The sequence below is a fragment of the Trichomycterus rosablanca genome, chromosome 14 (assembly GCF_030014385.1).
Source record: "Trichomycterus rosablanca isolate fTriRos1 chromosome 14, fTriRos1.hap1, whole genome shotgun sequence".
Classification (NCBI taxonomy): domain Eukaryota; kingdom Metazoa; phylum Chordata; class Actinopteri; order Siluriformes; family Trichomycteridae; genus Trichomycterus; species Trichomycterus rosablanca.
In genome coordinates, this window is record NC_086001.1 from 3,702,695 (window position 1) to 3,774,783 (window position 72,089).

Consider the following 72,089-nt stretch of genomic DNA (forward strand, 5'->3'; position numbering starts at 1 on the left):
GTGTATAATCTGCTTGATTGTATTTACTCTATTAGGATTTATTGAAATAGTTACTGGAAAAACAAGGCAAGGTAACAAAGGGGACTAAAGGTAAAGACAGCAAGAATGGACTGGGAACAGACAGACAGGACCTAACAAAGAAAATCTAAATACACAAGGACTAAACTTTTAACACAAAACAAAAACACTGGAACATTATACAATAGTTTAGGGAACAACAAGAACAATGACAGAAACTTACTAACCCTATGTTAAGCGCTGACCTATACTAATGCTGTCGCCAAACATGGAACTGGTCTCTAAACTAAACTAACCATAAAGCCATATGCTAATGGATAAACTAATCCTAATAATGGAGGAACACAAAGATGAACGAGAACAAGGACAAGGTTCTGGATGGGTAATCAGAAGGTTTCCGGTTCAATCCCTATCCCTGCCAAGTTGCCTCTGTTGGGCCCTGAGCAAGACTCTTAACCCCTCAATTGCTCAGATTGTATTCAGTCACAGTACTGTAAGTCGCTTTGGATAAAAGCATCTGCTAAATGGCACAAATGTAAATGAGTACAGAAAAACAGGAACAGATGCAAAACATTCTCAATGTAATACAACACTGCAACATTCATACAAACACGATAAACAATACACTGATTAATTATGGTGACATGAGGAACATCTGGGGGTGATTATCATACAAATGAATGAGAGGGAAGAGGCGGAGACTAAAATGGGTGTGTATCAAAACAAAAACACAGAGACCTTGTACTTAGTAACAGAAACATTTATGTCCATGTGCTGCGAGATCACATGACTGAAATCATACACTGTGGAGTCACATTATTATGAGCACCAGCTAATATCCAGTGTAAGTGGCTGGAAGTGACTCAGTAAGGTCCTGGTAGGTCGTCTCAGGTATCTGGATCCATGCTGACTGCAGTGCATCCCAAAGTCGCTGTAGTGGGCATGGCGGAGGATCCATAGAGCAAACATGACCATCGAGGTGATCCCACAGATGCTCAATTGGGTTTGAGTCTGGGCAGTTAGGGGGTGAAGGTAATACTTGGAAGTCTTGTTCATGCTCTTCCAACTAATGTGGGTCATTTCTAGCCCCCATCCCATCCACCCCACACTGTTAGACATTTCTGTAATTTCTACAGTTATTCTACAGTAATTATTTTATTACTGTAAATAGTTTTTACAGTACATAACAGTATTTTCCACTGCATCATTACAATTTTGCCTGATGCCAAATACTGAATACAGAGATTTACTGTATTTTTTACATTGAGGTAAATTACTGTAATTACCTTTGGCGCCAAACGATTTTATTGACAAGATTCAACCTAATTTTCAGCTGTGAGAGTTTTGAACTGACATTGTTTGCCTAACGGTTCAGCTTTGGAACCACCACATTATCTCAGGTTTTGCGGGAAGGAGTTTAGGAGAGGCGCGCACACAGAAACAGTTCGGCTATGATGGATGGAGCCGCAGTAGAGCAGCAGAGGTGCTGACCCTTGAAGAGGATTTTTTACACCAAAACTGGGAACCAGCAAAAAATAAAGGTAAAGAGTCTACGACAGTTAGGACAATAAATTAACACTAGTCACGGTTATCGGGTCTGTTGTGCACTATAGGAGCGTTAGCATTACTTGTCGGCAACTTTTTTCCAAAGTAAAACAAGTAAATGTTCCATTGTACAAATGACTGTGAGTTTCATGTTTAAAAGCTAAGTTAGTCAGGTTAGGTGAAATTTACGACACGACAGCGCTAGCATAGTAGCTAATCTCCTGCGATGCTGTAAACTGTGACATCGTTTAACAGTCGCCACAGGATCCTTACAAAACATTGTAATTTCAGAAAGATTAGATTTATTTTGAGGATACTGTATTGAATTGAATAGAACTGTTAAAGATGATCTTTCTGTGATTACAGGTGAACAATGCTGAATGGATTGTTAAGGGAAAAGAACAAAGCAGGTTGCAGGTTGAGAAGTGATTTACCTCGCTGCGTTTGCTACCCAGGGTCTACCTAGGAACACGGTTCATTTCATGTTAAGTCGGGTATGTGAGACGACAGTGTTGAGTGGAGTTTTATACCAAAACTACTGTGTTTCTGTAACCCTGCACTTCTGAAGCTCTTGTGTTATTTCTAATGTAACTTTATCTAGATTCATTGTTCATTGTTGTACTATGCATTCAATACTGAATTATTTAACAGTAAAAGTGTTTTTCTGTAATATGAATTAACATGAATTTTGTACATGTTAAGTTAATGCACATTGTGTTATTTTAAATGTGTTGTTTTAAATGTATTTTGAAAGTTGCATGGATTAAAGTAAGAATGTTTTTAAGGACATTCTGTACTTGTACACGTTTTTGTTGAAAGTGCTTTAAGCATTTGCAGTGATTTAAATAAAGAATTTGATATGTTGCAATAATTGTCTGTGTGGATTAAATAGCAGTATTGCGTAAGTTATAAGTCAAATAAGTACAATTTACAGAGTTTTTTAAAATTTAAAATTAAATTTAACAAATAATTACAGTATTGTACAGTTAACCTAAGTTTTTACTGTGGTGTTACTGTAAAATGCAATTACAGTAACATTAAGTTACTGTAAAATAAAATACAGTTATGGTACTGTAAATTTGAATTACAGTAACTTACTGGCAACAGTGTTGCCAGTAAGTTACTGTAAAAACCCTTTGAAATGTCTAACAGTGCAGGGAAGATAATCATCATGTATGGGTGTACGTGATCTACAGGAATGGATTCATACCCAGATCGGTTGAGAGCGCCTTCCACACTTTATATATTCACCAAGCCGGCTCACGAAACGTTACTTCCTTCATAAGCTACGAGCTGCAGCCGTCAAAAGTAGAAAGGGGTCATAATAATGTGACTTGACAGTGTAACATCAGAAAAGCAGATCAAATTTAAATTTTGCATTTTATGGGACTTGAATGTCAGAAGTCTTTGGATTTAAAAACATACAGATTTGTGTAATGGGGTTCGGCACCACGATATCTGCTGTGTTATGTTGCTTTAAGATGTTTTTAATAAAAGTAGAAACTACAAGTATACATAAAGTATGACATTTCATATTGCATCTCAACTTGTAAACACAACAACCCCAGGCCAAAAAATGGACAAACCCATAATTCTTTTAATAGTCCAACAACAAATCATTGTTCAGAGAATTTCTGAACTGCACCACAGTTTGCTCGTCACTGCTTGTTGCCTCAGTTGTGGACATGCAGGCGCAGCTGATTGATGTCTTGATTTCTTATAACTGAGTCACCTGCACCTTGTTAAGGGTCAGTTTGCTTCAGGTGGAAGTGTTTCTATTTATCCCAGTTTCTTTCTCGCAGAGTTGCTGTTTCCATGATGCCAGACTTAGTCCTCAGGCCCAGTCCTGTTACTACTTTCCGTATTATGTATTTTATATTAATGTAAAATCTGTGTTTTTTATCTGGGCCAAACCCAGGCTGAAGCCATGAACTGAACATTTGTTAGGGGGGGGCAAATCTACTAAGCTAGGATGTTCCCTGCCAGTTTAAATCAGCAATTGATTAAAACTCTGACAGATCCTAATGTTATGTATAACTATATACTATATACATTATAGTTACTATATATATGTAACTATAATGTTTACCTCAGTATATTGGGAAGGGGTCATTATGGGTAAATCCGAATATTGGTGGGGATGAGGGGGCCAGTTCTTAAGCAAAATGCTTTCTTGTAAAATGTTTAGCAAAATAAGTGCAAGTTGTACATTATAACATGATGTCATAACAGAAGTATTCAACACATCTACCAGTGTAACATCAACCTTAAAGATTTATTTCATAGCCATGTTTACATCATATTTGTACAAGATTTTGGGGGGTTCAATATACATAACGAGCAGAAACTTGTAAGCAAAGTAACAACAGCGTTTTAGCAAACTGTAATAATACAGAATAAAACATAAACATCCACTAGAGTAAAAACAAATAATCTCTTCTTAATATATCAATAAATAAAGACACCCTGGTGGTGCCGCACTCTAATATATTTAGCCACCACCAACAAGAGAATCATTTCAAGTACAAATATTTGAAAAATATACGTAAGTACAGTAACGATGTACAAACCCAATTCCAGAAACGCTGTCACACTAGGGTTAGCGTTATTTTGTAAATACAGGCTAAGGTCTAATTTAATGCTTGCAACTCATTACCAAAAACTTGGGACAAGGGCAGTTTAAGACTGCAAAGCCAAAAAAAAATGCAAAGCCACTGTTATGTGTTACAACAATGTGGCTACGTATTAGAGAGCACATATGCTAGGCTGACCTGCCTGCAGTTCAGATCTGTCTCTTGTTTTAAACCTGTAGCACATCATGAAGCAAAATGTAACAAAGATTCTGGACTGTTGAGCACGACTGGATGGCTGTCATCAGTTACTGAACCATTACACAATATTAATAAAGGAGAGGTGATGTAACCCAACTTTTAGAAATGTGTTGCAGCAAGCAGATTCAGAATGAGGTCATATGTACAAATGAAATTATTTTACAATCAATTTGTCTATGGAATTTAGGTCAAAATGTGTGTATGTGTGTGTGTGTGTGGGGGGGGGGGGGGGTAATTCCACCTTGTTACTGTACAACTTAAACTAACCATAAGAAGTGCTCTTCTCACAGATCCACATTTGTTTGTAAGAACAGTTCCTGTCATTCAATTTCACTTCTGAAATCTCAGCACAGTCCTCACTGTTTTCATTATTATCTGGTTGATTGTTACCCCAGTACCTGAAACCCAAAGAACCAGAATCTGATCAGAACTTGCTATCATTTAGACACTTTTACACAAATAACACAGTAACCTCTCATCAGATGGTAGTGCTATTTTCTCCCAGTAAGAAGAGCCTGGGTTTGATTACTTGGGTCATTTCAGTGTAAAATTTGCATGTTCTCCCTGTGCTCTGTCCAAAGACAATCAATCAGGCTAATTGAAGCTACAAAAAATTACCCTAGGTGTGTGTATATACAGTATGTGTGTGTGTGTGTGTGTGTGTGCCCTGTGATGGTCTGGTGACCTGTCCAGGATGTTTCTTACCTTTTGTCTAATAAATACCCACCTTGACCCTGACCAGGATAAAACACTGGTAAAACTGACAATGAATGAACTTCTCATCAATAATAAGACATGAGCAGCAGTGGCTGCATTAGCATGGCTTCATCTACTGCAGTGTTACGATCTGTGGGTCTGCAGTCACGTCTGTGTGTCCATGCACGAATCTTCAGAACCTGATTCATCCTGGTGAGGGTCTCAGAGAATTCAGCACCCATCTTTGTAACACTGGACACAATTGTTCATAAAAATCTGGACAGTACACCAGTCCATCACAGGGCGCCACACCCTCATTCATTTTTCCTCATGCCAGTTTATCCAGTGTATGTTCTGTGTTGGTGGGATGAAACTAGTGTGCCCTGAAGTAATCCAAAAAAACTGGATAACCTAAAAACATCTGAGTCTCTCACCATCTTCAAAAGATGATTAAAGGCCTTCATCATGTCTTTACTGAACACTTAAGTTAAGAACTAACATGCACTTACTAGTCTTCTGTACTATCTGACTGAAAACCTTCTACTGTACTTTGTGTTCTAACAGGGTTTCAGCAGATTTGTCTCCTTGGACTGTCGTCTACTAGAACTGGTGTGAGGAAATGTTTACTGTGGAAGCTCTTCTGTAAGTCGCTCTGGAATAAACTGTCTGCTAAATACTGATGGAAAATTGCTAATTATTTTTTGAATAAGTACATAAATAAGTTTCTTACACAGAGGTATTGTGTAGTTCTGTACCGTCCACCCATGTCCAATTTCCCTCATTGGGGGCCTGACTCACACCAACCCATCCATGTTCACAGGCAAGATGGTCCATGGTGAAGTTCTGTCAACAAGAGAGCACAATAAAGAACCATGACCATGAATACTCTCTCACTCTTAATCACACACACACACACACACACACACACACACACTTACCAGTTCCTCTTGGCTGTTTATTGTCACCAGAGTTGCGTTCCTGTCCCTGCAGTCATTTTTGCTCTCTGTCCAGTTCTTCCTCTCAGTAGAGAAGTAGTAGTGACTGGAGTTGAACTTGTATCTCCACATTGGTTCTGGACATTCATGTAACAATGGACAGACACTTCAGTACGTGCTCTTTGTGAAGTGACTCATAATTCATTGTTCTACACTCCTTTAATTGTTCCAAAAACATGAATTATATTGTTATAGATAGATAGATGATAGATAGATACTTTATTTATCCCAAAGGAAATTATTATGCGCATAAAGAAGTTGCTCTGTTACCGGCAGGTCCAGCATCTATACGGACGATAGTGAGAGTGCCAAAAGAGTTTTTTTTACAACCTCTGCTGGCTGATCAATGGCACTGCACTAAGAGGGGGATAGTGGAGATCGGTGTGTGACACTGTGTGTGTTTGTCACTGTGATATGAGTCGAGCGATATTTCACAGATGAAAATATGCTGACTTGGTCAAGGACTTAATGTGTGGTTCAAATGGTAAGACCAGGGTCAAAGAGAACACCAAGGTTTTGGACAGTGACCGTAGGGCTGAGGGGAATATCGTCAACAACTAATACTGACTTAAAGTATGCAGTGATGACTGACTTGGCTTTGGCCAATGTTCACCTACCAGAGACATTTTTCTGGAGTTCAGCTGTCAGGTTGTCAAATCTGGTCTGTAACTCATCTTTCTCTTTGGTAAGGTTGTCAAATTTGGTCTGTAGCTGGTCTCTCTGTACGGTCAGGTTCTTGGATGTGGTCAGTAGCTGGTCTCTTTCCTTGTTGAATTGGGTCAGTAGCCGGTCCCTCTCTGTGATCACCTGGTTGAACTGAATCCACAGCAGTATGACGACAGCCAGCAGGAGAAGCCACAGCAGGAGAAGACACACCGCAGTCACTATGATGCATCTGCTTACTGTTTTGTTGCATCCTAGAGGTCCGGGGATATGAACACTGTAGTTTATTTGTAGACTGTAGTTTATTTGTAGTTTATTTGTAGATAGAATGTAGATGTATCCTGGGTGTGTTTGTACGTACTGTTGCATTAAAATTTACGATTTAAAATTGTTTTACTTATTTTATTTATGTATTTTCTCCCTTTTCCTCTCAATTTTTTTTGCTAGGAAACCCGATCGCATGCCAGGAGGGTATATTTTCCTGACCCACGCTTTCTCTGGCGCGTGTACAGTTTTCGTGGGCACCTTGATGCATTGGCATGTGAGGCCAGTTTTGCACATGGAGAGTCATGCACTGATCTCCATGTTCCTCCATTTCTGTTCAGGCGCCTCAGACTACTGTCCAGGCTTTTTCTCACCCTGTACAATAGTGGCCAATTTGGTCTGCTGCAGGCACTGCCAGTTGTGGCTGCTAGGGGGCGCCCAGCCAACCGGTAGTGCTGGTGAGCTAGCGGAATATCTTGCTGTGCCACCTGGGCACCTACAAACAAACACTCCTCAGGTGTAGCTGTCTGCCCCATGCTGGGAGACTCATAAACATCCCAAAATCATCTTGTATTTATTCAGTAATACTTTACTTCAACACGTCAGGCGTGTGTGGAGAGAATTTTGGAATCCACCTGTGTGTTGAGTTTGTGGATTTCTCACTGCGCTGGACGTCTCCACCTCTTTGTTGGAGTCTTTGAGAGTGTCGGCGCTCTCACCGCTGTTCACCTTCCTCTTCGAGTCCTTTTCGAAACCAGATGTGCGCAATTCTGCTGTCGAGAGAAGGTATCACGACTTCAGCTAACGTTTCTCACAAACAACACCGAGCAGGAGTAAAATGATCCCAGACCTACGAGTAAAGTACACTGTATGGACAAAAGTATTGGTACACCCCTTCTAATGACTGAATATACAGTATGTGTTTCAGCCACATTACTTGCTAACAGGTGTAATAAAGTTCCAAATTTGCAGTAACAGTTTAGGGAAGGCCCTTTCCTGTTCCAACATGACTGTAACCCTGTGCCCAAAACAAGCTCTATTAAGACATGAAGAAAAGCTCGGTTTAAAGAAACACCAGTGTCCTGCACAGAGCCCTGACCTCAACCTTGCTTGTGCACAAATTCCCAAAGACACAGTCCATATTCTTGTGGCAAGCATTTACAGAAGTGTAGGGAATGGCAGCAGCTTCATGTTAATAAATGTGTATGTACATATTTACATTAAAAAAAAAACTGAAAATATATCCAGCCAACAGCGCCCTGTGGGCAGCGTCCTGTGACCAGTGAGTGGACCAGCAGCGCATGCTTATACCAGCACAACACACACTAATACACCACCACCATGTCGCCATAGAGCGATACCGCATCTACAGAGACATGCCATGCCCTGTGCCGACCAGTCCCGAGGGTGGCATATTGCAGCGACAGCCAGGAAAACCCCATCTGACCCTCCGTCCCTCACTACCAGTTGTGTCTGTTAAACATCAATCGCTCTATAAAGTAAAATATTATTAATTTAGGACCCGTCATCATGTCACTCATTTATTCTCTTCTTTACCGGATCTTATTTGATCACGTTGACCTTCGTGAATTCATGCCCAGAAACGTTTGCGTACCTGTGTGTTGAGTTTGGCCGTTCTTTTCCTTCTTCTCTGAGCCGAAGACGGACATTCCAACTGCACCTGAATTCTCATAAACGTCCACCGTGCGCTCTGTCCGGCCTCCCTTCTCCTGATAGTAAAAGCAATCAGAAACATCCTGAGACATGTTTATTTTTTAAAAGACGAATTCTATTATGGATTGACTGTTCCTGTGTCTGTCTCTGCATCCGTCTCTGTCCCTGTCTCCGTGACTGTGTGGGTTCGGCTAATATTCCTTCCCTATTGTAGACGGTAAATAGGGAACCTTATTATTAGTAGTGCTTTAGAATTTTAAACTCACTATTGTGTGATGCTGAGAAAAAGGATGTAACCGAACACAATCACAAATAAACGACATTTTATGGTTAAGTGACATCGTATGACCACACATACAGTACCTGAACACTTCTTCTAATCCTCCAGCGCGTGTGTTTCAGACACACCAGTTGCTAACAGGTGTATAAGATTAATACTACAAAATAAAAGATACTTTTAAACTTGTGGCAACAATTTGGGTAAATCAGTTTCTGTTTCAGTGTGACTGCACCCCTCAAACTACAAGCTGCTGATCAACAAGACCATTTTGACCTGTGGAGAGGAGACATGAAGAGGAAACATAACATGTTGGTCTTGTACAATGCAGATCAGACATGTGATAAAGAATTGTCTAAATGATTTGAGATGGTAAAGGTCAGTTTTAACACCATGAATACACGTTATGGCCAAAAGTATTTGAACACCTGCCCATGAGCTTGTTGGACATCACATTTCAGAACCAAACAGAGTGATCTCTATGTGATATTTTCAGCTATAACAACCGCCACTCTTCTGAGAAAAAAGCCAAGAAGTATGTCTGTTGTAATTTGTGTCCATTTGTTTAAGTGGCTAAGCACTGATGTTGGTCAAGAAAGACTCGATGTTCCAGTTGATTGACAAATCAGTTTGTCTTGACTGACAGTTAACTATTGGCGCCTAGAGTATAGATTAAGTGTAGATTCACTCCAGGTGATTGTCTATGTCTAGTTGGACTGACACCTTTCTGGCATGTTTTACTTTATTTGGCCTAGTGATTGCAGAAAAATCGGATTAAAAGAAATGTATTGTTATTTTCATTTTTATTATTATATAAGTATTAGTATTATTACCATTCTTCTTCTTATTATTATTATTGCAATTATTATTATTATTATTATTACAATTATTACCATTATTATTACTAGAGATGCATGAGTACCGATACTAGTATCGGGTATTTGCCCGATACCGCGCTCATTAACTCGTACTCGCAAACGAGGCTCCGATACTAAACATCCGATACCTTGTGCCTAGGGATGGGGATGGGGAAGGGGGGGGGGGGGGGGCGGCGTGACATTGCGAGATTTTTTTTACTTCTAAAACTAAAGCAATTCATTTTCATCCACGGGAGACAGATTGAATTATTCTCACTGATTACGCTCACACGCACGTTTAATGTTATTTAGTTCCGTTTGAAAAAAAAAACCTTCAAAATAGAGCTAACAGTGAAGATAACCGGTTACAAAAGCAGCGACCGCTGTTATAGGACGTGTTTGTGTTCAATACTCTGTTCACAGTGTCGATACAAGTGATTCAGGAGTTGACTCATTTTAATCGCAGCGTAAGTTTCTTTTCTCAGTCAATTCTCCGTGTTTACTGTTATAATAAATGATGCGGTTGTAAATAAACACCAACTACTACAGAACATTTTGTGTAAAGCTCAGGCTTAATTATACTGGTTATTACCACAGAGCGGGAGCCGACTCAGAGTCGTTTACGATTTACCGAGGTGAACCACGAATGTACGTGCTGATCGGACTGTATTATCCTTTTAAAGTAAATATTTCAATCAGCAGAATCGCATCGCATGTATGATGTGCACAACGTTAATTACGTGCGTTTATTAATGAACGTTAACATTAGCTTGTCAGAAGCTTTCTCAATGATGTCTGTGCGGTGTTTTTTTTTTTTACAATTAGTGATGGCAATTCAAGCAACTGTTTCATTGCACTATTTTACACTAAAAACTACACTATTCCATAATGCTCCAGATTGCATCATTCTAAATAGGTATCGGTATCGGTATCGGCGAGTACAAAAATACATGTACTTGTACTCGTACTCGGTTGGGAAAAAATGGTATCGATGCATCCCTAATTATTACCATTATTATTACCATTATTATTATTATTACCATTATTATTATACTTATTATTATTGCCATTTTGATTACCATTTTTATTACTATTATTATTATTATTATACTTATTATTATTTTTATTACCATTTTTATTATTATTACCATTATTTTTATTATTATTATTTGTTTCTGATTTACTAGACACATTACACTGGCCACAAAATGCCAGAAAATCTTGCTTATTGCAAGAAATAAGATCAATAAGATCACCAAGCCGGCTCACGAAATGTGACTTCCTTTATGAGCTACGAGCTCCAACCGTCAAAAGTGTCATAAGGGGTCATAATAATGTGGATTTTAGTGCAGAAAAAAATAATACAGAAAAACATACAGATTCGTGTAAATGCAGATTTGTGTTTGTTTGTTTATTAGGATTTTAACGTCATGTTTTACACTTTGGTTACATTCATGACAGAAACAGTAGTTACTCATTACACAAGATTCACCAGTTCACAAGGTTATGCAATTTCCTTCAGGATCAATAAAGTGTTACCTCATATTATCTTTATATTAAACACAGACATGGACAATTTTGTATCTCCACTTCACCTCACTTGCATGTTTTTGGACTGTGGGAAAAAACCGGAGCACCCAGAGGAAACCCACGCGGACACGGAGAGAACATGCAAACTCCACACAGAAAGGGCCCAGATCACCCCACCTTCTTGCTGTGAGGCGACAGTGCTACCCACTTAGCCACCGTGTTGCCCGCAGATTTGTGTAATGGGGTACGGCACCACGACACCTGCTGTGTTACGATAATTTAAGATGTTTTTTGGTAAAAATTAGGGCTGTCACACGATTTTTTTTTTTTTATCGAGATTAAAGAACAAAATTAATCGTGATTAATCTCGATTAAAAGTTTTAATCGTGTGACAGCCCTAAATATATATGTATTCATCTCAATTAATCGCAAACTAATAATTAAGCAAAATTTGAAGTTATGCACATTGTTATTGCAAGAACGTGTTTACCAATAAAACATTCATAAAATATGATAAAATTATTAAATCTAAATTCATTGTAGAAAGCACATTATCTGACAACAGTGAGGATCTTTTCCTGTTCATGACCCTGACACTGAAAACAGGTGCACCAACCATAATGTTTTGATCTAATATAAGGCATCAATAAAGCATCAAAACACAGATATGATTATTTCATAGATCTATTAAGAAAACCCTTTAATACTGTGTTTGTGCAGAAGGAATACTGGGAAATACGGTTCTAAATTACCATTTAAACATCTATAAATACCTGAAACAGTCAAGTTAGCAAACATTTGTATAAGTAATTGACTGTAGCTATAAAAAAAAGTGTTAATTAAAACAGTCCATGTAAACTCTTAGTCCATATAAATATCAGATACGAATGTGTTTTTAGAAAACTACAAACATCACAAATATAAATCATGTTTATAATCATGTGATAGAATAACCTGAATAAACTGTAGAGATGAAACATCACGCAGAGTTTCACTTCTCACCGGAGGGGAGGAGGCGGAGCTACACGGTTTTGATGGACAGCTCTAGCAGCCAATGGAAATACTCGTTACAGAGCATGCGTGATTTCATTCATCTTTTCATCAACACATAAAAAAAGTGAAAACCGCTAAAAGTAGTTTATCATCGGACAGTTCATGCGCTTTACATCCTAATTCATCTGAAATACAGTTAATTACCACAGAGACACACATGTAAGTGGCACAAACAGCCAAATAAAAATAGTTAGATAAAAAATTTAAATCTTGATTAATTTTTTTAATCGCGATTACAATTTTAACGCGTTAATCGCGATTAACGACAGCCCTAGTAAAAATGCATTTTCACGTACACATCAGCTATATAGGCTCAATTCTTCATGCAATAAAAAGGAAGTTTACTCTGAATGTGAGTGATGAGTTTCTTCTCGTGTGCAGTCAGGATTTGCAGGACTTCTTCTCTCAGACTCAGCAAATGACACTGAAGTAGAAGATCTAATCAGCAAGATTTTTTAAGATCTATTAATGTTCTAACAACATTTTTTGCTAATTGTTCAGAAATTGTGTGTAATTATGGCTGTCGTGGAAGAAAAAATTAAGTTGTTTGTCACTGAAACTCGAACCTTGAATAAGTTTGTTTATACTGTTTAAGCTACTGAATATGTGAAATGAACATGATGTACTAGAACAGAATATTCCACTTCTGTTTGATAGCAAGTTAACAGTTTAACAACATCATTGCTCTTATCTATATGGGTTGAACCTCTATCTATAAAAAGCATTACAAAGAATGAAAATTTGTCCTTCAGCCTGCATACGCTTTGCTGACTGTTTGGATCCTCTGCAGAGAATAAACTATCATCTTCTTACTAACTTCAGCTCTGACTCTAAGTGTCTTATTATAGTGTAATTTTGGAATTCTGTCACCACAATTTGGCGCTGCGAGCAGGGTTCCACACCGTCGTGGAGGGACATCTCTGGGGACTGAGGGACTGATCACCCCTTCTTCCCACCTGGCCTCACCAGTTTGAGCAAAGGAACAAAGGAGGACTCCCGCCTCGGCGTGCTGGAATCCAGAAAAGAATCTATGGTGTGACTTCTGCAAACTCCAAAACGGTGAGCTGATCTTGGTCTGATATTGATAGTTTATTGTAAGTACTAACGTGTGAAGGGTACTTAGGCTAAATTTAGGTCACTCCTAAATTTACTCGGTCGTTCCGAGAAAAACGTTAAAGATGGGTCAAGGAAATTCAAAAGGGGGTAAAGGGAAACCTTTTCCACTTCCCATAGTGCATTGCAGCATTCCACCTTATGGTAAATTAATAGATAATATGAAACAAAGGGAACCAGATAGCTGCGTTCGAATAAATGAGTGGGTCAAATTCTGCCATTTTCCCCCGGGGGGGGACATTAAATGTGGATGAACTAGTTCAGTTTAAAAAACAATTGCAATTACAACAAGATGCCTATGATAAAGCCATAGAGTACTGTAAAAATAAGAAACTTAAGAAACAGCCTGAAAACTTTCCATGGAAGCCGAGTTGGCACGCCTATGGAAAGTGGAGACAGGAAGCACAAAAAGAGTTAGATAAGAAAGAACAGGCAAGAAAAAACACACACACTAGAAGGAAAACAGTAACCTGTGGTCAGTTTCTGAATTTACAGAAGGATTCCCTTGATGACTTCATTCCGTTTCCTCCTCCACCACCTCCTGTTCACCATGGACCGGGAGGAGCAGAGGACGATGTGGACGAAGAAGAAGGAATGGAGAATGTGCAACGAGAAAGAAGAGCAGGAGAGGAACCTGATTCACCCCAAATGCAGACACGGAAACGCAAAAGGACTGAAAGCGAATTGAGAAAGATGAAAGAGAAGGAGAAGCACTTGAATCAGGAACTCGCTAGGCTGGAAAATAAACAGAATAAAGATAGGCTTCCTGAAGAAGCAGCAACGAGAGAGCTGCCGTCGGCACCTTCCTACGACGAAAACAGGCACGACCCTTTCCAGATGCCCAACATTCAGGTCATGGGACCCAGTGGTCCAGATTATGTTTTCAGACCATGGACTATGGATGATATCAGAACTGTGTGTGAAGATCTTCCACCCATTTCTGAGGGAGGACCAAAGTTTGTGGGAAAACTGAGACTGTTTGTTGAGGGTTGGAAGCCATCCATCAATGAACTGGCAAGAGCATGTGCATGCAAACTCAAGCTGGACTGGACAAAAGTCCAAGGATCACTACCTCTTACTACTGATATCTTTTATGATGCCACAGTGGGAGGCAGATTTCAGACTGAGTACACAAACCTGTGCAACAGAATCGAAAAAGGATTTCCAGTTAGACTGGATCTCACAAAACTGTCTCAAACCAGACAGATGGAAGGGGAGCATGTCAACGATTTTCTCCACAGACTTGAGGCTGTGCATGAAGCTCATTGCGGGATTGACAAACCAGAGGATTATCCTGGTATAGTCCTCTCAGCCTGGGAAAGCCACTTGAAGGAACGATTCCTGAGCGGTCTGAGAATTGAGATTCAGAAGAAAGTGAGAGACGACTGTGTAGAAGCAGAAACTGGAAGACTCCAAACAATCTTGGCATTTGCGGTACATGTTGAAAAGAGACTGAACGAAAAGAAACAGAGAACGTGGACGTGGACGCGAACGTGGACGAGGTCGAGGTCGAGGAAATGGAAAACAAAAAGGAAAAGGAAAGTCAGGTCCAGATGGCGAAAAGGATTTCTCAAAGTACAAGTGTTACAACTGCAACCAACTTGGGCACATTGCTAGAAACTGCCCTAAAAAGGACAATGTCCGAGACGAACAATTTGAGGAGGAGGTGGAATGAGGGGTACAGGGAATGAACATCACATCCACCAGACACCAAGAATCCGGTAAGACTGTTCTAAATTATCAAATGATATTGACAAAACCCTCTGCTTTGCCCACACTCGAGTTAAGAATTGCAGATCAGATTGTCCCATTTCTAGTAGACAGTGGTGCTACTATTTCTGTGTTAAAAACGGGAGCTTTACAGTCTGAGCCGCGATTATCAGGAAGAAAAACATTTGTAGTAGGAGCGGGTGGGGTTCCTTTGAGTGAATCTTTCACTGACGAGCTATTGTGTTACCATGCTGATAGTAACACGACTCTACAACATGCCTTCCTGCTATCGCCAACCTGTCCTGTAAATCTCTTAACTAGGGACCTAATGTGTAAGTTAGGGTTAAAATTATCTTGTACGACAAAGGGAATTGATATAACCACGCTAAATTTACCCCAAATCCCTTCCAGTTCTACACGCGTCTGGATGGGATGGTGTTTAGAATACTCAAATTTCTGGTTATCCATTCTGTGTGAATTAAAATCAAATTATGACATTGTTAAGGATGTGAATGATCTGCACTGTACTGTGGGTGTTGAACCTTTTCCTGTTGATATGGAACAAATGTGTTTGTTTCAAAACAGAGATAGTGAGTCAATCTCTGTAAAAACACTGTTCGTGGGTGAACAGTGGGCCGGCTGTACAGTATATCTAGCGCCTGATCAGAATAATTGGTTCAAAGGGGATGTGCCTTACATTTCTCTAGCAAAGGAAAAACATACACAGTGGAAAGACATGTCTAAATTTATTTTATGCTGCCTAAAAATTTCTGATTGGCAGCCTTGTGAATTTGATAACTGGGAATATTCAGAAAGCTCTAAAGTACACAAAGTGCTTGTAGATCAAAATTTCTCAGCACAGGCTGAGGTTTCTCTTTTGTCACAGCATGTAAATTTAGTAAATCAAGCTGATTTCTTGGATTCAATCGAACCATGGCTGTGGTCAAAAGATAAATATGACGTAGGTCTCATGAAGGGTGCACCCGAGTTAGTCATATCACCCAAAGGTGATTACAGACCATGCACTGTCCAATATCCTCTTAAGAAAGAGGCCCTTGAAGGTATAACCCCTGTCTTCAACAGTTTGTTGGAGAGAGGGATTATAGTAGAATGTCCGGACTCACCTTGTCGCTCTCCTATCTGGCCAGTAAAAAAAGCCACTATCCTGGGTAAACCTGCTCAGTGGAGATTTGTGCAAGACTTGCAAGCAGTAAACAAGGCCATTCATGCTCGAGCACCAGAAGTTCCAAATCCACACACCATTTTGAGTCAAGTCCCTGAAACCTCAAAATGGTTTTCTGTGATCGATCTTGCAAACGCGTTTTTCAGTCTGAAAGTGCACAAAGACTCTCAATTTTGGTTTGCTTTTTCTTTTCATGGGAAACTATATACGTTTACTCGTGTTCCACAGGGGTATGCTGAGTCCCCATCGTTCTTCAATGCTGCACTGAAGGATAACCTGTCTAAGTTTTCTTTTTCAGGCTGCAGCGTTCTTCTACAATATGTTGATGATTTATTGATCTGTTCGCCTGATTATGACACCTGTGTGACTGATACTATCTCTTTGCTTCATTTTTTAGCACAGAATGGACACAGAGTGGACAAAGACAAGATGCAGCTTGTGCAATCAACAGTCACATACTTGGGTCACACTCTGTCAGAAAAAGGGAAGTCTTTAAGTGCAAAGAGAATTTCTGCTATTGTACACATTCCAAGACCAACCACAAAGAAGCAATTACTTTCATTTCTCGGTATGACAGGATACTGTAGAATGTGGATGCCACATTATGCTCAGGTGTCTTCACCGCTGCATGATATGGCACACAAAAAGAATTTAGTGGCTTCTTCTAAAGTCCAGTGGACTCCCGAAGGGGAGGAGTCGTTTGTAAATCTAAAAGTAGCTCTACAAAACTCTCCTGTCCTGGCTTTGCCAAACCCTGAGAAACGGTTTGAACAATTGGAGAAGGACAAGGAGCCGGCGGTGCAGTTGTTTGTGGAGAACCCCAGTGAGGAAGACGGTGCAGTGGTGGACAAGATCATGGCGTCTCGGATAGCAAAGAAGGAGGTCTCTCCAGGAGTCGTGCTTGAAGTGGAGGAGTTCTTTGTGAAATACAAAAACTACTCTTATCTACACTGTGAGTGGGCTACAGAGCAGCATGTGGACGAAAAACAAGGATATATGACTTCTGTTCTGTTACAGGAACATGGAAACAAACTGAGGCCTGTGGCTTATTTTAGTGGTAAACTCGACACAGTGGCTCAAGGCTACCCATATTGTTTACGCGCTGTAGCAGCAGCTGAAAAGGCTATCATATCTTCTAGAGAGATAGTGGGTTATGCTGACATTACCCTTCATGTTCCACACGCAGTATCTATGATTCTGTTAGAAAAACAGACATCTCATCTTAGTGCAGCGAGATGGCTGCGTTATCACACGCTTCTGACAGAAATGCCAAATGTGACAGTAAAACGATGCACTGTTCTGAACCCAGCTACTCTCCTTCCCACAGAACAGGAAGGAGAACCCCATGACTGTCTGCACACATTGGATCTTGTCTGTTCACCTAGGCCTGATTTAAAAGATGTGCCCCTCGATAATGCTGATTTAATCCGGTATGTTGATGGATCTAGCTACAAGGATCCCATGGGCGTGACTAAAACTGGTTTTGCTGTTGTCACTTTGACTGACTCTTTGATTACAGGTAGCCTGCCTTCTTCTTACTCTGCACAAGCAGCTGAGCTTGTAGCTCTCACGGAGGCGTGTAAATTTGCAGCAGGCCATACCGTAACCATTTACACAGACTCCAGGTACAGTTTTGGGGTTGTTCACAGCTTTGGGACATTGTGGAAGCAAAGAAACTTCCTAACGTCATCAGGTAAGGCGATTGCACACCACACTCTTGTGTCAGCTCTTCTGGATGCCGTTTTACTACCTAAACAAGTTGCAGTGGTACATGTTCGTGCACACACAAACGGCTCGTCCCCTGAAGCACAGGGCAATGCACGAGCTGATGCAGCTGCAAAAAAAGCTGCTAGAGACCCGACTTACTTTTCAATACAAGCAACAGTCATTGAACCTCAGGACGTGACTGTTGATGAGATTCAACAGGCTAGAACAGCCAAGGATGTAAAAGCCTGGCGTAGTTCGGGGTGTACGTTTAATGGGAAGATGTGGAAAGGCCCTGATAACAAGCCATGTCTACCTTCCTATTACTTTCCTTATTTTGCGAAAATGGCCCATGGTGTGGACCATTGTTCGAGGGGAGGAATGGTAGATGCAGTTAAACAACAATGGTTTGTTAAAGGCTTCTCAAATTACTCGCAAACTTTTTCAAAAAAGTGTTTAACCTGCCTGAAGGTAAATTCAGCAGGTGCAGTTCAAAAAACCCACACACACGGACATCCAGAACCTGATATGCCATTTGATCACTTACAAATGGATTTCATTGAATTGACACCATGTCAGAAAAAGAAGTATGTGCTTGTGATCGTTGACATGTTCTCCAAATGGGTGGAAGCGTACCCAACAACTCATCAGGACACACTAACGGTAGCAAAAATCCTGATGAGAGAGATTATTCCTAGATTTGGTATTCCTAGGAAAATATCCTCGGACAATGGACCCTCCTTTGTGGGAAAAATCCTGACACACATTAGTGATGTGATTGGCATGCCATTGCACAAACACTGCGCTTATCATCCACAGAGTGCAGGTTTGGTAGAGAGAACAAATGGCACAATTAAACAAAAATTGATTAAGGTCTGTCAGGAGACAGGGTTAAATTGGGTTGAGGCCCTTCCATTAGTCTGTATGAGTTTGAGACAGAGAGTGTCATCAAGAACAAAACTCTCGCCGTTTGAAATAATGTTCGGACGGCCACCAAACACGGGATGTGCTCCCAAAAGGGACACATTAGCCCTAGAAGACGATCACATGCAAAGATATTGTGCAACGCTGTGTTCTGTGTTGTCTGATGTGCACAGGAGGGTGAAGGAGTCTTTACCTAGTCCGGCAGTGACGGGACACACTGTACAACCAGGAGACTGGATCCTGACTAAGGTCTACAAGAGGGCTAACTGGAAAGCTGATCGCTGGCAAGGACCATTCCAGGTGTTGTTGGTTACTCACACTGCAGTAAAGATTGCTGAGAGGGACACCTGGATCCACATCTCACATTGCAAAAAGGCTCCTACTCCAGAGTAACCTCACATTTCACCATGATGAAGGAAACGGGAAACTGTTTCAAACTCTGTAAGGGACTTGCATTTGCAGTCGCTTTCATCATGATGGCTGCATCTATCTGGACAGCGGTATGGATCTGCACACAAGAAAAGCCAGAGATAAACACTGGACTTAGAGATCCAAAGACTAACATATTTTGGCAATATGCCAACTTCAGAGTGAGGGAGAACTCCACCTGGATGGGAAAAGATCACGTTAAAGGAATTTGGTGATATGGAAGTACAACAAACAAATAATTCAATACGGTGAAACCTAAGGTGAAAATAGTATACAGAGTAAATGAAGTCATTGCAGAAAGTGATAAACATGTAATGATGGATGTACTTCTCTGTGTTCTGTATTCATGTGAATTTTTTTTTCCTATTTTACGTTTGTTTCTAATGTGTTTGTTTATCCTATGTAGTATTCGGTGGAGTACCTTAAGTGGTCGCATAGGCAGATGGACCGTGAGAGAATTTTCCCTTCTAGTTGGTAAAAGAACGTATCTTTTGAAAGTTTTGACTGTCAGTTGGGTTTTTCGCTCTCACACTCCACCATTATGCTAATCTCATTTATTTACCTGATTATATTTTTTATTTATTTATTTTTTTTTTATTTTTTTTTATTTTTATTTTTTATTCTTTTTTCCTCAGAATGTAGAAGGTTTCGAGTGTCCAAGTGACATGGGGAGGAGTTGTCGTGGAAGAAAAAATTAAGTTGTTTGTCACTGAAACTCGAACCTTGAATAAGTTTGTTTATACTGTTTAAGCTACTGAATATGTGAAATGAACATGATGTACTAGAACAGAATATTCCACTTCTGTTTGATAGCAAGTTAACAGTTTAACAACATCATTGCTCTTATCTATATGGGTTGAACCTCTATCTATAAAAAGCATTACAAAGAATGAAAATTTGTCCTTCAGCCTGCATACGCTTTGCTGACTGTTTGGATCCTCTGCAGAGAATAAACTATCATCTTCTTACTAACTTCAGCTCTGACTCTAAGTGTCTTATTATAGTGTAATTTTGGAATTCTGTCACCACAATGGCAAACGGAGAAATATTCAAAACATCTACCAATGTAACATCAACCTTAAAGATTTATTTCCTCAGCATCAAATTTTGTTTACATCATATTTATTTATTGATTTATTTATTTATCTATTTATTTATTTCCTCAGCATGACTTCACCAATGCAAAGTTTAAAAATCACCATCTGTACAACTTAAGCAACTTTAAGAAGTGCTCTTCTCACAGATCCACATTTGTTTGTAAGAACAGATCCTGTCATTTAATTTTATTTCTGAATTCCAAACCTCACCGCAGTCCTCGTTGTTTTGGTAATTATCTGGTTGCTTGTAACCCCAGTACCTGAAACCCAAAGAACCAGAATCTGATCAGAACTTGTTATCGTTTAGACACTTTTACACAAATAACACAGTAACATCTCATTAGATGGTAAAACTGTTGCCTCACAGTAAGAAGCCTGGGTTCGATTACTTGAGTCCTTTCAGTGTGAAATTTGCATGTTCTCCCTGTGCTTCATTTTTCTCCCACAAGACAATCAGTCAGGCTAATAAAACCTAGGTGTGTATATATATATATATATACAGTATATATATACAGGGGTTGGACAAAATAACTGAAACACCTGGTTTTAGACCACAATAATTTATTAGTATGGTGTAGGGCCTCCTTTTGTGGCCAATACATCTTTTCATACAAGACATACAATTCGTCTTGGAAATGACATATACAAGTCCTGCACAGTGGTCAGAGGGATTTTAAGCCATTCTTCTTGCAGGATAGTGGCCAGGTCACTACGTGATGCTGGTGGAGGAAAACATTTCCTGACTCGCTTCTCCAAAACACCCCAAAGTGGCTCAATAATATTTAGATCTGGTGACTGTGCAGGCCATGGGAGATGTTCAACTTCACTTTCATGTTCATCAAACCAATCTTTCACCAGTCTTGCTGTGTATTGGTGCATTGTCATCAGGGCCGGCGCTAGGGGGGGTCTGAGGGGGGCATTGCCCCCCCAAATTGTGTCTGTGCCCCCCCAAGCAGGGGAGCAGCACCAAATTCTGGGCCTTATGCACAAGAAGTGACCGTGGGCCCCCTTCGAGCCGCAGCCGCTCCTGGTAAACCAGCGTTTGCCACGCGCGTCTTCCGACACGCCACCCTCCCCCTGGTGAACCTGCGCTCGGTTGCATTTACCAGGCGCGTCTGCCGATCCACATCGGGTGCTCTATTTCTACGTTTCTCTTCTCATTGTGCCCTCTGGGGCCCTCCCCCAATTTGGGGCCCTGGTGCCTCTATCCCCCTTTCCCCCCACTGCGACGCACCTAGTTTTACTGCCCCCCCCCAAGCAAAGCGGTCCAGAACCGGGGCTGATTGTCATCCTGGTACACGGCAACGCCATTGGATGCACATGGTCCTCCAGAATGGTTCGGTAGTCCTTGGCAGTGACGCGCCCATCTAGCACAAGTATTGGGCCAAGGGAATGCCATGATATGGCAGCCCAAACCATCACTGATCCACCCCCATGCTTCACTCTGGGCATGCAACAGTCTGGGTGGTACGCTTCTTTGGGGCTTCTCCACACCGTAACTCTCCCGGATGTGGGGAAAACAGTAAAGGTGGACTCATCAGAGAACAATACATGTTTCACATTGTCCACAGCCCAAGATTTGCGCTCCTTGCACCATTGAAACCGACGTTTGGCATTGGCACGAGTGACCAAAGGTTTGGCTATAGCAGCCCGGCCGTGTATATTGACCCTGTGGAGCTCCCGACGGACAGTTCTGGTGGAAACAGGAGAGTTGAGGTGCACATTTAATTCTGCCGTGATTTGGGCAGCCGTGGTTTTATGTTTTTTGGATACAATCCGGGTTAGCACCCGAACATCCCTTTCAGACAGCTTCCTCTTGCGTCCACAGTTAATCCTGTTGGATGTGGTTTGTCCTTCTTGGTGGTATGCTGACATTACCCTGGATACCGTGGCTCTTGATACATCACAAAGACTTGCTGTCTTGGTCACAGATGCGCCAGCAAGACGTGCACCAACAATTTGTCCTCTTTTGAACTCTGGTATGTCACCCATAATGTTGTGTGCATTGCAATATTTTGAGCAAAACTGTGCTCTTACCCTGCTAATTGAACCTTCACACTCTGCTCTTACTGGTGCAATGTGCAATTAATGAAGATTGGCCACCAGACTGGTCCAATTTAGCCATGAAACCTACCACACTAAAATGACAGGTGTTTCAGTTATTTTGTCCAACCCCTGTATATATACATGTGTGTGTGTGTGTGTGTGTGTGTGTGTGTGTGTGTGTGTGTGTGTGTGTGTGTGTGTGTGTGTGTGTGAATATATGTGTGTGACTGGTGACCTGTCCAGGGTGTTTCTTACTTTTCATCTAATGAATCAACACCACTGTGACTCTGACCAGGATAAAGTGGTTGTAAGACAAACAATAAATTAACTTGGTAGAATGTTACTGCAATGTCATCTACTGCAGTGTTATGTTCTGTGGGTCTGCAGTTATGTCTCTTGGTGTCCATGCACGTATCTTCATAACCTGCATCATCCTGGTGAGGGTCTCAGAGAATCCAGCACTTATCTTTGTAACACTGGACACAGTAATTGAAAATCTGGACAGGACACCAGTCCATCACAGGGCACCATCATTTATTTTTCCTCATGCCAGTTTATTCAGTGTCTGCTTTGTCTTGGTGGGACAAAACCAGTTTGCACTGAAATAATTCAAAAAACTGGATAACCTAAAAACATCAGAGTCTCTCACATCTTCAAAAGATGATTAAAGGCCTTCATCATGTCTTTCCTAAACAGTTAAGTTAAGAACTAACATGCACTTACTAGTCTTCTGTACTATTACTGAAAACGTTCTACTTCTACTGTACTTTGTGTTCTAACAGGGTTTCAGCAGATTAGTCTCCTTGGACCAGTGGCGATTTCTCTAAGACTGCAAGGGAAGCTCAGCTTCCCCTAAAATGTCATAAATTAAATGGTCAAATATGTACAGTTGTGTTTACATTTCATTGACTACAAATGCGTTAGAACACGTTCATCTCGAAGACGAGTTCGTTCAGAATCAGCTACTTATCACAAATCGACTGACTCAAACTTCTCATACATTCCCGTAGCGTCGATGCATTTACCCGCAGAAGCTGAGCGTCTATTCACTTCAATGGAACGTTTTATTTCATTGCTTCCAAACTTGCCGGTCATTGGATAAATGCCACGATTTTGTCCCGCCCCCGGACGCTGAGCGTCTCTGGGGGTGAATGGAGCTGTGGGCGGGTCTGGACGCGGAGCTTCTGCAAGATGATTGGAGGATCAGTCGAAAGGCTGAATCCCATTTTGATTGACAGCTATTTTGAGATCTACACCGTCACTTAATCACTGGGAGCTTCAGTCCCATTGCGGATTTTGCGAGTGAAGTCGAAAGACAAACTGTAACCCATTTCAGGCCATTTTCTTGAAAAGGAACGGAGGGCAGAAGTTATGTATAAATAAAGTGACAAATTTTATGATGTAAGCCGACAATGAGCATCCCCTCTTTGATAGACCAGCAGCCGCCACTGCCTTAGACTGTCATCTACTAGAACTGGTGTGAGGAAATGTTTACTGTGGAAGCTCTTCTGTAAGTCGCTCTGGATTAAAGTGTCTGTTAAATACTGATCGAAAATTGGAAATTATTTTTTGATTAAGTACATAAAAAAATGTATTACTCAGAGTTTGTGTTTAGTTCTGTACCGTCCACCCATGTCCAATTTCCTTGATTGGGTGCCTGACTCAGACCAACCCATCCATGTTCACAGACAACATTCTCCTTGATGAAGTTCTGTCAGAAAGAGAGCACAATAAAGAACCATGACTGTAAACACTTTCTCTCTTTCTCTCTCTCTCACACACACACACACACACACACACTCACACACTCACTCACTCACTCACCAGTTCCTCTCGGCTGTTTATTGTCACCAGATCTGTGTTCTTGTCCCTGCAGTCCTTCCTGCTCTCTGTCCAGTTCTTCTTCTCAGTAGAGAAGTAGTAGCAACTGGAGCCGAACTTGTATCTCCATATTTGTTCTGGACATTCATGTAACAGTAGACAGACACTTCAGTACGTGCTGTTTGGGAACCAACAGATTATAATTCATTGTTCTACACTCATTTAATTGTTAATTACATGAATAAATGTTGATTTCTGTACTATGAAATAAATATAATAAATAATTATTATACTGTTAGATTGTCAAAAGCTAGCAGCCATCAATGTTCCTCTAAATGTTTTTAATGTTAATGTTAACTTTATTAACATGAGTTATTATGAGCATAAAGAACTTGCTCTGTTACCGGTAGGTCCTGCATCTATACAGACAATGATCGATTCGTCTGAGGGTGAGAGCGCCAGAAGGAGTTTTCTCATAACTGCTGCAAATGGCACTCCACTGAGAGGGTGATCATGGAGATCTGTGTGTGACTTTGCATAGGGGATAGGGGATGTGTTTTAGTCACTGCGATGACAAGTCGAGTAATATTTTGCAGATGAAAATATGCTGACTTGGTCAAGGACTTAATGTGTGGTTCAAATGGTAAGACCAGGGTCAAAGAGAACACCAAGGTTTTGGACAGTGACCGTAGGGCTGAGGGGAATATCGTCAACAACTAATACTGACTTAAAGTATGCAGTGATGACTGACTTGGTGCTAAAAATCATAAGCTAAGTGGTGGTGTCTACATACTTTTGACTATGTTCACCTACCAGAGATTTTATGGAGTTCAGCTGTCAGGTTGGTCAGTAACTTATCTTTCTCTTTGGTAAGGTTCTGTAGCTGTTCTCTCTGTTCGGTCAGGTTCTCGAACCTGGTCAGTAACTGTTCTTTCTCTTTGGTCAGGTTCTGTAGCTGGTCTTTCTGTTTGGTCAGTAACTGGTCTTTCTCTTTGGTCAGGTTCTCGAAACTGGTCAGTAATTCTTCTTTCTCTGCTCTCTCTTTGTTGAGGTCGTTGATTTGGGTCAGTAGCTGGTCCCTATTTGTGATCACCTGGTTGAACCGAATCCACAGCAGTATGACGACAGCCAGCAGGAGAAGCCACAGCAGGAGAAGACACACCGCGGTCACTATGATGCATCTGCTTACTGTTTTGTTGCATCCTAGATCCGGGGATATAAACAATCATCACACTGTAGTTTATTTGTAGATAGAATGTAGATGTATCCTGGGTGTGTTTGTACGTACTGTTGCATTAAAATTTACGATTTAAAATAGTTTTACTTATTTTATTTATGTATTTTCTCCCTTTTCCTCCCAATTCTTTTTTTTGCTGGGGAACCCGATCGCATGCCAGGAGGGTATATTTTCCTGACCCACGCTCCCTCTGGCGCGTGTACAGTTTTCGTGGGTACCTTGATGGATTCGCATGTGAGGCCAGTTTCACACATGGAGAGTCATGCACTGATCTCCATGTTCCTCCATTTCTGTTCAGGCTCCTCAGGCTACTGTCCAGGCTTTTTCTCACCCTGCACACTAGTGGCCAATTTGGCCTGTTGCAGGCACTGCCAGTTGTGGCTGCTAGGGGGCGCCCGGCCAACCGGTAGTGCTGGTGAGCTAGCGGAATATCTTGCTGTGCCACCTGGGCACCTACAAACAAATACTCCTCAGATGTAGCTGTCCTCCCCACCTCGGGCTAATAACTAGGGTCCTTACACAGCCTCAAAGACCCCACTTGTAACTGTCTCAAAGACATGTTTAATTATATGTTTAATGTTTTGTTTCATGATTGCTAATTTATACAATGTGTGATGTAAATGTAAAATAGATGTTAAAAGTTTTTGTGTAAAAAGGTACCACTTTAAAATCATTTTGGGGATAAAAGTTAGTGAAACTGTTTGTTAACGTCAAGTGTTATGAGTCACATGACCTGAGTAATAACCGTGGCATTGTGGGTCAGAACCAACACGGGTGCAGAGGAAGACACATGGCTTCAAACTAATTTAATTCTGCACATGGTTTAAGAGGCGCACACGGTAATTATATTTAATATATTGTTGTATTTGTACATAATGTTGTGTTTGTGTATTTTTGTGGACAATGATAAACAATGATAAACATAAGCAACTTTACTCGATTTCACATTTGGTTATGCTCGTGTGGAAAGGTCTAATCAATGGACGCTAATTTGAAAGACTTTGAAGGACTCATGCATGTGTACTTTATACGTATTTTATTTCTGTGTAGTTTTCACGGTGTTTGCTGAAGAGAGAGCGCGAGAGAAAGAGAGAGAGAGAGAGAGAGAGAGAAATAAAAAATCTTCAAAAAACATCTGTACGAAGCGTGGCCATTCTTTCATCAAACCGGTGCAGCTACACCGCTCCCTTTTTAGTCTGGTCTTTTCTCACCCTGCACACTAGTGGCCAATTTGGTCTGCTGCAGGCACTGCCAATAGTGGCTGCTAGGGGGCGCCTGGCCAACTGGTAGCGCTAGCGGAATATCTTGCTGTGCCACCTGGGAACCTACAAACAAACACTCATCAGGTGTAGCTGTCCGCCCCATGCTGGGAGACTCATAAACATCCCAAAATCATCTTGTATTTATTCAGTAATACTTTACTTCAACATGTCAGGCGTGTGTGGAGAGAATTTTGGAATCCACCTGTGTGTTGAGTTTGTGGATTTCTCACTGCGCTGGACGTCTCCACCTCTTTGTTGGAGTCTTTGAGAGTGTCGGCGCTCTCACCGCTGTTCACCTTCCTCTTCGAGTCCTTTTCGAAACCAGATGTGCGCAATTCTGCTGTCGAGAGAAGGTATCACGACTTCAGCTAACGTTTCTCACAAACAACACCGAGCAGGAGTAAAATGATCCCAGACCTACGAGTAAAGTACTGTATGGACAAAAGTATTGGGACACCCCTTCTAATGACTGAATTTATGTGTTTCAGCCACATTACTTGCTAACAGGTGTAATACATTTCAAAATTTGCAGTAACAGTTTAGGGAAGGCCCTTTCCTGTTCCAACATGACTGTAACCCTGTGCCCAAAACAAGCTCTATTAAGACGTGAAGAAAAGCTCGGTTTAAAGAAACTCCAGTGTCCTGCACAGAGCCCTGACCTCAACCCTACAACATCTCTGAAATAAACCGGAACATCAGTTAAGGCTTTCTGGTCCAACATCAGTGCTTGCTTGTGCACAAATTCCCAGAGACACAGTCCAAATTCTTGTGGCAAGCATTTACAGACGTGTAGGGGAGGGCAGCAGCTCTTGTTAATGAACATGGCTTAAGATGGGGTTCCAAACAAGCACCTCGTCAGGTTTCCATACAGTGTATGTCCATATTTACATTAAAAAAAAAAACCTGAAAATATATCCAGCCCCGCCTTGTGACCACTGATGAAAGTCTAGAAGTACTAGGTGGACCAACTAGGTAGGAGTGTCTAATAGAGTGGACAGTGAGTGGACACGGTATTTAAAAACTCCAGCAGCGCTGCTGTGTCTGATCCACTCATACCAGCACAACACACACTAACACACCACCACCATGTCAGTGTCACTGCAGGGTTGAGAATGATCCACCACCTAAATAATACCTGCTCTGTGGGGGTCCTAACCATTGAAGAACAGGGTGAAAGCAGGCTAAAAAGTATGTAGAGGAACAGATGGACTACAGTCAGTAATTGTAGAACTACAAAGTGCTTCTATATGGTAAGTGGAGCTGATAAAATGGACAGTGAGTGTAGAAACAAGGAGGTGGTTTTAATGTTATGGCTAATCGGTGTTTATATTCACATATAATTCACACACATAATTAATTATAATTTTATTATTAATAAAAAATAATTTTATACCACTTTTAAATACTAAAATAAATGTAAAGTACATAAAAGCTAAAATGGCTGGAACTTCCCCCCATTTATTTTTTCTCCCAGTTTAGTTGTTTTCAATTTGCTATTATGGTTCCTCTGCTGCTTGCACCACCCCGTTACGGACGCTTCTTATCACTCGCAAGCGGTGTGTTCCCACACAGAGCGATACCGCGTATACAGAGACATGCCATGCCCTGTGCCGACCAGTCCCGAGGGTGGCATACTGCAGCGACAGCCAGGAAAACCCCATCTGACCCTCCATCCCTCACTACCAGTTGTGTCTGTTAAACATCAATTGCTCTATAAAGTAAAATATTATTAATTTAGGACCCGTCTGCATTATGTGGGGTTTAGGAGCCTTAAAGAAAAGATCATGTCACTCATTCATTCTCTTCTTTACTGGAACTTATTCGACTTAGTCGACCTTCATGGATTCATGCCCAGAAACGTTTGCGTACCTGTGTGTTGAGTTTGGCCGTTCTTTTCCTTCTTCTCTGAGCCGAAGACGGACATTCCAACTCCACCTGAATTCTCATAAACGTCCACCGTGCGCTCTGTCCGGCCTCCCTTCTCCTGATAGTAAAAGCAATCAGAAACATCCTGAGACATGTTTATGTTTTAAAAGATGAATTCTATTAAGGATTGACTGTCCCCGTCCCCGTCTCTGCATCCGTCTCTGTCCCTGTCTCCGTGACTGTGTAGGTTCGGCTAATATTCCTTCCCTATTGTAGACGGTAAATAGGGAACCTTATTATTAGTATTGCTTTGGAATTTTAAACTCACTATTGTGTGATGCTGAGAAAAAGGATGTAACCGAACACAATCACAAATAAACGACATTTTATGGTTAAGTGACATCGTATGACCACACATACAGTACCTGAACACTTCTTCTAATCCTCCAGCACGTGTGTTTCAGACACACCGGTTGCTAACAGAATGCAGATCAGACATGTGATAAAGAATTGTCTACATGATTTGAGATGGTAAAGGTCAGTTTTAACACCATGAATACACGTTATGGCCAAAAGTATTTAGACGCCTGACCTTGAGCTTATTAGACATCACAATTCGGAACCAAACAGAGTGATCTCTATGTGATATTTTCAGCTATAACAACCGCCACTCTTCTGAGAAAAAAGCCAAGCAGTTTGTCTGTGGTAATTTGTGGCCATTTGTTTAAATGGCTAAGCACTGATGTTGGTCAAGAAAGTCTCAGTCGATGTTCCAGTTGATTGACGAATTGGTTCATCTTGACTGACACCTTTCTGGCATGTTTTACTGGATTTGGCCCAGTGATTGCAGAAAAACAGGATTAAAAGAAATGTATTATTATTTAGATTTTTATTATTTTTATTACTATGTAAGTATTAGTATTATTACCATTCTTCTTTTTCTTATAATAATAATTATTACTAATATTACAATTATTATTATTATTATTACTACCATTATTATTATTATTGTTATTATTATTATTATTATTGTTGTTGTTTTTAATATTATTTTTGCCATTATTACTATTATTATTATTTTTACCATTATTATTGTTATTATTTTTACCATTATTACTATTATTATTATACTTATTATTATTATTATTATACTTATTATTATTATTATTATTATACTTATTATTATACTTATTCTTATTCTTATTCTTCTCATTATTATTTTTTACCATTATTATTATTATTTGTTTCTGATTTACTAGACAGATTACACTGGCCACAAAATGCCAGAAAATCTTGCTTATTGCAAGAAATAAGATTTCAACCAGTGGCTCAAAAAATGCAGATCTGCTTTAATTAAACTAAATAATTTATAAACTAAATTAATTGATTATAAACCTGCCAGTGCAGAGTTCTAAGTTAGGCTTCCCAATATCTTTGTATTTATGTATTTTTATATTTTAGATATTCATGGAAAAACTTTCTTAATTATGACAACTGATTTCTAATTTTGAAACGTTTCAGTTGAGAATTTCTGTTGTTATGTGTGTTTGTGTGTGTGTGTGTGTGTGTGTGTTTCAGAGGAAGTGCCAGAGCTTCGGTGGGTATTCGTGGTCAATGCGTGAAACAGAAAGAGCTGCAGTCCTCACGATAAACCTTTTAGTGCAGCTTATTTTGCACTAACGTTCAAGCACTGCACATCTTTACTGGAACCATGTGGCCGAACCTGGAGTGGAAAGAGTGGGAGCGAAACACCCCCCACCCTCCGCCTTCCTTAACATGTAGTAATTTACTAAATTATCCCCATTTTTAATCTGTTAAGAAGCTGCAAGACAAGAGTCTGTTCTTTGTAATTGTCACTGTGTTCTTAAACTCTTTTACTTTTTTAAACCCAAGTCTTCTGTCAAAAAGTCAAATGTTTTTCACTCATGGGCTCAACAGTCGTTATTTTCTTTAAGTCCTCAGTGCACATCCTCAGAAAGTCTCACCACTCAAACTCAAACCAAAAATTGAAAAAGAGGAAACAAACGAAGACAGAAGAGCAACAACCACCGTTACTTCAGGAACGTTCTTGTTCTCACAGTCTCTGATACAGCAGCGTCTGACTAAACTGATACCTGCTGCCCCATAAGATCAGGATTATTACAGACAGAAGAATGGACATCAGTGAAAATAGTTCTTTAAATGAGGAAATTGGTGATGATGAAAGCCAGAACATTTATGAACAGATAAAGAACCTGCAGAGCCACATGACCAGAAACCCCAACGAATGTGAAAACTCAGGTACATTTTTTAGGTGCTGAATGTGCTGAATGTGCTGCAGGTGCTGAATGTGCTGCAGGTGCTGAATGTGTTGCAGGTGCTGAGTGTGTTGCAGGTGCTGAATGTGCTGCAGGTGCTGTATGTGCTGCAGGTGCTGAATGTGCTGCAGGTGCTGTATGTGCTGCAGGTGTTACATGTGCTGTATGTGCTGAGTGTGCTGAATGTGCTGCAGGTGCTGTATGTGCTGCAGGTGTTACATGTGCTGAGTGTGCTGAGTGTGCTGAATGTGCTGCAGGTGCTGTATGTGCTGCAGGTGTTACATGTGCTGTATGTGCTGAGTGTGCTGAATGTGCTGCAGGTGCTGTATGTGCTGCAGGTGTTACATGTGCTGAGTGTGCTGTAGGTGCTGAATGTGCTGCAGGTGCTGAGTGTGTTGCAGGTGCTGAATGTACTGAGTGTGCTGAATGTGCTGAATGTGCTGCAGGTGCTGAGTGTGTTGCAGGTGCTGAATGTGCTGCAGGTGCTGAATGTACTGAGTGTGCTGAATGTGCTGAATGTGCTGCAGGTGCTGTATGTGCTGCAGGTGTTACATGTGCTGAGTGTGCTGTAGGTGCTGAATGTGCTGCAGGTGCTGAGTGTGTTGCAGGTGCTGAATGTGCTGCAGGTGCTGAATGTACTGAGTGTGCTGAATGTGCTGCAGGTGCTGTATGTGCTGCAGGTGTTACATGTGCTGAGTGTGCTGTAGGTGCTGAATGTGCTGCAGGTGCTGTATGTGCTGCAGGTGTTACATGTGCTGAGTGTGCTGTAGGTGCTGAAATGTGCTGCAGGTGCTGTATGTGCTGCAGGTGTTACATGTGCTGCAGGTACTGAATGTGCTGCAGGTGCTGTATGTGCTGAATGTGCTGCAGGTGCTGTATGTGCTGCAGGTGCTGAGTGTGCTGCAGGTGCTGAATGTGCTGCAGGTGCTGTATTTGCTGCAAGTGTTGTATATGCTGCAGGTGCTACAGTTTGTTTATGCATTTCCCCCCTTTTCTCCCAATCTAGTCAGATCCAATTACCCAGTTGTATCTCCTCCACTGCTGCATTACTCAAGAATTTCATATTTTTCATTCATTGGGTTTGGGAGCTTTAAAGTGATGGTACAACAGTTCTTTTTCTTTTTTTGTTTATGTAAAATGTTTAGGTCACTTGCACAGAAAAGCTTCCATATTTGGTGAATATTTGAAGTGTTTTACTGTAGTGTCATGTCTAAACATGTAAAATGATAGCGTGTCATGCAAAGAGGAAATAACAATGGCAACAAAACAACCACACTCAGCAACTACTACATCAGCGCCTGTCTGAACCGACACACTTCACTATAAGATCAGAATTATTACAGTTAGATTACAGGGGTGTCAAACTCATTTTCACAGAGGGCCACATCAGCAATGGTGGCCCTCAAAGGGCCAATTGTAACATATCCTGCTGTGATTGCTCTCTGTCTTTTAAGTCTTGGATAATTTGTTGTTTTTCTTGGAGGCAAAATTCTGTGTTTGGTGTCAAAATGCCAAATTTATTCTGTATATTTATAATGTATATCTACATTTATATTGTTCTCCTGTACCACAGACACGCCTCATAACACAAGAGACGTACAGGTTTCACTTCTTCAAGCACAAACTTTTATTCACTTTCCATCTTTTATAAAATTTCCTCCTTTTGCTTAAATTTTCTCTTCTTGTACATTTTGGGATTATTTGTAAATATTTCTTAACATCACTGCATCTACCTACACTGATACACACTTCACTGTAAGATCAAGGACACGCACCTCCAGACTGAAAAACTGTTTTTCCCAGTGCCATTGTTGAACTTAACAAATACCGCCTTTTTAACCCCCCTACTACAACATCACCCTAACACAAGTACTGAGCACAACAATGAATATGAAATAATAGTGTGCAATACCATCTTATATAATGTGAAACAAGTAACACATACACTTTTTATATAAACTTTTATATGCTTTTTCTATATACTTTTTTGAGGATGTAACTGTTATACAGTATGTGTATGCTGTGACATATATGTGTATGCAACAGTGTATGTTCTTGTTTCCAAGGAGTTGCACAAACAAATAAAGGCATTCATTTATTCATTAGTCCAAATATTAGAATGTAGACGAGTCTAAATATTTCTGCAAATGACAGAAAAATGATGTTTCTACAGATAACAACCACAACGAGTATGTACAAATGAGGAACCTCACGAGCCACAGGGTCAGAAGTCTCAAGGAATCTGAGAACTTAGGTAACATACTATACTTTATTATTTTTGCTATTTTACTTTATTACAGGTTTGTCTATTTAGATTTATAAAAAGGCTTTTGGACTATTATAAAGAGCAGTGATTCTTCATGTGTGGAAAGTTCAGAACCACTTATTTGAATAAACATCGTGGAACATCATTGATGTACATATTTTGATCTAATAGGTCTATTTTGTATTTGATATTAGGACAAAATGTAGGTGGGATATTAACCCAATCTCACACTAAAATAGGAAAGTCTTACATTCTTAAGCCTTACAGCAAGATTGAAGAATTAAAAAAAAACACAGAATCTCCTCCAGGGTCTTAAGTCCTCTGCACTTTAGTTTATCTACAGACAAAACCTTAATTCTTCAATTATCAAACCATATTTGTGTGGCTCTAGATGTATGTTTTGGTTCATTGTCATGCTGGAAAAAATCCAACCACAACCCAGTTTTAGCTTTTTAACAAAGCTAATTTATTAAAAATATCCTGCCCCAAAACATTACCGATCCTCCACCACATCTAATCATGGACACTAGCACCCTTCCTTTTACACCAAATTATGAATTGTTGTTTAAAAGTTCGATTTATTTGTAATAATTACATGTCCTGGTTTACCTTTGTTTTTAGAGAGTATAACTGCAATGATGAAGTATTGTAGACTGACTGTACTGTGTCTGGTGCTGGTGTGTATTTTCCTGCTTGCTGTTGTCATAACCCTGTGGATAAAGTTAAGTTTCGAGCTGGTTGTGGAAAGACAAGATTTACAGAAAGAAAACCATGAACTTCAGAAACAGTTGGAAGCTGTAGGTAAGAAAACACGATGAAGCTCAAGTTTCTGAGAATTTCTGGGGAAGTTTGGGACCACTAGCAATATATATCAGCAAAACAATTTGTGTTAAATTCTTTAAATAATGTGCAGAATTCCTCTGTTTGCACTTTGTATGGGACTCGCTGTTGAGTAAAGTGCAAATGCAGGTTTATTAGAGACGTCAGGCAGACAATCAGAAAACACAATTCAAAAGTCAAAATCAAACAGGCTGTGGCAGGCAAGATACAAAACGAAGAGACAAAAATACAAAAACAGGGGATGTGAACAGGTGAAACTCACCAATGTAATGGGAAGAACTGAAAACCAATGCAAAGATTAAATTGACGTCAGTTCTTGGGCACAAAAAACCCACATTTCCAGTAGTCTTATCCTCCCAGTTAAAGCCCATTGAAGCACAGAAGCTTGTTTACAGTGGTGCTTGAAAGTTTGTGAACCCTTTAGAATTTTCTATATTTCTGCATAAATATGACCTAAAACATCATCAGATTTTCACACAAGTCCTAAAAGTAGATAAAGAGAACCCAGTTAAACAAATGAGACAAAAATATTATACTTGGTCATTTATTTATTGAGGAAAATGATCCAATATTACATATTTGTGAGTGGCAAAAGTATGTGAACCTTTGCTTTCAGTATCTGGTGTGACCCCCCTTTGCAGCAATAATTGCAACTAAACGTTTCCGGTAACTGTTGATCAGTCCTGCACACCGGCTTGGAGGAATTTTAGCCCATTCCTCCGTACAGAACAGCTTAAACTCTGAGATGTTGGTGGGTTTCTTCACATTAACTGCTCGCTTCAGGTCCTTCCACAACATTTTGATTGGATTAAGGTCAGGACTTTGACTTGGCCATTCCAAAACATTAAATTTATTCTTCTTTAACCATTCTTTGTAGAATGACTTGTGTGCTTAGGGTCGTTGTCTTGCTGCATGACCCACCGTCTCTTGAGATTCAGTTCATGGACAGATGTCCTGACATTTTCCTTAAGAATTCTCTGATATAATTCAGAATTCATTGTTCCATCAATGATGGCAAGCCGTCCTGGCCCAGATGCAGCAAAACAGGCCCAAACCATGATACTACCACCACCATGTTTCACAGATGGGATGAGGTTCTTATGCTGGAATGCAGTGTTTTCCTTTCTCCAAACATAACGCTTTTCATTTAAACCAAAAAGTTCTATTTTGGTCTCATCCGTCCACAAAACGTTCTTCCAATAGCCTTCTGACTTGATCCACGTGATCTGTAGCAAACTGCAGACGAGCAGCAATGTTCTTTTTGGAGAGCAGTGGCTTTCTCCTTGCAAACCTACCATGCACACCATTGTTGTTCAGTGTTCTCATGATGGTGGACTCATGAACATTAACATTAGCCAATGTGAGAGAGGCCTTCAGTTGCTTAGAAGTTACCCTGGGGTCCTTTGTGACCTCGCCGACTATTACACGCCTTGCTCTTGGAGTGATCTTTGTTGGTCGACCACTCCTGGGGAGGGTAACAATGGTCTTGAATTTCCTCCATTTGTACACAATCTGTCTGACTGTGGATTGGTGGAGTCCAAACTCTTTAGAGATGCCTTTTCTGAGGTCCTCAGAAATCTCCTTTGTTCATGCCATGATACACTACCACAAACATGTGTTGTGAAGAGCAGACTTTGATAGATCCCTGTTCCTTAAATAAAACAGGGTGCCCACTCACACCTGATTGTCATCCCATTGATTGAAAACACCTGACTCTAATTTCACCTTCAAATTAACTGCGAAGCCTAGAGGTTCACATACCACTCACAAATATGTAATATTGGATCATTTTTCTCAATAAATAAATGACCAAGTACAATATTTTTGTCTCATTTGTTTAACTGGGTTCTCTTTATCTACTTTTAGGACTTGTGTGAAAATCTGATGATGTTTTAGGTCATATTTATGCAGAAATATAGAAAATTCTAAAGGGTTCACAAACTTTCAAGCACCACTGTACCTATAATTAACTGAGCAGTGGACTAGTGAACAAAAGAATGCCTGTTCAAGCTCCACCACCTCAAGTTGCCCCTGTTGGGCTCCTGAGCAAGGCCCTGAACCCTCCAACATCCACACAGAAAGGACCCTGGCACCCGGCTGGGAAATCAAACCCAGGCCATTTATGCTGTGAGGTGACAGCGCCCCCCACACCACCGTTTAATGTTTTACTTTATTAACAGTACTGTTTACTCTTTTGCTGTTCTTTTTCAAGCAAGAATGGAGATTCTTCAACTCCAGTGTTTACTACATCTCTACCAAGAAGAAGAGCTGGACTGAGAGCAGAAGAGACTGCATGGAGAGGAAAGCAAATCTGGTGATCATAAACAGCCAAAATGAGCAGGTGTGTGTGTGTGTGTGTGTGTGTGTGTGTGTGTGTGTGTGTGTGTGTGTAAGTATATCTGTGTTACAAACCGTTGGGATTTTTACACTGTGAGGTTTTTTTTAAACACAGGAATTTATTATCAACCAGCTGGGCGACAGTCGAGCTTGGATTGGTTTGTGGGTCGCAAATAAAACAAGAAAATGGAAATGGGTGAATGATAGAGCACTGAACAACGACACTGGGTAAATATCTATTCTTATTTATCTTTCTGTCTCAAACAAATATTTTACTGAGAAACGTTGATCTAAAAAGGTTGTAATATTTGTTCCTAGTTTTTCCCAAAGTGCTCGTTAATGGTTCTCTTACACCAATCATAAAAGCATAAATATGCATTTTACCTACCATCTCTTGGAATTGTATGAGAGAAAGCCACATTGCATGCTGATACTTTGTGTTTTAGGATTTGAATATGCAAAAAACCCCAATTCATAATCTTCAAGCAAATCAAATTGCCTGCCAGTTAAAAAATGACCCACTGAACAGCATCAACATGAACTGGAACAACTGAGGTGGGTGGCTGGGTGGCTGGGTGGCTGGGTGGCTGGGTGGCAGGGTGGCTGGGTGGCTGGGTGGCTGGGTGGCTGGGTGGCAGGGTGGCAGGGTGGCAGGGTGGCAGGGTGGCAAGGTGGGTAGCACTGTCACGTCACAGCAAGAAGGTCCTGAGTTCGATCCCCAGGTGGGGCGGTCCAGGTTCTTTTCTGTGTGGATTTTGTATGTTCTCCCCATGTCCCCTCCCACAGTCCAAAGACGTGCAAGTGAGGTGAAATGGAGACACTGAATTGCCCTATAGGTGAATGGGTGTGTGTATGTGTGTCTGCCCTGCGATGGACCCCGTCCAGGGTGTTACTGTGTGCCTTGCACCCATTAAAAAAAGCTGGGCTGGGCTCTAGCACCCCCCCCCCCCCCCCCCCCCAAGCCTAATTGGATAAGCAGTGAGTGAGTGAGTGAGTGAGTGAGAAAGCAAAACCCCCAATTCATAATCTTCAAGCAAATCGAATTGCCTGTGATTAAAAAAAAAAAAAATGACCCTGACCTCAGACCCACTGAACAGCATCAAAATGAACTGGAACATCGACTGAGACTTTGTTGACCAACATCAGTGCCCAACAATACAAATGCTTGACTGAATGAGGAAGTCTTGTGAGAAGCTTCTCAGAAGAGCTTCTGTTCTTCTGAACAAGAATCACACCGTGGTCACTCTGTTTTAATACGGTGGATGTCCGAGAAGCTAATGGTCTGATGTTTTTTGCTATATAGTGTATATAATCACCCACTGCTGACTGAGTGAACCCTAGTACTGTAAGTAAAAAAAAAAACTCTAGTATTGTAGCCTATAACATCTATAATCTCTGAGCTTTTGTGTGGACACTTGCATGATCCTTTCTCATTTACATAACAGAAATGACAGAAATGTGCATATGTCGTGCAAGTGCATCCAACCCACAGTTAACACAGCATGAGTGAAATGTGTTTGAAATGTAACTGAATATCAACCTGATCATGATTTTAAATTTCAGGTACTGGCAGGTAGGGCAGCCAAATAATACTGGGAAAAAGAGTCAAGACTGTGTTGAGATGCTGGCAACTTCAAATTATAACACAAAAGGCTGGAACGACATGTACTGCGCTTACTTAAACCGCTGGATCTGTAAAAGAAACGCCTTTTAATCAGGGTTAAGCAGTGCTGAGGATTGCTTTTACAGTATCAGTGCAAAGACAGGTACATTAGAAATGACATTATTTGTTTGAAAATGTATAAATGATTAATTTAAATTTCTCAAACAGCCAGATGATAAGCTAAACAGTTCCATACTGAGTATTTTATATTAACCATAATAATGTAATATCATGCAGACCTTCACATTGTAAAGACTAGATCATGAAGTGAAATGTTCCTTCAGATTTACAAGATAAATTCAGTCCACTGTTGTTCTAAAACAGAAAATCATTTGTCCATTACAATGTTCTGGACTAGGCCAATAAAGAAGCAAGTAAGTATTTGTAAGTATGTAGCGCCCCCTAGCATTTTTGGAAGCTATTAAAATAACTCGGTTTTACCAAGTGTGGAAGCATTCAGTACAGGCACAGATTTCCAACATGGATAAAAACTCATTCTGGCAAAGGGAAGCAGGTTTTAATACCTTTACCATTCATTCCCATATCAGTCCTGACCAGATTACAATTCCATCCTAATAACACAGTGCTACCACCACCGTATTTTACAGGGATGTAATGTTACCTGACCTCTACCTTGTTAGATTCACCCCACACTAACCAAAAAAAGTCAAGCCAAAAAAAGTCTCATTTTTTTCTGCCTCTTTATCGCGAAGTCTTCCAGTGATGTCCTGCATGTCATGTTCTGTACTGGTCACTTATATAAAAGCTCTTTTGGTATAATACCTTGTAAATGGCTAACACATGCTTGTCAATTTTAGTCTCAGCTACTGAGACTATTGTGAGTAGCTATTGTGATGTATATACACTGAAGTGCCAGAAAAACTGGTACAACAGGGACCCCTGGTAGGTCCAAAGGTCTCTGACAGGTGAACGCTGTGTGGGCCTCCATTCTGACGAGTTACATCCATTCTATCTAAGTCTCAGAGAAGTAGTTTTATTTGTTTATTCTGGAAAACAGAAATCCCACTCATTGGAATACAGCAGAATTGTGGAACGTTCTGCAAGAAGTCTGGTGTTTATTGTCTAAGAAATAATTCCGCAAGCTTGTGGAGTCCATGCCCCAAGTTGTGTACATTTTTAGTTTGATTTATGTAAAGTTTTGCAATGTAATGTGTTCAATGTGAAGAATTATTTGTATTTAATTAAATCTAACCTTATAGTGAGTTTTAAATCTAATTTCTTATTGTTTTTACTGAAGTAAATTATGAACAGTGTCTGAATTGTTTCTGTTTCTTTATGTACCTGTTTAAAACTGGTCCACATGCTCATCTGTGCACGCTGCAGCTCTTGTTAGGCTCCTACACCTGATCACACAATTTCTTTATTATATCAAGCAGGAAGGAATGTCAGCGTGATGAGGAAGGATGGTGTTGTTAAAATCTGATCATGTACAGTTAAACCCTGAAGCCAAGAGAGTTAAGGACCTTCTGGGATTCAAACTCTTAGCTCTTCTATTGATAGTCCAAAGCTGTACCCACTAGGCTACCACTGTCCCTGTCAATAATTATGTCCAGTCCATTTCTGAAGTTCTGTGCAGAATGATATTAAATGGAGAAATGAATACCAAAGCATTTGTCATGTCTAGTGTTTGGGAGTGTGATGGTGCTAGTATTGTTGTTCGAGACTGTATTTGCATCATGTTTGCATTATGTCTGTAGTTACTGTAAGATTTCCACTCATGTGATTACGCTTTTCATTTTTTCTCCACACCCACCCTTCTCATCTAAACAGTGATAAACTGAGCCACACTGACTGCACTCACACTGCTGTTAGATTCCTGAACACTGAGCGAGCACATTAGTAATCTGATTATGGGAAACCTCCTTGTTTACATGAGCTATAAATAGCGCAGACAACCAGGCATCAGCTTAGTAAACCAGAAATAAAAGATGAAAGAGGTGTAAAAAATATCGGAGCTCTTCTGTGTCATGTACTAAGTAGTGTTCACTTTTATTCTTAGTAACGCCGTGTGTGCGCAGGCTTATCAGCATAACAACCTGTTTAATATACCGTTGTCTGAGTAGCGCAGTGGATAGAGCGCATTGCACGTGTTTTTCCGCCATAGGTTCAAATCTGGCTTAGGGCGAAACTTAAGTAACACAAGCAGGGCCGGCCCCAGATTTTCTCACTGCCCCTCTAAGCAACGCAGTCCAGAACTGGGGCTGCATGTCAGTGTGAAGATGGATTATGTACAAATATTGTTTGCACTATTGGGAAAAAATGTTACATGATGTTGTTTATGCGTGTTGTTTCACCTAAAATATGGTTCTGATTTATTATTATAAAGAATGAAAATAATAAATGTTAAACAGCCTAAATAAAACATTTTGATAATGTTCCTATGAGGGTGTAAGACCCGTTATATTTTTTACAGGTGCAACCCTAACCGCCTACCCCTCCGCTCCCGCTCAGGTACCCGCCATCCCACCCTATGCCTTCCACCAACCCGCCATCCCACCCTATGCCTTCCGCCAACCCGCCAGCCCAGGGTGTTCCTTATTTCCAGTTCTGAAAGTTGGCAATCCTAGTTTTAGGGACAGTGGTAGCCTAGTGGGTAAAGCTTTGGTCTACCAACCGGAAGATTGGCGGTTCAAATCCAGGCTCTGCTATGCAGCCACTGTTGGGTCCTTGAGCAAGACCTTTAACCCTGTCTGCTCCAGGGGCGCTGTAAGGTGGCTGACCCTGCGCTCTGACCCCAGCTTCCAAACAAGCTGGGATATGCGAAGAAAGAATTTCATTGTACTTTATATGTATATATGACAAATAAAGTATTTCTTCTTCTTCTTTTACCACACGGCTCAAGCCGAGCGCTGAACAAAGCGACAGTCGCACACACGACGAGTTTAAGGGAAATGTTGAGTTAAAGGGTACAAATTTCTTGATGAAGGGTGTTGAGTTTCAAAGATTTTGAGTTTAGGGGACGCTGAGTTACAAGGTACTGCTTGCTGTATTAGTAAACTGTAAATCACCGCATCGCACATGTTTTTTCCGCCATAGGTTCGAATCCGGTTTAGGGCGAAACTAAAGTAACACAAGCAGGGCCGGCCCCAGATTTTCTCACTGCCCCTCTAAGCAACGCAGTCCAGAACTGGGGCTGCATGTCAGTGTGAAGATGGATTATGTAAAAATATTGTTTGCACTATTGAGAAAAAATGTTACATGATGTTGTTTGTGCATGTTGTTTCGCTGTATTAGTAAACTGTAAATCACCGCAACCACTTTCATCATTTTAGTGAAACCATTTATTCACTCTGTAAATCTATTCTGAGCAGCGAGTGACTTTTATTGTTGAGGGAAACAGGAAGTGACGTGTGAGGTGGTAAATTCAAAACTCCCAGGCGTTTGAATGGAGCGGATAATGTTGCGCTAGTTACTACAAACAGAACAGATAAAGTTTATAATTTATCTGTACAAAAATAAATACCCAGCGAGTCAGTTTTACAAATCTCTCTACACGGATTTACCTCGAATAAAGCAGACAAACGGTAAGTTAAAAGTAAGTTCGTCAGCCACAGTGACAGTTGGGTAAACGAGACACGCTTTTATTTAACTTATTTTATTTAAATTAAGCGTTATTATTTGCACAAGGCACTAATGATATTTAAATCACGCTTATAATGTTTATTTAGGGAACAAATTCGTCAAGCAGCCTGCTTTAAAAGAAAAACCCGCTGTGTTCCAAATAGCACCTTGCTCCCTACATAGCAGCCCCATTCACTACCGGAAGTGGTTATTATTTTAACCCTATCTAGTGCACTATTGTGGCATTGTATGCCGTTTAGGATACAGCCGAAACCGATTGCAATCGAGCAGCATTATTTACACTCATCTTGCTCACTACATAGTAACACTTTTCACTAAAGAAAGTCGCTATCATTTTAACCCTATCTAGTGCACTATTTATGGTATTGTATGCAGTTTAGGATACAATTTACATTCTAGGCACTAGTACTGTGTCAGTGTATTGTTTAAGCAATTGAGGCTTAGGGGCCTTGCTGAAGGGCCCAACAGTGTCAACCTGGCAGTGGTGGGGCTTGAACCAGTGACCTTTCCATTACTAGACCAGTACCTTAACCACTAGGCTACAACTACCCCATTAAATAAATACAAGTGTTTTTTTGTGGGTCTAGATCTACACTTAGCCCTGTTCATGGAACCAGTATCTATTCAATCCCAGCTGATATCAGGTGGCCCAATGTGTATTAGGAAAACATTCCACATATCATTACAGTGCCACCACCAGCAGCCTAAATTACTGACACAAGGCAGAATGTGTCCCTGATGTTTAACCAATTGACACAAAGTTCTGAAAACATCCATCTGCATGTTGAAGCAGAAATCAAGAATCGTCTGACCAGGTGACATTTGTACCCCATCATACAGTTTTTGTACCCCCAGATTCCAGTTCTTGCCAGACTGATGTAAATTAAACTTTAAGGTGTGCAGTATCAGTGTTAGTTCAGTGGTTCAGGTACTGGACTAGTAATCTGAAGTTTCTTGGTTCAAGCTCCTCCACCATGTTGCCACTTGTGGGCCCTTAAACAAGGCCCTTAACCCTTAGTTGCTGTAGTTGTATTCAGTTACAATTATAAGTCACTTTAAACAAAAGTGTCTTCTTGATGCCTTAAATGTCTGTTTAGTTTACCACAGAAAAATCTCATTGCAAAACACATCAATGTTCAGTTTCTAACACACTTAAACCAGCCTGCTTGGTACACGGCCATGCCATCAACGTTCAGGTCACTTATTGGACCAATTCTGATAGTTGACCTTGATGTTCAGATGTACATACAAATGCAATTCGGTGGGATATACTTGGTATCACTATACTTTCTTAAACAGCCCAGGTATAAGCCATGTGTGGAAATCATTGTACACTTTTTAAGAGAAAAGAGATGTCAACGGACCTCTAAAGGGCAGTGCTAGCTTAGTTGTCCAGGTCCTGTTCTAGTGCCAAGTTGCCACTGTTGAGCTCAAGGCCCTTATCCCCTCAATTGCTTTCATTGTATTCAGTCACGCTTTGGAAAAGCGTCTTGCCATAAATGTAACCCAGTGAACCCTGTGCATTGTTGGTTTTGCGTTTAATGCATGAGTTTTGAGATGCAGACTCTTTTGTGCTGCAGGTCATATCACATGTTAACCATGCCTGCAGATGATGTCTCGGAGCTCCTCAAATATTATGAAGTTTATGAAACCATCGGATCAGGTAACTCACGGCCCCAACCCCACACACACACACACACACACACACACACACACACACACACACGCTCGTCTGTGTGTATTTAAATCTTTTCACACGTTTATTTGTCTCATTCATGCTCTCTGCAGGTGGTTTTGCTAAGGTCAAGCTGGGCAGACACATTCTTACAGGAGAGAAAGTAGCCATCAAAATCATGGAGAAGAAAGTTCTTGGGGTGAGGTGTTCTTCATTTTGTTTTTACTTGTTTTTAGGGTAAAGCAGTTTAATCAAGCAATAGTTTTGAGCTGGAGGTCTGATAAGAACAGGTTTAGCATAAACAGCTGTAAACAGCAACTTTTAATTATGCTTTAGTTACTGAAATAAACTATATATATGTCATTTCACTACCAGTTCTAAATAGTTACAAGACAATGGCCTATACAGCCTAGGTAGTGCACCATGTAGCATGTTGGTAATCTTACCTACTAGGTTTGCTGGGTTACTGGATCCTCTGAATTGTACTTGTTATTTTAGTTAATAAAAATAATGATCTAGGTTGTGGTATATAGTGCAAATTGTGTATGTTAGATCCAAGGCGTTGCTTTTAAATAGATGTATGATACATTATAACACGAAAAGTATATTTATAAGTTGGTTGATCTGCTACTTTAGTTCACATTTGGCTCCCTGAGCAGTTTGTTAATATACAAAATTAATTCCTCATTTAATGTGTTTGCGTGTTTTAAAACCCAGGACGACCTGCCTCGCGTGAAGACAGAAATCGAGGCCATGAAGAATCTTAGTCATCAGCACGTATGCCGTCTTTACCACGTCATCGAGACGGCCAGCAAGATCTACATGGTGCTCGAGGTGTGTGTGTGTGTGTGTGTGTGTGTGTGTGTGTGTGTGTGTGTGTGTGTGTGTGATTTTGGTTTTGAACTTCAAAATAAACAGCTGAGCATGTTAGGAACATTAAAAACAAGCCAGAACTTTACAGTGAGCATGTAAAGATGTAATGCAAGAAAAGACATGAAGCCACAAACTATTCTGGGCTACACTGTCACCAAAGGAGTTGACAACCTGGACAAAGTCACAGCGGCATATACTGTAGTTGTCAGCGCATGACTGCATATTGGCCTGATTTCTAGATGTATCATCTAACAATGGCTATAGAATTTGGACTGAAATCAGTCTCAATAAAAGACTGTAAATTGCACAGAAGTTGGATTTTTCTGGAAGAGCTTGGCAAAGCACTTATTACTGCCAAGATCCAAAGGCGAACCATTGTCCAGAAAATTCAAGTTTAAGTTAAAGTTCAAATAAAGTTTTGCAATTTTGACCTGACCGTTTGCATGGTTTTGAATGTATTTAACTTGTGTGGGTCAGTTTGACCTGTAACATTATGGATGTCATTTTTTTTCTAACATAATAGGAGAGTTAAAGATGTTTTATGCAGTAAGAAGTCTGTGTTATTTCACCAATGTGTGAAATCTCTTAACTGTAAATGTAATATAAAACATTTTCTTTCCTCCATCTTTATTAGTATTGTCCTGGAGGGGAACTTTTTGACTACATCGTCGCTAAAGACCGTTTGTCAGAGCAAGAGACCCGTATATTTTTCCGTCAGATCGTCTCAGCCCTGGCGTACGTCCATAGCAAAGGATACGCTCACCGGGACCTCAAGCCGGTGAGTCAGCAAATCAGATTTAGTGTTTTACCACTTTTTATATTTGTCCTTTTAAATTAAGTGTAATTAAATGTGGATTTTTACTTTGACACGTAGGAAAACCTGCTGATTGATGAGGATCACAATCTTAAACTGATAGACTTTGGTCTGTGTGCCAAACCTAAGGTGAGTGTTTATTTTAGACTGTACTCATTGAAGTCTTTACTAAATACGTTTAATATCAGACCCTAAACACACATGAGCATTAAACAGTTCGGCTTTAAATCTTCGGTTTTGTTTTGTAGGGGGGTTTGGGTTATGAACTCATGACCTGCTGTGGTAGCCCTGCCTATGCAGCACCAGAACTCATCCAAGGAAAGTCCTACATTGGTTCAGAGGTGAGCGAATGTGTGTGTTTGTTTACAATTCATGTCCAACTATGTTATTGATTTCTGATAGTTGTCTGTAATGATTCAGTAAACTCGATACGTTCTAGTCACCAGTGAAAAGAAATGTAAAAAGATGTGTATTTATTTAAATGACTCCTATAATGTCCACATTATAAAAATGTACCATGTAAGACATCCTTTGAATTTCACGTTTAAATATTTAAAATATTTTTCTGTAGCACAGATTGTCTTCTTGTTTAAATGTGAACCGGGGTCACATATGACTGCCACATCACCACTCTGCTGCGTTCTCTTCACTGGCTTCTTGTAGCTGCCTGCATTCAATTTAAAACACTGATGCTCGCCTACAAAGCCAAAATGGACCAGCACCAAACTACCTCTGTCTAATAAAGCCCCACTGTGTACCACACAACCTCCGAGCCACTAGTCTCGCTCGACTTGATCCTCCACCCAGGACTCGAGGAAGACGAGCATCAAGGATCTTTTCTGTACTGGCACCCAAGTGGTGGAGCGAGCTTCCCTTGTCTGTCTGAACATCCAAGTCTCTCATTGTCTTCACCTCTTTACTGAGCACTTAAGCTGACATGTACTTAGTTAATAATGCTCTTATTTATTTCCTGCATATAAAGAATGAACACCTTTGGTTCTAACAGGGTTTTTTTTTTGTATTCTTGGACTGTTGTTTACCTAAACTAGAGTAAGGTAGGGTTTTACTATGGAAGCTCTTCTGTAAGTCGCTCTGGATAAGGATGAAATGGGGGGAATTATGATTTCATGGTTTGCATGTTTATTGTGTATCATTATGTTGGTCCACTATTCTTAGTGATGGGTTCGTGTGTGTTTCAGGCAGACGTATGGAGTATGGGCGTGTTGCTGTTTGCTCTGTTATGCGGCTACCTTCCATTTGATGATGATAACTGCATGGTTCTCTACAAGAAAATTACAGTACGTTTTTTAAGTTTGGGGAACATTTATTTGATATCAATCATTTTGGGTCATTTTTTACTTTAAATGTCGAACATAAAATGTGTGCATAGAATTAATGGCTTGTTTTCTTTATTACTCTACAGAAAGGGCGTTATGACAACCCATCCTGGCTGTCTATTGGCAGCATCATGCTTCTTAATCAAATGCTGCAGGTATGTTGTTTGTGATTCAGGCATCAGAACCCAGGAAGGCCTTCAAATGGACTGGATGATTTTACCTGCAGTTCTTATTCTTGTCCTGTAGGTGGAGCCAAAAAGGCGTTTAACAGTGAGGCATCTGCTCAATCACCCGTGGGTAAAGGAAGGGTACAGCAGCCCTGTGGAGTGGCACAGCACTCGGCCGGTAACACACACTTCACACACACCTTGTACAATAAAATTCTCACAATTTGTCCTTTCTATTGTTGTTTCTACATGTATATAAAATAAGGTTTAATCTAGTCGTGAATTTATGTATTTAATCCACATTTCCACCAGTTTATTATGTATAGTTTATTATACATTTAGTATTGATAAAGCACAGATGCATCAATACATGGCATCCAAATATTTTGCAGCAATAACAGGACATTGTTTTTTTACAATAGACATTGTCTCAAAGCAACTTTACAGCATCCAGAGTCAGGGGATAATGGGATCGGGGTGTGGCTCTCCATACACAAAGTTGAACCGCATATGAACTCTCCTCGTGCTGGTGAAAAGATGCAGGGGTGTGTGTTAGTCACGGCTCACTTCAATCAGAAGTGGAGATCAGCATCAGTAGAGAGGAAGCGTAATGCAATCGGGTAATTGGGAAAAAACGACAAGTTATATAAATGCAGCCTAAATTCAGTCAATAGCTTAGTTATCTGCTATGATTGCTCTGTTTTGTGTGTGTGTGTGTCAGTCAGACTGGACATGTATTCAATGCAAGTGTGATTACAGATGTGGAGATAACTCAGTTTAATTCTGTTTTAAACTTGTGGAACTGTACTTGTGTGTGTGTGTGTGTCTGTCTCAGCTTGGTCATATCGATGAGGATTGTATTACAGAGATGGCAGTGACGTTTAAACGCTCTAAACAGAGCACCATCCAGCTTGTGTCTGAGGTATGTTTTGATACTTTTCGGCTTCTCTGCTTTACCGCACTGATCCTGATACAACTTCCTTTTGTGTTTTATTGTGATCAGTTATTATTAACCTGTATCACCAATGTAAACTTAACTAACTGGTTGTGCCGGTTTCGGCAGCCAGCGGTAGCTCAGCGGTTGAAGTACAGGACTAGTAACTGGAAGTTTGCCACTGTTGGGCCCCTGAGTAAGGCACATAACCCTCAATTGTAAGTCACTTTGGATAGAGACGTTTGCTAAATGCTGTAAATGTAAACAGCTGCAACCAACTGGCTCGAGTGAAATTGTTACCCCACTTTTTTCTGCAGAATTACGAACCCACCCATCATCCTGGACTTTCAGAAACACTTTAATTTAAAGCACTTAAACATAATCACTGCAACAATATGACATCTATATTTAAGACTTATACTGTAAATGCCAACAAGGGTATGTCATAAATAAATATGGCCTGTTGTGTGTTAAAGTTGCAATAAACCCTAAATAAATGAACAAACAAATACATCTCTGCAGAACTTCTTTAATTCAGTAGCAATGGATAACTACTGAGCATAAACTGTAGGCAGTTGTAGCCTAGTGGTTAGTCACTGGTTCAAGCCCCACCACTGCCAGGTTGCCACTGTTGGACCCTTGAGCAAGGCCCTTAACCCTCAACTGCTTAAACAATACACTGTCGTGGTACTGTAAGTCACTTTGGATAAAGATTCTGGACTGATTTACTAAGCCGCTTCACAACCCTTATTTTGTTTTGTTTGAGCCATTAAGAAGATGACTTATTTTGTGCTCCTAATGCTTCTTCCCAAATGCACCTGAGCTAAGGTCCCACCCAGACCTCCCGTGGCATGAATTTAGTAACGATCCTCAAACCATGTCGACCTCTAGATGTCAGTAGAGTATAAGTTAGATGCCGTTGTAGCAGCGGCTCATACTTGGTATATTGGAATATAATTATGTTTATGACTGGTCGGTTGTTTGTTTGCTTTGATCACGTTTATAATCGTGTGTAAAAGAGAGAACTGTGTCTCTACAGTGGAACTATGACCAGACTACTGCTACATATCTGCTCTTACTGGCTAAGAAGCAGCGAGGGAAGCCGGTGCGCATACGAGCAGATGTTCCTGTCCAGGGTTCCACCTTCTCACCTATACAAGACATCCAGGTACTGTCAGTTTCATAACCTCGTTCTTTCATCCTGGTGCTTAAAATTCAATATCAAAGAAAACGCAAAAACACAAATAAAGGATTTCTGATGTTTTTATTGACCAGCTTTAATTGTATTTTGTAAATAGAAATAAATGTAGAATTTGATCTCTACAACACAGCCAAAAAAGCTGGGACAGTGGCAGTACATACACCGTACTGTATATACCATAATACATCTAAATGGGAAATCTATAGCAGATTCACCGTTTATACACTTCTTGTTGACTTATATACACACACCGATGAGGCATAACATTATGACCACCTTCCTAATATTGTGTTGATCCCCATTTTGCAGCCCCATTCGCAACAAACTGAGATGCACTGTGTATTCTGACACCTTTCTATCAGAACCAGCATTAACTGACCCTGTCGCCGGTTTACCACTGTTCCTTCCTTGGACCACTTTTGATAGATACTGACCACTGCAGACACCCCACAAGAGCTGCAGTTTTGGAGATTCTCTGACCCAGTCGTCTAGCCATCACAAACTCATCACAAACTTGTCAAACTCGGCAACATTCTTGCGTAGATTGATGTTTGTTTGTTTTTCTTTATATTATAGTTTTATGTTGCATTTATTGATGCAGTGGTGTACTTTTGAATCACTTCCAAGCGCATGTGGCTATATTTATCACAACAGCATAAGTATATCTCATACAGTGCCATGTGCGAGCTCAAAGGTCACACACATTCATCAGTGCCCTACACAGATTGAGATTCCTTCTGATTCCCTGAATCGTTTCACACTATTATGAACGGTAGATGGTGAAACACCTTAATTATTTGTGATTTTGCTTTCAGAAATATTGCTGAATTTCTTCAGTTATTCTATGAATATTTATTAAACAGCACCTGCTCAGTGATGCATGAATTGCAGATAAAAAAAGTGCTAAGAAATGTTTTTTCCTCGAATAATCAGATTAACGTGGCCTACATTTTATTTCCTGTGTTCCTAAAAAGAAGTGATTTGCATTTGTTGATGCTCACAGTTAAAGAAGAGCTTACACTTCAGCGAGTACGAGGATGATGAAGACGTCGACGATATTTGCACGCCGCGAGTTGTTCTGGGCTCGATGGTTTTCCCTGCCGAGTGCTACGACGACGACGACAATGCCTGGATCCCTCTGACGCCCAGAAACCCACAGAATACACACACGCCATGCAAGGTTAGCGTGACGCATGTCAAAATATGCCTTAATCGCTAGATCAGTTGGGTGTGTGTGTGTTGCTGCATTTAAAGTTACTTCATTATATGGCCAAAAATATGTGGACACCAGACTTTGAAGTTTTTAGACTTCCATTACAAGACCATTGAAGACAAATGCTCAATTCCTAGTTAGTGACTGATCACCTACAGCTTCTCTGTGGCCATATAATTAAGGCTAGGGCTTTTTTTAAATAGTGAATTAATGTGAAGTGAAGTCATGTTACTAAACACCCTCCAACCATTTTTAGCCCCCCTGTCAACCAGCCGATAAGAGGCGTGGGGAGTTTGGTCAGTCTCCCATGATTGACCAAGTCAAGCCACGCCCTCAGACCCACGACAGGCATCAACCCACCAGAGAAAATAAAGAAAACCTGTCTAGCGCGGACAACGGCGGATTCGCACTGCCCGCCCCCAAAACTCCAGCATCCAGCAGGAAAGGTCGGTCCAACAAACCTGCCCCGACCACGCCCATGAACAACAATGTGATCAACGTGGCTGCTGAAACACAGAAAGGTGAGTGTTCAGGTCAGCGCTGCGTGTCGCGTACGATCACTGTGTGACTGAACGTGTGGACGTCGGTACGCCAGGTGAACGAGGTTTCATATGAACGGCCTAAATTTGGGACAGGGGTAGCCTAGTTGGTAGATATTGGGCTATCAATTGAAAGGTTAAGGGGTTCGAATCCCAGCTCTGCCATGCAGGCACGGTTGGGCCCTTGAGCAAGGCCCTTAACCCTCTCTGCTCCAGGGTTGCCTTAAAATGGAATTGAAGGTTGCAATTGATTTTTATTTATTTATTTATTGCAGCCACTTATTAACTGGCTTTGTGCACAGGGTCACAGACATGCCAAAACAGTAAAGGGCCCTCCCCAAACTGTTTACACAAAGTTGCAAACTTAGGTAGACAGATTATTTTATACCAGTGATTTAGTTCAGCGTTTAACATAAACCTGTTAAAAACAAAAATCCCTGCTACAGATATTAAGCCATTAATAAGTACATTAAGGAAAAATGGCAAAGTGAATGGGACACTCAGACAACCAATAAACAAACATCATGAGAGACGTCCAAATATTAGCAATAAGCCAGGAACCAAGATGTGGAATTACTCATAAAAAAAAAAAATCACTCACCAGGACTTGATAAAAGGAGAAAAAAAAACCAATGTGTGAAAGATGCTATAGCATTTTATAAATGTGGCTCACAGTAAAGCAAATTCTAATTAAGTAAACCAAAGAGAGACAAAAGCTACACACACCTGGAACTGAAGAGCAATCCTAAACTTTCTTCCAAATAGAAACAAGGAAAAAATGACTTAAACTTAACACAGTGTGTATAAAGTGGCGTAAAACTCATAAATAAATAGTATGTGTCATTTTTTTTGGTGTGTTTAGCATTCACCTCTTTTTACGTTTTGTTTACGTTCCTCCCTTCTACACTTGCTTACTTATTAAGGATCATCTTTCAACTCTGACTCAAAACATTTGAGCTAAATGGTAGTTGTAGCCTAGCAGTTAAGGTACTGGACTAGTAATCAGAAGGTTGCTGCCAGGTTGCCACTGTTCTTAACCCTCAATCGCTCAGACTGTATACTGTAACTAATATAAGTCGCTTTGGATAAAGGCTTCTGCTAAATGACGTAAATGTAAAAATGAGGAGGGGATGGTGAAAATCTTTGTGTCTCTCTGGAGTGTAAATGTATATTCTCTAAATTGTAACTAATTTTACAAACTATTGACACTCACTGCAACTAAAACCTCCTCAGCTTTAAAATCTGTTTCATCCCAAAGGTCAATTTTTTTAAATCAACCCCCTGGTTTTAATTATCAGTCTTTCGTATTTCATCCTTTACAAAAACGAGACAGAAATGAAGAAAAAATGAAAAATGGCCTAACAAAAGCAATTAGGAGCGTTTATCAGGAGGAGCGCTAATATGAAATGACGGGTTATTAATACGCCCAGATACCGGCTCTCCTGAGATGCGCCGTCCTCATCCTTTCACTCTCGATTTCAAAGACTAACGCGGCCGGTAATTTGATCGTGTTTAACTACAGCCTCTTAAACATGCGCATCTGCTGTCTGATTTAATTACACTCTCGGGTTAAAGCTCGGAAGTTTCGGCACCCGTGTTATTGGTCATTTTTCATTTTTTTCTAGTGGAGGCTTCCTGTGATCAACAAACAGTGTCAGATATTTGCTACCAATCTCCATGGACCCTAGATGTTTTTACATACGTGCTTGATATGTGCAAACTAGTTAATAGTGCAAAGCTTTTGATTAAAGCTTTTGTATTATGAGTGAGAAAGCGTGTAACTTTCCTACTTCTATTCATGTTATTGATTATGTCCACACAGAGGCCTTCACTCCACCACCTTTTATTCTGTGTGTGGAAGAATCATCCTAGAATCTCTGGATAATTCATTGTTGCTCCATCGCTGATATGTTTAATATTTTTGGATGGCGCTCTGGTGGCGCAGCGGTCTATTATTACGCTAGCCCACCACAGTTGAGATCCTGGTTTGAATGTCAGCGGTGCTATCAGCCGGCCGGGGTCCACTCAGACATGATTGGCTATGTGCGGGGGGTGGTATGGTGGCCGAAGCGTTTACATTTACATTTTCGGCATTTAGCAGACGTCGTTATCCAAAGCGACTTACATTACAGTTACAGTATACAGTCTAAACAATTGAGGGTTTAGGGCCTTGCTCAAGGGCCCAACAGCAGCAACCTGGTAGTGGTGGGGTTTGAACCAGTGACTTTCTGATTACTAGTCCAGTACCTTAACCACTAGGCTACAGCATGCCGAAGCACTGCGGTGGACAACCTGTTGACCATATCCAGTTTTTCCAAGTAAAACCAGGCCCACCGTGACCCTGACCAGGATAAAGCGCTGGTGAAAAATGAAATGATTAAACAGCAGAATCATGTATGGCAGTTTTTCCCCCAAATGCTAATATTTTATATATTTTCAGTGTGTATATCACATCTCCACACACACACACACACACACACTATTGACCCTGTATGTGCATTTATGATAATTAAGCATTTAATAATTAAAATATTTAACAATGCCTTTTACAATATTAAAATGTAAACGTGTAAAGTTTACACTGCAAAAGATCCAGTGCAAATTAGATCAACCTAAGCAGTGAAATTTGCTGTGACAGCCTTGGACAGCTTGTTGTTTATTAGCTCTTGTATGACGCCACACAAGGGTGTACAGGTAGTACGTTTACGCTGGTTTGGGGGGTACGTCTGGGGATCTTTCTCCCTGCGCTGTTTCCCAGTGTTCATAGTGTCCACCTCGTTACTGTCACACTCTCACTCCGCTCGCACCGAAACCGACAGGAAGTCACTGGGGACCGGACACTAGTGTGTGTGAGCAAGAATAAAAGAAAGACAAATCCCAAGGTGCGTCCTGACAGGTGTATATGTCACTTTACCCAGTGCTGGCTGTAGCGTGTATCATGTAGTGACACGTGTTTGTCCTCTGTGTGTTTGTGTTAAGAAGCATCGGGCAGGAGGGCAGGAGCGCAGCAACAGGGAGTTCCGGAGATCCTGACCTTCAGCCCCGAGAGGAGGTAAAGTAATGAATGAGGGGGCGAGATGAAAGAGATGGATGTGATGTGTTTACTAAAGTAGCACAAAGACTGAAATGTAACTAGAAGTCAGAACTAAGCTTTACGTTTTGTTACTGAACTAACACAGTTGTGTCACAGCTGTTTTGTTATTGTTTTTGAAATCATTTGACGTAATAAGCTGAAATAAGGGCGTCCACTTTCTTTTGGCTGTAAAGTTTATGAAGCAAAAACTTCATAACGGTGATAAAAGCTAAGAAATAGGAATTAAAGAAAGAGGAAAAACGGTGGAACGGTTCAGGAACAGAAGTAAAAAAGTGTGAATATGAAGTAATAAGAGAAGAACTGGATCTAAATACTACATTACCCACAATCCCCAGGTCTCGCTCTCTGGATATGGCAGCATCTCAGGTGGACAGTGGGCAGAAGCGCAAAGCAGGAAAAGTGTTTGGCAGTTTGGAGCGAGGGCTGGATAAAGTCATCACCATGCTCACGCCCAACAAGAGGAAAGCGCTGAGGGAAGGACCACGCAGGATTAAGGTCTCAGATCTTCACCTCCTTTAATCCAACGTCCTTTTCCTTCCTTTCCTTTTCTCAGTCACTGTAATGCAGACGTAGTTTTATACTAATCATTGAGCGCAGTGGAACAGGTCACACTCAGCCTGAAACACTTTGTGTTGGTTGCACGTATTAAAACTAGGCTCAGTACAACGTGGCGCTGACCGACCAGAAGAACGCAGACCAGGTGCTGAACCGGATCCTGTGTGTCCTACCGGAGAAGAATGTGGACTTTGTACAGAAAGGGTGAGTGAGACCATAAGAACACTTCCAAATTACTGTTAAAGGAACTGTTTCTGTCTGTGCGTGTGTGTGTGTGTGTGCGTGCGTGCCTGCCTATCTGCCTGTCTGTCTGTGTCTGTCTGTCTGTGCCTATCTGTGTGTGTGTGTGTGTGTCTATCTATCTGTGTCTGTCTGTCTGTTTGTGTGTCTCTGTGTGTGTGTCTATCTGTTTGTATGGGTCTATCTGTTTGTCTCTGTGTGTCTGTGTGTGTCTGTGTGTGTGGGTCTATCTGTTTGTGTGGGTCTATCTGTTTGTCTGTGTGTGTCTCTGTGTGTGGGTCTATCTGTTTGTGTGGGTCTATCTGTGTGTCTGTCTGTGTTTGTGTATGTGTCTGTGTCTATTTGTGTGTGTCTGTGTGCGTATGCATGTGTGTCTGTGTCTGTCTGTGTGTCTGTGTGTGTCTGTCTGTGTGCGTATGCGTGTGTGTGTGTGTCGGTCTGTCTCTGTGTGTGTGTATGTGGCATTGAAACAGCAGACAGAGCTTGTTGAGTTTTATTCCTGGTTTGTATTGTTTCTGACCCTCAGACACCTTGTTTTTGTGTGATTTACATCAGTAGCCCTGTTGTTGTTGTTTAATAAGTTTGACTTGAATAAATCTATCTGTGTGTGTGTCTGTCTGCATGTGTGTCTGCATGTGTGTCTGCATGTGTGTCTGCATGTGTGTCTGCATGTGTGTCTGCATGTGTGTCTGCATGTGTGTCTGCATGTGTGTCTGCATGTGTGTCTGCATGTGTGTGGCATTGAAACAGCAGCCAGGGTTTAAGTTTTATTCTTGGTTTGTATTGTTGCAGCAGGTATTTCTGACCCTCAGACACCTTGTTTTTATGTGTGCTTCACATCAGTAGCCCTGTTGTTGTTGTTGTTGTTGTTGTTTAGTATGTATGACTTAAATAAATAAAGATATTCTTTTTTCTCTTCCTCGCAGCTACACGCTGAAGTGCCGTACACAGTCAGACTTCGGGAAGGTGACCATGCAGTTCGAGCTGGAGGTGTGTGTCCTGCAAAAACCCGAGGTGGTGGGAATCCGGCGGCAGAGGCTGAAAGGAGACGCCTGGGTCTATAAACACCTGGTGGAGGACATCCTGTCCAGCACTAGTGTGTGTGTATAAGAGACCACGTACGTTCAGTGTTCATCAGCATTAATTATTTTACGTTGGAGAATCACCACTGTTTACTTCTTTACCTGTGTATGTTTTACCTGTCTTCTGTTTTACGCTCATTTTAATGGAAGAACGTTTTCTGTCCATGGATAGGAAGAAATTGCACATTTTATTCAGCCAGTACATTCTGTATGGTTTACATGAGTTTACATTTTAAGCTGACGCACGGAGGCATCGTTCTGCTCACCGTGGTATTTTCCTTTAGTTCGTCTGTCTCCTTGTTTCTATGTCGTGTCTACATATAATTGTTCGTCTTTACTATCCAGTTTAATAGTTTTAATATGAACCATATTATGAGAATAAATGATATTACTGTTTCTGTGTGTCCTAGTTCCATCAGAAATCACCTACACATGGAAACACCTTTTAAAATGACCATGATTCATCATCAATCAATAAATCTTAGAAAGTTTTCTAGTCCCAACACAAATCGTGAAAGTTCACATTTAAATTCAGGGATGAATGTAAACAGACAAGTCGCTTCAGCAGTTAAAGGCATCAAGTATGACAGTGCATATAAATGAAGATAATCCACATAATAATAATATAAAAATAATAATAATATACGGAACTGCCATCACTTATATCCTAAATCAACAGTTTACATAATATAATAATAATAGATTTAACTTATATAGCGCCTTTCATAGTACCCACGGACACTTTACATAGGAATCATAATCAAACAGAAACAAAAGAAGACGAGTGGAAGTTCTGAGTGAACAAGAACGTTTTAAGAAGAGATTTAAACTCTGAGAGAGAGAGGAAGAGAGTTCCACAGTGTAGGGGCAGCAACACTAAATGATCTACCACCCATGGTGGTCAACCTAAACTTAGGAGCAACCAGGAGACCATATGTTTTGTGTTTGGTAGAGTCTTCTGCAATATAAATCTAATTAAATGTTTGTGGAAACCAGACCATCAGCTTTAACCATAAACATCCCACTTCAAAGCCATGGGCATTAATATAGAGCTGCTTTTCACAAGATCTTGGAGTGTCTGTGGGAATTTGTGCTCATTCTGTATTACAAAAAACAGTGATACCCTTTGAGCTACAAGTTCAGCTCATCTGATCAGCCTTTCAGATCTCAAAGAAGACATCAAGGCTCTCTGTACTAGCACCAAGGAGGTGGGATAAACAGCCGAGTCTCTTGGTGCAACCATCATGACCTCATTACTTAGAAGTTTATTGTTTTTCCCCCTTTTTTTTTTTTTTTTTTTTTTTTTTTTTTTTTTTTACTGGATCCAGTCGTGACCAGTTGAAGCTCATCTCTCTTTCTCATCGCGTCTGGCGTGTTTGAAGAGGGCGGAGGCCGTCACGTGCCCCTTCCGACACGGACGCAGACGCCGGGCTCTTCTTTTCACCTCTCGCAGAGCACCGTGTTCCATGCTGACAGCTGCGTACTGCCGTTCGCAATCAGTCGTCCCCCATTCAGGCGCCTCGACCGGACAGCAGAGGCCGTATGTGCACCAGCGACAAGGAACCTTGTTTCAGCCGTTCTCCCTCCTCCTACAGAGACGCAGCCAATCATGTGTATTTGTAGCCTGGTGCTTAAGGTACTGGACTGGTAATAGAAAGGTCACTGGTTCAAGTCCTGCTACTGTTGGGCCCCTGAGCAAGGCCCCTAACCCTCAACTGCTTAGACAATATACTGTCACAGTACTGTAAGTCGCTTTAAATAAAAGCATCTGCTAAATGCCTTAAATGTAAAGCAATCGGCCGGCTCGTAGCAGAGCTGAATTTGAATGCAAAAGCTTGAGATGTCAGCACTAGTGGATTTTACTGCTTTACACCCAAGCGCCTACAAATAACTTATATAAAAACCAAACCTGCAATTCTAATATCTCAGTCTTTATCTTTAAAATAAATAAATAAATAAAACTAAGAGACCCTCTGGTCTACCTAATTATCTTTCTTCTACCAAAGTTTCATCAAATGTCTGCTCCTAGACGGCTGTCTGCTTGTACAAAACATTCTTAATTTAAGATAAATGGTTTAAACTAAACAACGTTGGACAAAAAGGCCTTGTGTGTAGTCTACATTCCATTTCATCCTAAATGTCTTTAGGTTGAGGTCAGGGTTCTGTTCAGGTCAATGAAGTTTCCGTACAGCAAACTGATCAATCAGTGTATTTATAGACGTTACTTTGTTCACAGGGGACAAAACAAGCCATGCTGAGATGAGAAGGGCCTTCCCCATACTGTTGTCACATAGTTTGTAGTATTTAATTGTTGTCTGTAATTGACTTCATAATTACTCCATAATTATGACGGGTGTCCGCATACTTTTCTCAAACTGGTAGCTCAGCTGATTAGTAATCTGAAGGTTGCCGGTTCAAGCCCCATCACAAATGTCCACTGTGGAGCCGGGTTCGAACCTCACCCCCTTTCACTGTGATGGTTTGGTATGTTCATGTTCTCCCTCTGTTCACCTGAGTTTTCTTTCAGGTGCCTCCGCTAGCCACGCCTTAATGTAATTAGAAAATATCAGACTGAAATTCCAGACCCTCAGATCCCACCACACACACACACACACACACACACACACACACACACACACACACACACACGGTTCTGAAGTGATTGAAGTGCGATCAGCCCGTGTGTCGTTCCTACTGTGCATATCAGCATAACAACAGTCATTATAAAGACGGATCGGAGGAGTGATGCGCATAACGCAGGATGAGGTAGAAGTGCGCGCACGTTTCACGGGGGGGTGGACGGTTAATGGGGGGGATGAACTCACCCCCCTACTGGTTACGACTCCTGCTGTGCATCTTAAAACAAGGGGGGGGGGGGGTCCTCGAGCCAGCTGTGGGAACAGACGCTAGCTGTCACACCTCTCGTCTGTCCTCTCTACTCTCTCTCTCTCCCCTCCCTCCGTCCCCCTCTCCACTTCGTTTATCCTCATTTGGACCTGTCGTCGACCCGCCCCATAATGTCACTTTACATATTAGACCCGACGTAATTGTTCACCTCTCGCATATCTCCCTAAATAGCCCATTGTTTCCCTGCTCGTTTTCTGCTAGCTAATGGCATCTAGTAGTAATCATCGATGGGTGCTTGGCCCGTGGCCGTCCGGGAAGGAATGTGGATCTTATGCTACAGGAGCTGTTCAACCAGACACAAAAAATACAGGATATCCAGGTACTTAGACGAGTCACGTCTGCTGAGTTTTGTACTAAGAATATATACAGCTGGCCGATCAGGTAGTGCAGCGGTAAAAACACACGCTGGAACCAGAGCTGGGATCTCGAATACATCGTATCGAATCTCAGCTCTGCCTGGCGGCTAAGGCTGAGCGGCCACATTTAACAACGATTGGCCTGTTGTTCAGATATGGGCGGGACTAAGCCGGATGGGGTCTCTCTCTCCCATGACTGGTGCAATTACGACCTCTGCTGGCTGACTGATGGCGCCTGAACATAGATGAGAAGAGAGTGCTCTCAGGGTGTGTCTCTCTGTACACAACGCTGAGCTGCACTGCACTCGTCAAAGTGTAGGTGACAAGAGGCATACGGCATGCTGCCCACGTGTCGGAGGGCGCGTGGGTTAGCTTCGTTCTCTTCAATCAGAGCAGGGATCGGCATTGGTGGAGAGGAAGCGTGATGCAATGGGGCAATTGGATGAGCTAAAAGGGAGAAAAAGGGGGGGAAGAATATATACAGCTAATCTTGCTAACAGGTAAGAGAGCAGATAGATTAGCGTTGTACAAACTGGTTTGTTTGGTTCCAGTGAGTCAAGAGCACGTGATTTTATTCTGACAGACTGGCCTTCTGCAATAGACAGTGAAAAACCTGAGAGAAAATCAGAGAGAGTTTTGTACTGAAGCTAAACAGCTAATCTTGCTAACAGATAAGGGAGCAGCTACATTAGCATTGTGCTAACAGGTGTGTTTGGTTCCAGTGGCTTAAGATATTTAGGACCATAAAAATGTGGATCTTATGGACGCTACATAAACTGTTTGGCCAAAAAGAAAAACAAACAAGGACACAATTTCCAGTTACTTAATTTTGTCAAGCAGATACAACACATTTGCTGTGTTTTGTACTGAAGCTATACAGCTAATCTTGCTAACAGGTAAGACAGCAGATAGATTAGCGTTGTGCAAACAGGTTTGTTTGGTTCCAGTGAGTCAAGAGCACATGATTTTATTCTGACAGACTGACCTTCTGCAATAGACAGTGAAAAATCAGACAGAATTTTGTACTGAAGCTATACAGCTAATTTACCTAACTAGTAAGGGAGCAGCTAGATTAGCATTGTGCTAACAGGTTTGTTTGGTTCCAGTGGCACATGAAGTTAAAAAAAAAAACTGAAAAAGTGTTTTATACTGAAGCTAAACTGCTAATCTTGCTAACAGGTAAGAGAGCAGCTAGATTAGCATTGTGCTAACTGGTGTGTTTGGTTCCAGTGGGTCAAAATCACATAAACATTTGATACTGGGAGAGTGGCCTTCTGCAAAAATAATCATACAGAACACACGTCATGAGTTTTGTACTAAAGCTATACAGCTAATTTATCTAACTAGTAAGGGAGCAGCTCAATTAGCATTGTGCTAACAGGTTTGTTTGGGTCTAGCTAGCTTATCTATCTAACAGGTAAGAGAGCAGTTAGATTAGCATTGTGCTAACAGGTTTGCTTGGTTCCAGTGGCACATGAATATAGAAAAAACTGAAAAAAAGTTTTTACAGAGTTTCATACTGAAGCTAAACAGCTAATCTTGTTAACAGGTAAAAGAGCAGCTAGATTAGCATTGTGCTAACTGGTTTGTTTGGTTCCAGTGGGTCAAGAGCACATGAAGATTTGATTCTGGCAGATTGGTCTTCTGCAAAAAACAGTGTGGAAAGACCTGACAAAAACTGAAAAGCATCAGACAGGACACGTGTGCTTAGTTTTGTACTAAAGCTATAAAGCTAATTTATCTAACTAGTAGGAGAGCAGTTAGATTAGCATTGTGCTAACAGGTTTGCTTGGTTCCAGTGGGTGAAAAGTACATGAAGATAAAAGAATGGAACAAAATCAGACAGGACACATTTACAGAGTTTTGTATTGAAGCTATACAGCTAATTTTGCTAACAGGTAAGAGAGCAGCTAGTTTAGCATTGTGCTAACTGGTTTGTTTGGTTTCAGTAGGTGAAGTTCACATGAACATTTGATTCTGGCAGAGTAGCCTTCTGCAAAAAACAAGTGAAAAACTTGACAAAAACTGAAGTGCTGAGTTTTGTACTGAAGCTATACGGCTAATTTATCTAACTAGTAAGGAAGCAGCTACATTAGCATTGTGCTAACTGATTTGTTTGGTTTCAGCGAGTGAAGAGCTCAAGAAGATTAAAAAAATTGAAAAAATTGGACAGGAATTGAACTTTTCATGTCTTTTTTGATGGTGCTTGGGTGGCAGAGCGGTAATTTACGCTAACCTGCTACTGCTGGGCGCTGGACCCATCTCGACCCTGATCAGGATATATCGGCGGTAAAACATGAAAATGAAACGACATTAAACCTCAGTGAGGAATCACAGGATATGAAGATGAAACAGAAGAAAACATCCTGTTACCATTACGCGCATGCTAATGAGGAGCTAAACGCGACCGGCTCCGTGTCGGAGCGGAGGAGTCGGCGCGTTTCCGCGCGGCTTCTGAGACGTCGTCTGACCGTCCAATTAGCCGTCGCGTTTTACCAGAGCTTCATGTTCATTAAGAGATGGAGGCGAGATTCTCGGAGTGTGTAAGCCCGCGCCCGCACGGCTAATAGGGATGTAGGCGCGCGGTAGACGAGGGAGACCGTTGGCGCCGGTGACAGGATAAATTACTCGCTGCTTCGTTTCGTTAGCGCACGAGCGTGTTCCGTGTTCGTTTGGTTCCAGTGGGTGAAGAGCAAATGAAGATTTTATTCTGGCAGCGTGGCACTGGAGCAGAATTAGCCGTGGTGGTTCTGATACAGGTTGTTTAGGGTTCAGGGTTTCAGAACATCGAGCTGTTTGAAGATTTTAGCATCTGACAAGTGTGACATTAATCTAGAAAGTATGTGGACACTCAGGCATGAGCTTGTTACACATGTGACTCCAAAACCCCTTTTTTTTTGGTGCATTTGTGAGGTCAGAGACTGACTGAGGGCTCCTCATCCACACAACATTCCAATTCATCCCAAAGGTGTTCATTCAGTCTCTGTTATCTCTTCACCACCAACCTAGTGCTTGTGCCGCTTCCTGCAAACTAGCAAACCTTTATTTATTTATTTATTTATTTCTGCATTTTCTCCCAGTTTTCTCCCGATTTATCGTAGTCAACTGGTCTTCCGCTGCTGGTGGATCCCTGATTGTATTCGAAGGGGGGTACATTGCTGCTCACACCTCCTCCGACCCACTTTTTTTCGCCCATGCTTTCTGCACAGGCGCCTCTCTATCTGCTAATCAGGGTCCTACACAGCATTTTAAGAACCCACTCACATAGTCCGGCATCCCGCCCTAGCAGAAACGTGTCTGCTGCAGACACTGCCAATTATGCCCGCTAGATGGTGCCCAGCCGACCGGTGGCAACGCCGAGTGTGCTGATGTGCTAACGGAATATTTACGCCACCTGGGAGCCATACTAGCAAACCTTTAAAGAGCAGAGCCTTATTTACACAGGTGTAATGATTCTGTTTGTGGATGTGGACGTTTCATCACTGGTGTTAGATGTTAGTTGTACTTACAGTCCTGCTCACCATTATTGGCACCCCTTCATTTTTTGCATAACCTGTACAATATCTTCAGAAATAAATGGAAATGTACCAAATTTATATTATCAGGATTTTTTAATTGGAGGTCCAAAGTAATATAACGAAGAACATTGTTTTTCAGCTTACATGTTGTCATTTTAAAGAAGAAACAGAAAAAAACAGCATGTGCAGTAATAAAGGCACCCCTCCTTAATATTTGGTTGCACACCCTTTGGCAGTGATGACAGCCTCCAAACGTTTCTTGTAGCCATCTATAAGCTTCTTGCACTTCTCAGCTGGTATTTTCTCCCACTCTTCCTTTGCAGTTTGTTCGAGCTCTTGAATGTTTGCAGGGTTCTTTTTCCCAATGGCAGATTTCAGCTCACCTCACAGATTTTCAATGGGATTGAGATCAGGACTCATTGCTGGCCATTTTAAAACAGTCCATTTCTTCCTTTTCAACCATTCCTGCATGCTTTTGGATGTGTGCTTTGGGTCTTTGTCTTGCTGGAGGACCCATGATCTTCGACTCAAACCAAGTTTTCTTACACTGGGTAGGACATTTTGCTCTAAAATCTCTTGGTAATTCTCCGATTTCATGATTCCTGTGATACGGTCGAGGCCCCCAGTACCAGACGCAGCAAAACAGCCCCACAGCATTATGGATCCTCCACCATGCTTAACTGTAGGTAGGGTGTTCTTTTCCTTATACGCTTCATTGCGCCGTCTGTAAACAAACTGTTGGTGTGCATTGCCAAAAAGCTCTATTTTTGTTTCATCGGTCCACAGAACATTTTCCCAGAAGGATTGTGGTTTGTCCAGGTACTCTTTGGCAAAGTTGAGTCGTTCCTTTTTATGTCTTTTCTTCAGCAATGGTTTCTTTCTTGGCCTTCGCCCATAAAGCTCTGCTTGGTTTAGTGTGCGCCGTATGGTACTTGTTGAAACCAAGACCCCAGACTGTTCCAGGTTGGCCTTCAGGTCTTTGGATGTTTGACATGGTGTTTTTTCCACCATTCGCACCAACCTTCGAAGACATCTCTCATCAATTTTCCTCTTCCCTCCACGTCCAGGGAGGTTCTTCACTGTTCCATGCTTGGCAAACTTCTTAATAACATTGCGCACTGTTGAAACAGGGATACCAAGGTCTTTGGAGATGGCCTTATACCCTTTGGAGGTCTTGTGTTTGCTAATAATAGCACTTCTGATGTCCTCAGACAGCTCCTTTGTCTTCACCATTGTGACAAAGGAACAGGGAATAACTTGTGGCTTTTTAAAACACTGAAGTCATCATTCATTGGGTAATTAATGTCACATGGGCACTGACAATTTATCACAGGTGATTCTCATTTGTGATTTAGCACAGGTGAGTCAAAATGTGTTTCCATACTGATTTACTGTAAAGGGTGCCAATACCAGTGCCACAGCAAGCTTTAGGTTTTTCTATTTTTTCTCTCCCATTGTTTTTAGTTTTAAATGTTGTTTATCATTTGCTCTTTTGTATCAAACACAAGTTCTCTATAGAAAAAAGCTGTTACACTTGATTCATTTTTTTCCAGGAGATATTCCACATTATGTACTTAAACTTCATGGGTGCCAATAATGGTGAGCAGGACTGTATGTCCATATACTAAGGTATTAGGTCTAGTAAGAGCCGAGCACGCCGTTGAGCACATTGTTTTGGCAAGTTTTGTTCTTGTTTATCAAACTGTTCTTCTCTCTGAAACTTTCACATATAGTTTAACCATTTTGCACACACACACACACACACACACACACACACACTTTTCCTGTGTTTATTAAAAGCTTGTTTTTTTAACTAAGGCATTTGACTTGGTGTCTTGTGTAGGTGCTTCCCTCATATAACTTTCCTCGAGATTCAAATGATTCTTTACCTGCTTAAGTTCTATATACAGTAGTGTTCAAAAAAATAGCAGTGATTTTAAAAAAGTGAATAAAGCACAAAATCATTATAATAACTTTTATTTCCGCAAATGCACTGAAAATACTACACTTTTAAAACTAAAAAAATGTATCTATAAACTGAAAATGTTTGAGGTTTCACTTTACTTTAAATTACTGAACTAATATTTAGTGGCATAACAATTGTTTCTGAGATCTGTGTTGCATGCAGTCGACCAACTTCTGGCACCTCTGAACAGGTATTCCAGTCCAGGATGATTAGACGACATTCCACAGTTCTTCTGCAATTTTGGGTTTTGCCTCAAAAGAACGCATTTCAGATTTCAGCCCACAAGTTCTCTATGGGATTGAAGTCAGGGGATTGGGCTGGCCACTCTATTACCTCAATCTTGTTTGTCTGTAACCAAGATGTTTTGGGTCATTGTCATGTTGAAACACCCATTTTAAGGACATTTCTTCTTCGACATGGGGCAACATGATCTCCTCAAGTATTCTGATATATTTCAACTGATCCATGATCCCTCGTATGTGATAAATAGACGTAACACCATGGTATGATAAACATCCCATATCATAGTTTTGTACCACCATGCTTTACTGTCTTCACAGTGAACTTTGGCTCGAATTCAGTGCTCGAGGGTCGTCTGACATACTGTCTACAGCCACTAGACCCAAAAAGAAAAATTTTGCTTTCACCAGTCCACAAAATGTTGAGCCATTTCTCTTTGGACCAGTTAATGTGTTCTTTGGGAAATTTGAACGGGACTTTGCAAGGAGTTCTTGCTGGTAAATTGGCTTCACTTAATCATCTTCTGTACTCACTGGTAACTTCAGATGTTCCTTGATCTTTCTGGAGGTGATCACTGGCTGAGTATTTGCCATTCTGGCTATTCTTTGATCCATTCAAACAGTAGTTCCACGCTTCCTTCTGCATCTTTCAGGTTTTGGTCGTCACTTAAAGGCATTTGAGATCATTTTAGCTGAGCAGCCAATAATCTGCTGCACTTCTCTGTATGTTTTTTCCCTCTACAATCAACTTTTTAATCAAAGTACTCTGTTCATCAGAACAATGTCTGGAACAACCCATTTTACCCAGTATTTCAGAAGGAAATGCACTATGACCAACCTGTGCAACATTTGCCACCCTCCTACCTTAAATAAGGGCCAAAATTGACACCCGTTCTTCTGCAGAATAAATGACTTCACCAATTGAACTCCTCACTGCTATTATTTTGAACAACCCCCTTTCAATCAATGCTTCGATTACTCATAATGAACGGCATGCATGTCCTAATTGTTGGGTTTGTTTTGTTTTCATTACTCTACTACACTTTCAAGTAAATGATTTGCTATGTAGAAATATCACTTCTACTAAAAACTTTGATTTATCAAGTTAATGGTGTTGGACTATTTTTTTGAACACCACTGTATAAGCTTAAGGGGGCGGAAGCATTGTCGTCTCACAGCAAGAAGGTCCTGGGTCCTGGGTCTGTGTGGGTTTCCTCCGGGAGCTCCGGTTTCTTTCCACAGTCCAAAGACGTGCAAGTGAGGTGAACTGGAGATACAAAAATTGTCCATGACTGTGTTTGATATTAAACTTAAACTGATGAATCTTGTGTAACCAGTAACTGCCTGTCCTGTCATGAATATAACCAAAGTGTTAAACATGACGTTAAAATCCTAATAAATCTGTTATGATTGTGTACGGTTATTACACAGCGTGTTGCACCGACATCTGTACCCATCAGATCATTTGATCTCAGTGGCAGTGTTTGTAATTCCTATGTATGTGCATGATTGTTTTGCAGATTCTGTGTGGTCACACACATCAGGTTTATGTGGCTGCACTGTTTCTTAGTTTGTCTTGTATTTCTGATGCGTTTGTTTCTCCTGCTGGTCACTGCTGATTCATTACTGTCGTCTTTGCTGCGGTTCTCTTGCTTTTAGTGATCGGTTGCTTGCGCCACAGGTTTTGTTGGTTATGGGGTCAGAACGACACCAATTTTTCCGGTTGAGAACCTGTGATTTTGGCACCAGCATTGGCACCATGATGGTGGAAAAGTGCTTTGTGCAGCCCATTGTTCATTCATTCATCCATTCATCCATTCATTGTCTGTTTTACCACCCGTTAATTCTATTAAGGGTCGCGGTGGGTCCGAAAGGCAGGAAACACCCCGGACAGGTCGCCAGTCCATCACAGGGTATTACAGGCCACTAGTATTTATCATGTCCTCATGGACCTGGCTTTGTGCACAGGGGCAAAGTCATGCAATAACAGGAGAGGACCTTCCCCAAACTGCTGCCACAAAGTTCAAAGCATATTGTCTCTTTTGTGTAACACACACAAACACTTAGAATTGGATCTCTGTGATACGGCTGGAGCACTTTGTGCTCAGAAGTGATTTTGCTCGGATGGCGCTCAATTTCCGTCGAGCTTTTGTCACGTCGGTGTGTTTGTTCCCTGTTTACAAGCAGGATTTGTGTGTGTGTGTGTGTGTGTGTGTGTGTTTATCAGCAGACTGTCAGTCTGCACAGCACACACACACACAGAAAGGAAGCTGAGCGAGAGAGAGGGCTCAGGTCCTTAACCTTGTCGGTTTAAGCTGTAACGTTCCTGACAAGTCTGAGAGAGAAACCAAGAGAGAAAGATTCAGTCTGATTGTACATGAGCGGATTGTTTATCCTCTTTACTTCACATACAAGGAGAAACGGAGGAGGACAATATGTAATACTCTACATGGCCAAAAGTATGTGGACACTTCTTCTAATTACTGAGTTTAGGTGTTTCAGCCACACCTTTTATCGAATCTGGTGAATTCATTCATTGTCTATTTTACCACAGATTCATCCTGCTTACGGTCAGTGTGGGTCTGATTCATTGGACGAAAGGCAGGAAACACCCCAGACAGGCCTCCGGTCCATCCAATTTTGTGGTGACAAAGCGAGGTTCAGAACATGGCACAGTGATTTTAATGTGGGAGAACTTCAACCCTATTAAACATGGGACAGTTGTGGCCTGATGGTTAAGATACTGGACTAGTAATCCAAGGGTGGCTGGTTCAAGCCCCACTACTGCTAGGTTGCCACTGCTGGGCACTTGAGCAAGGCCCTTAACCCTTAATTGCTTAGACAATATCCACAGTACTGTTAAGTCGCTTTGGACAAAAGCGTCTGCTAAATGCAGAAATGTAAAGTCATCTGTGCCTGACCTCACAAATGCTCTTTTTAGCCACAAATTCCCACAGAAACATTCCAAAAGCCTTTTCAGAAGCCTTTTCATTGTAATGCTCAAGTTTTTGAAATTTGACGTCTTTCAAGCACATTATTCAGTTATTCAGACCACATGCAGTGGCTCCAGGTTCAATGTATTAACACACCCCGGACAGGACGCCAATCCTTCGCCGGACCTTGGGCACCAGACCAACAGACATATCAAATCAGGTCTGTGTGTAGACGCCCGACCCACTGATAGCACCGCAGGGAATTCGAGCTCTGGTTCTCAGTGGATGTGAGGTAGCGTAGTTTACGTCTGTGCCACCCTAGTGCCCGCCTCTGAAGATTTCATTCGAATCATAACAAATAACTACAGTCTACAGAGCTGTGAAGCAGCCGGTAGAGTGGGTGCCCCACTGCAACAGCTCTGAGGACCTGGGTTTGATCACCACTGCTTTTCTTCACTGTTTTGACGGATTATTGTTCATCTTTCTTTCTATGTAGCATCTAGTTTCTATCAGTCCTGACTTTACTGTTTGCATCTATATGACGTAATGCTACCACCACCGTGTTTTACAGTGAGAATGGGTTCTGTACTAGTCTTCCACAGAGACCATTTTGGTTCAACACCTTGGAACTGGTTGATCCATAAATATCACCGTTAGTCAGAGATGGCTCAGAGCAAGAACTAATGTAGTGATACAGCAATTCTACTTCTAGTATGTTGACTTTAGAGGGGTGGTCTGATCTAGGCACTGTGGCTGTAGTTTCATATTTATCCTCCCAGCTTTTTATAACAAACTGAACCGAGCTCTGAGGCTCTTGTTTTGTTCTACACCTCCACACTTCTCTACAAACGGAGCCACTCATTTCTGTGGCACAGAGCAAGAATTGGTGTGGTGATACAGCAATTCTAACCATGTTGACTTTAGACGGACGGTCTGACCTAGGCACCGTGGCTGTAGTTTCATATTTATCCTCCCAGTATCCCAGTAATGCATTTATTTCTACTGCGTACCACTGATGGTTTATTACTGTCCTCTTCGCTGCCTTTGTGGTTACTTTGGTCACCTGTGTCACAAGCTTGTTTGTTTCTGACCAGCAGGACTATTGGGCCAGTCTGACCTAGGCACCGTGGCTGTAGTTTCATATTTATTCTCCCAGTACTGAACTGAGCTCTGATGTTGTTCTTCACATTCTTCACATCCATGCTTCTCTACACCTTCGTTCACTACCATACCGATAGACTCCCCTAAGGGACGGACGTTTATTCTGGCGAGTTCGATGGAAGCGGCTGCAGAAGGATGAAATAAAGAGGGTCTAGTGGAGGAACTGTGAGACGTCAGTGTGAAGGAAAAGTAGTAGAGAGGGTGACAGCACAATTAGGGATTTTAATTCTCTGCATGAGTGAGTCGGTCCAGTCTTCATGATAATGAGCAGCCTCCATGCAATAAATCTTTATGATCCACACACACACACACACGCACACACACACACACTTCCCTGGACCACATCTACATTGATAATGAGGCCTCGTGCTAACTGACTCCAGTCCATTTTCTATAACGAGTAAACACGCACAGTTTGAGAAGTCCAGACAAACCACACCCCACCCGAGCGCCCCACACTGCAGTGATCTGGAACCCTTCCAACAGTGGACTAATAGTGGACATTTGTGACTCTGTGTGTGAATGTATGTAGTCTGTATCATTAACACAGCTGTGATTTATGTCCACAGTGGACTGGTGGAACCGAAACATGAGTACCCAGCCATACAAACACTGTCATCTTTTGACTGAATGTACACAAATTCCCACAGACATAATTCAAAGTCACATAATTTGAAATTGGACGTCCAACAAGTTCATGGTCAGGCGTCCAAATACTTTTAGCCATACAGGGCATATTTAATTTAAACATGTATCTGTATTTGTAGGGCAGTTGTAGCTTAGTGGTTAAGGTACTGGACTAGTAATCAAAAGGTGGCCGGTTCAAGCCCCACAACTGCCAGGTCTCCACAGTTGGGCCCTTGAGCAAGACCCTTAACCCTCAGTTGCTTAGACAGTATACTGTCACAGTACTGTAAGTCATTTAAACAACATAATGAATGTCTACTGGATGTGTCCCAAATCAAGCACCATCATCAGTTGACTGTGGCACTGTCCCAAATCACACATTTTTTTTTTTTATATATGAATATAGGCAACATAAACATCATCACAAATGTCCTAAATTAAAAGCCTTCCCTTTATCTACACCACAACACTCATCGAGAAGGGCGCTCTACCCAGGTGGCACAGCAGGATATTCCACAAGCACACCAGGGTTGAGATTCTGAACACCCCGGTTCGAATCTCGGCTCTGCTACCGGGCAAAATTGGCAGTGCCTGCAGCAGACAGAAATTGGCCACTGAGTCTGCTGGGTGGGAAAATGACTGGGCCAAGTGGGTGGGGTCTTCAAACTGTGCAGGGACCCTGGTTAGCCGATAGAGGCGCTTGTGCAGAAGCACGGACGATAAGAAGGGGTCCGCCAGGACTGTGCACACGTCGGAGGGCACGTGGGCAGCAATATACCCTCTTTGGATGCAATCAGGGATCCACAGCAGCAGAAAACAAACTGATCACGGTGCGATGATACAGCAGTTCTAACCATGTTGACTTTAGAGGGGCGGTCTGACCTAGGCACCATGGCTGTAGTTTCAAATGAAAAAGCTAAAGATCTGAGATCTGGGGATCCAGGGTTCTAATCTCTGCGATGCTATCGGCCGGTCGGGCGTCTGCATGGACATGATTAACTAATATCCGAGGGCGAGATGGTCAAAACAGCCTAGCCATTGGGAAGCACACTTGTTTGGGACAGAGGTAGCCTAGTGGGTGGGGCTTTGGGCTATCAACTGAAAGGCTGCCATGCAGCCATTGTTGGGCCCTTGAGCAAGGTCTTTAATCCAAAGCTGGGATATGTGAAGAAAGAATTTTGTTGTACTGTACATCTGTATATGTATAAATGATAAATAAAGCCATTCTGTTCTATTCTATTGTCAGTGCACTCTCGGTGCAGGTCCCAAGCCCGACTAGAAATAGGAGGGTTGCACCAGGAAGGACAGCCGTCGTAAAAACTGTGCCAAGTCTGGCATGACCAGACCCACTGTGGTGACGCCTAAATAAAAAAAACCTCATCATTAAGAACAAGTCCATCTCACCATCAGTCCACTGTGGACACATCCCAAACCGCGAAGTGTCCACCGGTTAAGTCAGCGCTTAGCATAAGTTGACCCGTGTAGCGCAGCGTGTGAGGTGAGGACGCGTTTGGGTATTTAGCTTCGTCGGAATCTCACCTCTTCTCCCCTCTGTCTCCTCCGTTCCGTCTCCCCGTCTCTAATTGGGTCTGGGATGAGTTTCTTTCGACAGGTCCATTCATCATGGACGAGAGCAGAAGGACAAATCCACTGGGAGAGCTGGGGGGGGGGGGGGGGAGGGAGGGGGTCGGACAGCTGGATGAGGGAGGCTTTCGGCTGTCAGCGCACCTTTCTCCATTTTCCTCCCCGCGCATCGAGCCTGATGAGCCGAGAAAGAGCGGATGAGAGGGAGGGAAGAGGAAAACCTCGAACAAGTGTGTGTGTGTGTGTGTGTGTGTGTGTGTGTGATTCTTTACAAACATTTGTAACTTTCATGTACACCACATGGCCTAAAGTATGTGGACACCTGACTGTGCGCTACCTGAACATTCCGTTTCACTACCGGGGGCGTTCATATGAAGTCGCCTTGTCCCCCGTTTGCCATAACAGCCTTTGCTCTTGAAATGGGAAGGCTTTCCGCAATGTTTAAGACTGGGAATGTGGGAATTTGTGCACATTTATGTTAGACATGAAGGCCCAGCTCACAGTTTGTGTTCCAATTCATCCCAGAGGTGTTCAGTAGGACTGAAATCAGTGCTCTGTGCGGGACATTGAACTTTTCTGCTACTAAAAACGTCTTTATTACATAATGCTACCGCCACCACGTTTTACAGTTAGAATGGTGTGAGCTGGCTGGTAGAATTCAGGATATAAAGTTCCATCTTAATAACATCAGACCACTAGACTTTCCACAGTATTTTAGACTGGGAATGTGGGAATTTGTGCACATTTATTCTGGCGCTAAAGTTAGACATGAAAGCCCAGCTCACAGTTTGTGTTCCAGTTCATCCCAGAGGTGTTCAGTAGGACTGAAATCACTGCTCTGAAATCAATGCCACTAAAATCATTTATATTATGTATTGCTACCACCACCATATTTTACAGTTAGAATAGTGTGAGCTGGCTGGTAGAATTTAGGGTAAAAATTTCCATCCTAATAACATCAGACAACTAGACTTTTCACAGTATTTTAGACTGGGAATGTGGGAATTTGTGCATTTTTATTTAAACAAGCATTTGTAAGGTCAGGAGCTTATGTTAGACATGAAGGCCCAGCTCACCGTTTGTGTCCCAATTCATCCCAAAGGTGTTTAATAGGACTGAAATCAGTGCTCTGTGCGGGTCACTGAAGCTTCTTCAGTTTAATGACACTGTGTGTGTGTGAGTGTGTGTGTATGAACCTGTTCTAGTAGGACTCCTGTGATGATTCGCTCTTACTCTTAGCCCCCTGTTGGTCCACACACACACACACACACAC

The 72,089-nt window shown here is 41.4% G+C and overlaps 1 protein-coding gene across 2 annotated transcripts; it reads left to right on the forward strand.

Moving 5' to 3' along the window:
* Positions 1 to 41,657: 41,657 nt before the first annotated feature.
* Positions 41,658 to 55,921, forward strand: melk (maternal embryonic leucine zipper kinase). Of its 2 annotated transcripts, none has more exons than XM_063008653.1 (18): positions 41,658 to 41,743; positions 43,382 to 43,464; positions 43,590 to 43,675; positions 44,194 to 44,310; positions 44,984 to 45,127; positions 45,224 to 45,292; positions 45,412 to 45,504; positions 46,363 to 46,461; positions 46,587 to 46,655; positions 46,747 to 46,845; positions 47,503 to 47,589; positions 48,641 to 48,769; positions 49,806 to 49,982; positions 50,272 to 50,536; positions 53,534 to 53,606; positions 53,984 to 54,143; positions 54,304 to 54,407; positions 55,370 to 55,921. In XM_063008653.1, exons 2-18 carry the CDS (start codon positions 43,392 to 43,394, stop codon positions 55,551 to 55,553), a joined length of 2,028 nt encoding a protein of 675 aa, XP_062864723.1. In that variant the 5' UTR covers positions 41,658 to 41,743; positions 43,382 to 43,391; the 3' UTR covers positions 55,554 to 55,921. The 2 variants fall into 2 exon arrangements, with proteins under 2 accessions (XP_062864723.1, XP_062864724.1); XM_063008654.1 differs by having other exon boundaries at positions 53,537 to 53,606.
* The last annotated feature ends 16,168 nt before the right edge of the window (positions 55,922 to 72,089 follow it).

What these genes read in the sequence shown, in the direction of transcription:
- melk (XM_063008653.1), top strand. Translation starts at nt 43,392, where the DNA reads ATGTTAACCATGCCTGCAGATGATGTCTCGGAGCTCCTCAAATATTAT. An exon ending in AGTGGCACAGCACTCGGCCG is followed by an intron (nt 46,846 to 47,502) that starts GTAACACACACT and finishes TGTCTGTCTCAG; the next exon opens with CTTGGTCATATCGATGAGGA. An exon ending in CACCTATACAAGACATCCAG is followed by an intron (nt 48,770 to 49,805) that starts GTACTGTCAGTT and finishes TGATGCTCACAG; the next exon opens with TTAAAGAAGAGCTTACACTT.